Genomic DNA, 72,089 nt, shown 5'->3' on the forward strand with positions numbered 1-72,089 from the left:
TAACTTACTTAGGACATTTGAACTTGTGGTGTGGGAAGAACATCTGAATGGTTAGATCCAGTAAGGCGTGGGAGAGGCTGGTTGGAGCTCAAAGAGAGATAAGAACTGACGACACAGATATGGAAGTCCTCTGCAAGTGTGTAATAAAAACCATGGGAGGAGATGAGAGAGCCCAGGGATAACAGGAAGGGTAGGAAGGGATGTAGAGATGAACAAGTGGAAAGGAATTCACAAAGAAGGCTGGAAGAGGCGTCCAGAGAAGTAAGTGAAAACTCAATGGGACACGAGAAAATGAAGCCAGTTGGTGTAGACAACATTTTCAAGAGATTTAGCTGTGAAGGGGAGGAACAAGATATCAGGGGCATGTATGTGAAATTGATTTAAGATACAGGATGAGACATGCTCTATTCAGTCCCCTTTTATAATACAGAAGACTGAAACACTATAGATAATTCTACAACATCAGGCCTTAACTTCTTGTTCACACCTACTTGGAAAAAATACAACTTTGTCTAAATCCAATACTCTACCTACTGTACACCAGCACTCAGGGAACTCAGCACTGCCAGAGAAAAACACAGGATCATAGCGATGGGTTCCACTTCAGTCTCACGATTATTAACCTCAAGTGGGTTCCTAGTGCTCCCAAGCAACCCTTCTTGATTCACTCTCCCTTTCTTTCACGTGAGTATTACAGACCTTCTCATCCTTCAACAATCCTCCAGGCCCTCCTGCTTCATCTTCACTCTTAGCTGATGACCTGGCTTCATATTTCACTGGGAGAAGCCAAGCAATTAGAAAAGAATTTCCACAAGTTCCAGACCGCAGCTCCCCATTGGCATACAATACCTTGCCTTCTCTCTGTTTACTCTAGATGAACTGTCTAGGCCCCTGTCCAACTCCCCCTCTTGAGCTTAACTTCCCATTCCATCCACCCCAGCTCTACCTCCAAGCTTCCTAGGCTTTCGTCCATAATCAAGCATCTAAAGCGGTAATGCCTATCAGCATATGATGCCTCCCAGGCCAGTATCTCTTGGTGGCTGTAGTGTGCCAGTTGTCAACTACATCCAAAATTACCTCTGAATATGGCTCAGGCTTATTTCCCTAGCTCCATCTTGATTCACTTTCATCTGCATATTTTATGTTCCAGCAATGTCAGACTAGCTGTATTCTGCACCCAAGTTATCTGGTTTCTTTCCTGTGTGCCTTTACTTCTGCAGCGTCCTCTGCTTGAAATGATATTCTCTGTTTCCCACTCGCTGAGCACACCTTCCCAAACTTTTCCTCTTTATCTGGCTAATTCTTCACCAACTTTAACACTGATAACTCATCTGAAAGTACAGTTTTAATCATCAACAGTGAAAATCTTTTGGACAGTAAGTAAGAACAATGAATGGGAATTTAAAAATATCTATCTTACATATGAGAACAACCTAAGAGTCTATGGATGAGTGAATTGATAAAGAAAATGTGGTATATATACAATGGAATATTATTCAGCCATAAAAAAGGAAATCTTGCCATTTACAACAACACAAATGAAGCTGCAGTGCATTATGCTCAGTGAAATAAACCAGACAGAGAAAGACAAATACTGTATGGTATCACTTATATGTGGAATCTAAAAGAAAAATAGTCAAATTCATGGAAACAGAGAGTAGAATGGTATTTGCCAGGGGCTGAGGGGTGGGGGAAACTGGAATATGTTGGTCAAAGGTTACAAGGTTTCAGTTACAAGATGAATAAGTTCTGAGGATCCAATGTACAGCATGGTGACTGTCAATAATTTGTATTGTATACTTGAAATTTGCTAAGAGAGTAAATCTTAAGCATTCTCACTAGACTCACACACACTCAGAGTAATTAAGTTAGGTGATGGATTGTTAATTAATTTGATTGTGGTAATTATTTCACAATGTATACATATATCAAATCATCACATTGTACACTTTAAATATGCACAATTTTATTTGTCAATTATATTTCAATAAAGCTGAAAAAAGAAGTCTTGCTGGTGAGAATAAACTAATAAGTATATTCATATATACATATCCTACAAGAGCAGAGCCTTAAATTCCTCTCTTATTGCAGTTGCCACATTTCCTGGATTTTTCATGGTAATTCTGATTTAAATAATTCTCTTCTTGTCCGTTATCACAATACAGAACTTATCAGATATATTGAATCTCAGAAAACGTGGTGTCTTATATATCTCCAGTTCTTCTGTGGGATTTCTTTAAGTACTGCCGTTCCTTAAATCTATTAATTCTTCTGGATATATTTATTACTAATCAGTTTTTTTCTTTTTTTTTTTTTTTTTGTAGTATGCGGGTCTCTCACTGTTGTGGCCTCTCCCGTTGCGGAGCACAGGCTCCGGGTGCGCAGGCTCAGCGGCCATGGCTCACGGGCCCAGCCGCTCTGCGGCATATGGGATCTTCCCGGACTGGGGCACGAACCCGTGTCCCCTGCATCGGCAGGCGGACTCTCAACCACTGCGCCACCAGGGAAGCCCACTAATCAGTTTTATAGCTCCTCTGAACTTCAATTTCTTAGCCTGTAAAACAGAGATGATAATACTTACCTCAAAGTTCTGCTGTAAGAATTAAATTAGGTAATGTGTGTGTACAGCTATTGCTAAATAAATGTTAGTTCCTCCCCACATACTCAGCAGCTAAATTATTTGTCCAAAACTCATTTGCCAGTCAGTGAGCTATTTGTTAGTATTACCTCTGGCTGGCACTGTGGAAGTTATAGATACAGAAGAGTCCACTAAGATCCTTATGATCTTATTGGAACACCTTAGGATAAATAGAGGTCAAATGAATGCTAAACTGAATGGAATGATGAAGAGTCTCAAATAGGATTTAGAGAGGAGAAATATTAGAGAATCAGTGAGATATGGCTAGAGTAGGAAAAGGTGGTACTAGAACTCAGTGGGAAGCCATAGAAAAATACTCTAAGAGAAGAATGAGTTTCATTTCAGGTGCCTCTTCTAAGTATTTGGCTGTAATGAGAAGGACCAGCTCAGGTCTGAGAGCGAGACTGCCCTGATTGATTACTAATGTCTGCTGTGACTATGCAGTGGGTTTTCCCAAGACCAATGCAGCAGCCTATTTACAAGACTGCCCCAGAGCATCATGGAAAGGTGAAGAAAGAAAACTGTTCTTAGCTGCCCCCTTCAGAAACTTTCCCTTTTTTTTTTTCCCTTTTGGTGCCCTCAGACTCTGGCTTATAAATCACCTCACTCTCTGACAGGCTAGTTGGGCAGGACTTGCTGCACCCTGGAAGCTTGGCAAGCTCACGGTCACAGTTCTTGCAACTTACAAAAGGTGAGAGTTCTGCCTGGTGAAGAGCTAAGGCTTGTGAGTTTGTCAGTGGCCTCTAGGGAAGCACCATTATAAAGCGTCTGACGGTTCCTGTCCTAAATATGTCACATTGTGAAAAATGATGGCAGGAATATTAATCCCAAGTAGGCTTCCCTGGGGTTCCTCACATGCAATAAACTGGGTTACCTGGATATGGATTGTGACTCTGTCATCAAACCTGGAATATTCTGCCATCTTTCAAACCTGTCCGAATGGTCTCCCGAATTGTGATATCCATTAGGAAGCCTCTGTGGGAAGGATCAGGCCACCTCACACATGAGTAGAAGGAACCTCAAAGGTTTATTTAGCACCGAGCCATAGCAGTAAGGGAAGGACTAAATTAATCTTTTAAAAAGTTCTAGAAGATTTTTTATTTTGATGTCTCCTTGAAAGATACTTATGTTCGTGAGGAAGACAGAGTTGACCCTCTGGAGAACTCAGAAGAAAATGAGGCAAAAGACCTTGTTACATGACTTTGCTAAGGGCTGATATTAAGTCATACATGATATTAAGTCGTATGTGTCCTATGTGTAGGGTCTATAACACATCAGCTATAGGGAAAGGACTGGGTTCCCTTGCCCCCTCACAGATGGCAATCAGAAAACAATTTATTCAACATACTATTAGGGATTATCAAGGTGGCCTACTACATGTCACTGTTCTTAAGGCAAAACCATAAAAGATAATGACCATTGCCCAGCTCCCCTCCCCCCTGAAAAAGAGCTGAATTGCCATGGGAACAGACAGAAAAGAATGTCTGATGTGCTGCTGGGAGTTATGCTCAAGGATGTGAAAATACAGACTTACCAGGAGGATGTCGGGGTAAGTCTACATTCCAGACAGAGGAGCAGCCCATGCAGAGGCCTGGATGTGTGATGGGGCTCAGCTTGTTCGGCAAGTCTGGAGCAAAGGGTGTAGCAAAGAAGTTGTGAGGGATGGGAGGCACAGACTTCCCGTAGAAAGTGGGAAACCTAGAAGCCATTCTACTTCATCATAGTGGCAGATGGCCCTTTTTCTCCTATCCCTTTGGCCTGTCTCCACTCCTCATATCCGTAGTGTCTTCAACACCACAATGACAGCTGTGCAATAACCAATGTTCTTTCTTTTAGTAACAGCAACCCCATTTCCCCTGGAGAATCATCCATTTCCCAGTCTCATACCATGCGGTTTGGGTGCAGCTGGGCCTCTCTCCTAACGGTGGGGGTAGGCTTGTGAGCCAGAACTAGCCAATCAGAGCATGACCTCTGGCTGCTGTAATCGGTTTAGGAATGGCCATGTGACTCAAGCTGGATCCTTAAGACCTAGTGCTGGGAATTTTGCTGTATTTTTGGAGAAAGGAGCATTCAATTGTCACACTGTCCTCATTCCCTTGGGGTATGTGAACTGTTAGTGATTTTTACCACCACTTGGAGAAACGACCTGAGAATGAAACCAATATTGAGGATAACAGAGCTGAGAGATAGTGAAAGATGAATCACATATATTGTCTGAGCACCTGGATCGAAGTCAACTTAGCCCCTTGTTTTTTACAGTAACATGAAACAATAAACCCTTTTTACAATTAGATATATGTTGCTTGCAAACAAAGTGGCTTCTGAAGCCCTAACCCCTGTCACTTCAGTGACTCACAGTGTCTTGGGGCATTTATTAACTGGATTTGACTCAAGGAACTAAGTCTTGGAAATCCTTTAATGTTCCAAGGAGGACAGTTACTCAAATAGTATATGTTGGACTGCCATGGATCCAAATACCCTTAGCTACTATCCAAATACTCCTCACCCCACATGGGCTTCTTAATAAATGAATGTGCTTCCATTCATATGGAAGGAGAACTGTCCAACTCTGAGGCTAGGAAGTCTAGACTTCAGTGAAGGTCCCTCTTGAGGATTCATCCAGGGCACGATAGCTCTAGGGGTCCTACTACTTCTACCATGCCTGTGGCCCCCTTGGTCTAAGCAGTTGCTGTTTAATTTCCACATTCTAATTTCTTTGCCTTGTGATAAAATATCACTGTTCCTACTGGAATACCTCACAGTAGCTATCACTCAAGTCTGCTCAAACATTGTAGGTAAAGAGATTAAGAGGATTTGAAATCAAATAGACCTTAGTTCAAGTCTGGTTTCAGCAAATATTCACTATTTGACTTTGGACAGTTACTTAGTCTCTATGAGCTTCAGTTTCTTTATCTATAAAATGGGGCTAATAATTAATACCTAACTCAAGGAATTGTTTGGATTCAATAAAATTTAAACAACAATATATCAAACCTGTCATTCAAGTTCACTGTAATCTGACTTACACTTACTTTTCCAATCTTTTCTCCATTCTCCCTTCTCCACCCTCATATGTACTCAGTTACAGCTGCACAGACTCAGTGACCAAACCTGAATGCTTTGCACAACTCCATCGTTGTGGCTTTGGTGCTATAGTTCCTTTCACCTGGAATATCCTACTGTCCAGCGTCAAGACCCATCTCAAATCTTACCTCTTCCATGAATCCTTCTTTTACAGGTCAGCTCCTTACTCTTTGATCTCCCAGAGAATTTCTGGTTGAACACACTTACCATCTTGTATTGGATTTTTGTTTTCCTTCATATCTTATGTCCCCAACTATATCCCATCTAAACCTCTTTGTACCGTCTCCTACCCACTGTCTTACACATAGATGCTACTCAATGAATATTTGCTGAATGCTTCATCTTCCTCCCAATCATTTGTTATTGGATAACACTGAAGTTCTAATAAGTAAATTTAAAAAGAGGACCTACTTCCCCAGCTCTATAACTCCCACAAAAGTCTGTACAGCTTGAGTTGAGGCTTGCCTTCTGCTTTTGAATTTGCAATTGGAAACATATGGTGATCTGGAAGCCAGCCATTTTTTTTCTTTCTTTTTTTTTCCCTTCTCTCTAAAGAAACCTTTAAAAACCTCACTAAATATGTCAAGGAACAGCAATGAAAATGTCAAAAAATTGTAATATTGCTTATTGCAACACACACACACACACACATATGCACACACCCCACTGCTGGTGTGTTTACAAAGTTCCAAGTTGAAAAAAACAAGTGCTAATTTTAGATTTGGGTTTTTTCCTTTAAGTCATAACAAGAAAAAATACAAACATCAACTGAAACCCCAGTGCACAAAACCTCTTAGTCATACCCACCAGGCACTTTTAAAAACCAATTCTCAAAAGAAAGGATTCTAATTCTTAGGTCATTGAATCATGAATCCTGCTACCCCGATGAATAGAAGGAATTGAAAGCACCACTAATGGAATCTTGTGGTCTAGTCTTGGATAGGAAAGTAAAAAATGGGAGCTATGTCTTGCATGTTGTTTTCTAACGCATTCCCCACCTCACTGAAACCCTACAGTGCTTAAGACTATGTTGATCATAACCCAAAAGAGAATGAGCCTCTTCACTTCTCATTGACAGCAATGCCAATCTTTTGACATCTTGATAATCATCACAGCAATCAGTGCTGAATCATGTATTGAAATTTTGACTTCACTTGGGAAATCACCAACCAGTACAGATGAGTCGTTCTTAGCAAAGCTCCGACTTTCTAAACGTTCTGGTAATAACCCAGTTTTCATTGCAGTGATGGAAGACAGAATGGGGGAAGGAGGGTGAATGTTTCTCAACTGTCTTGCTTTCTCCAGGCAGAATTCCTGACTCCTGGGCTACTGGGGTCCCCAAAGCAGTGCTGCTTTCTCCAGAACATCTCAGGGGACTGACATCTTCAGGCCCTTAGTTTTTGTTTCCTCTTTTCCTGATTCATTATAAGCATCAGTAAATGTTTTGAAGCCAAGGCAAACAGAACCTTCAAAAAGATATCTGTGTGTCATGTGATCACTGTCCTTTACATCTTTATTGGAACAAGCCTTTTTTTTTTAATTATAATCACTGGGACTTCAGTGATAAGAGATCTCCATCACTAGCCAAATCATTACTCAAGAACCAGTCCGAATTTCAGATTCTTTTTGAGGCCTCCCTTGACCATCTCAATCCTCTGGGAGCCTTCTCTCCTCTCAACCCTTGGAAAACTTGATCATCCCTCTTTTGTTATTCGAAATGAACTTCATTGTTTTTCATGTGGGTGAGACTTGTCTTCCCAAACAAACCGGCAGTGTCTTGTCTTATTTTAGTGTGATGTTTAAGGGAACCACCACTTCCTGGGCATGACATTGAACTAGTTACATAACCTTCTGTGCCTCACTTTCTTTATCTATGAGATGAGGATAATAATAGTATCTACCTTATAGAAATGTAATGAATATTAAAGGACTGAGTGGATGTGAAGTGCTTGGAACAATCCTGGGAAATAGTAAACACTAAATAATGTTATGTATGAACTGTTTCCGTACCTCTTACAGCAGTCTATACCATAATTGATTCACTCAACTAACAAATATCTATTATGTACCTACTATATTTCAAGGACTATTTTAGGTGCTAGAAAGGCAGGGATGAACAAGACTGCCAAAGTTACTCCTCATGGAATTTACTATCTTGACAGAGAGACAGGTGATATACAAGCAAATAATATAACATAACAAAATAAAATATAACATAATTAAGTATGATTTCAGGTGATGATGCGGATTTTGAAGAGGAATAATCAGGGTATCAAGATAAAGTGTGGTGGGGAAGTGGTGTGAGCTGTCAGGTAGGGGTTTATTTTAAACGATAAGCACTCAATTGTTAGATCTGGAGAAAGAGTTTCCTGATCATCCATTGGAAAGCTTGAAGCTGTGCCTGGCAAGTCAATTTCTGAAAGTCAAATTAGAAAGAAGACTGTAAAGAATAAAGCAAAATGGTAAAAATTGGCCTAATCTGTCCTGGGCAGCACATCTCTTGACTTTATCTTATATACTCTTTCTCTTCAATTCTACTTCTCAAAGCGTATTCACTAGTCAGAGCTTCCCAGAAATGTGCAAGGAAATTTAATCAGTGATTCAATATCCAGAGTGTTCCTTTCATTCCTCCATCAATAGTTACCAGTCCTAAATCCTCTTCCCTGAGGCCTCCTTTTCACTGTGTTTCAACATTAGACTACATTTATCTCCTAAAATATTCCAGAAATGTTTTCTAGTGGTGCTTGCATGTAAAGGAGGAAAAGGTCTGTTGGTCTTAGGCTATATTCCTGCTTTAATGATGGTTTTCTGAAAATCAAGTAATTTGTCTAATAATATGAAGTTTATGGTAGCAAGACTGCAGGAAGACATCTTTGGGACAGGCAAGACCTTGTGATACTTACAAAATCTCATGAGGTAGACTGCAGCCTTGTCCAGGGAAGTGTGTTTTTTGTGCTTAATTGTGATTCTAGAATTACATAAACGTGGGTACAAGTCTTGGCTCTGCCAATTCTTGCTATGTGATCATTAGAAATTAACTTTTACTCAGCTTTCTGTCTGTAAAATGGGGAGACTAACACTGCTTCCCACCTTGGGTTTTTAATGAGGCTTAAATGAGCCTGTATTAACAGGTAGTATATTGGGTACAGTATCTGGTACATTTCAAGTACACAGTCCCATCTTCCAAAAATATATTTATGCAAATACAATCTTTGTTTGACCTAAAGAAGGATTAATTTACACAGCTGCTCTTTAGAGTGTAACTATTGATAGCAAATGTGAATATGGTTTCTTTCCTGATCCTGGGAAGGAAACAGCTTCTTTAGGTTGGGCACGTTGTAATTGTGGTAGATCTGTATAAGTTGATTCATAACCATAACATGTTGTGTTTTGCTTGGTGGTTTTAAAATCTTCAAAAGAAAAGAGTCTGACCCATCAGAGGAGCTAAGTTACCAATTAAAGGACACTTTCTCTAACTGAGAGAAGTTCGAGGGAGTGGCTTAGGAGAAGGACAACGCCGAGGAATGTTCCTTGCCTCCCAGAAAGATGGGGTTTAGCCTCCTATGAGAGATGGCAGCTGGGGTTCAAGATGGCTGGGGAGAGAGATTAAGAAAAGCTTGTGTTCTGGTTAACATGGTGTGGATGGGATGGGAATAAGAAACTTTCTTTCTCTGAAGGTATCCGGGAACGGACTGAAGCCCCCAGGACTGGAACCGGGAGAAAGTTTATTACTTTTCGGATGAATGAGAGCCATTGTTGACCTTCTCTATGTGAAAGGAAACCAGAGTTTGCAGCAGTTGAGTGAGGACCTAGGTATCCCACTTGTCCTGAGATGTTTGTATTACCTTTAACAGAGCCACCTCTCAAATCAGACTGCAGGCACCACAACACGAATGGAACCCTGGGAGCATAATCCGATTGTGTTTTGTGTGAATGGAGTTCCCTGAAGTTGTGCAAGGCAGCAGCCTGTCTTTAAGCTCTTGCTCAAATTGCATTACTTGTATTGCTCATAAGAATCAGTCACTGCGAGTACTGTTTCATTAGTTAAATGTGCTTGCCATGAAATGAGTTAGTGATTCTCAAAGTATAATGTCTGGGACACCTGCATCAGAAATCATCTGGAATTTTCTTTTTCTAAATGTGGATTCCCCTGGGTCCCACTTTGATCTTCTGACTCCATGGGGATGAAGCCCAACAATTTGTTTTTCATAAGCATACCAGCTTATTCTAAGACACATTGGAGTTTGAGGTCCAAAGAAATACACATTGTTAACATCAGAGACGTTAGAGTGAATTAAAAACAAAACAAAACAGAAAACATGAGTAAGACAGTTTGGCATATTTACTCCTTCTTTTCTGAACTTTAGAAGTATACTCATCATAGATTTTTCCCAGGTCAACCCCTACCACTAGTTTTTGGTCATTATAGGGTTTAAGAAAATATTTCTTTCAGATGCACCCTTCTGTGTCCTAGAAGCTGGTATGGATGGAAGAGAGTCATTAAATGAGGAGGCTCCATAGCAAAGGCAGGAATTTAGATTGAAAAGAGCATAGCCATGGTCTGACACAGAGCAAAGAAGAAAGATTTTTCCATTTCTTAAGTAGGAAATAAACAAAAAATCTTAAAACAAAACAAAACAAGCAACAACAGCAATAAAAAACAAGAACAAGAAAAAAGCCTGTCTTTTAAAAGCAGCTGTTGAGTGTTACACTTAAGAACATCCCTGACTTCCCACTCTGTAATGTTGGCTCAAAGCAGAGAGCACAAGTTTCCTATTCTCTCTGTTTTGTGAGGAAGTATTAACTTCAGTCCTTCTTGGATTCTGGGTCTGTGGTGGACGCTGTGATTCATCTCCCAGATTCCCCTTTGAGCATGACTGACTTACTCCCCAACTGATTGGGAGTGAGGCTGGTGGAGAGCCCTGGCATCCCTGATTCCCTTATGGGGATCACCTCTGCTCAAGAGAGCTGTCTGGCTGAAAGTTGTGCCATTTTTCAGAGCATCTCACATCCAATGACTGATCCCAGTGGAAATATAAAAGTTCAGCCTACCTGCCCCAACTTGCGACAAAGGAAGGGTAATTCCATCTCCAGAACTCCTTGTAGGGTTGACTAAGGCCTTCAATGAGACTGAATAACAGCTTAACTTCTCCTTCTGTTCAGTTCTTCCTTCTCTTCCCTTCTACAGGTGTTGATCCTGATAGTACTCTCTAATAAATTTTCTGCACCCAAGACTCATCTTCTGCGTGGTCAGAGAAAGATTAGGTTAAGGGCTAGTGGGAGAAGGGGTCTCATTTATATTATTTCTTTTTCTCATAACATGCTCTGATCCTGGAAGTACATAAACATCAGAAGTACATTGGACAATGGATGCTCTATTCTATGAGGGAAGGTTGAATGAACTTTTATTCTTAACATCAAATTAGCTGAATGATATCATTTATCATGGAAAATCTTACCCTAAAAAACTTGCCCTAGAAATTTCACCCTGCCTTCCCAATCAACAAGCATATTCCCCAGAAGAAAATTAGGTATTTGTTAGACCTACTAAATTAAAGATGGCAGGGTTTCTTTGTATTGGGATATAAAATATAGTTTCCCATTGACTGATTGCAAGGTTGATTGGTTGATTAATTGATTCATTCAACAAACGTGGTTTATTCATTCATTCATTCAACAATTGTGTTTTGGTTGCCTACTATGTAACAGGCACTGATGTAGGCTTTGGGGACCAAAAGCTTTGGTCTCTTGGAGTCTACATTCTAGATGGGAGGAGTCAGACAATAAACATACACATAAATGAATAAGATGATTTGAAATAGTGATAAATGCTATGAAGATAATAAAAGAGGATAATATAATAGGTAATTACTCTGAACAAGGGTAGGCTGTAGGGAGAGGTATTTTAGACAACATTCACCAATAAAGTCTAGAATGAGGAGGCAATATTTGAGTAAAGTCCTAAGTGGGACGATCTGGGCAGAAGCAACAGGAAGTGCAAAGGCCCTGAGGTGGGACTAAACTTAAAGAAAAAAATGCCTAAAATAGGGCAAAAATTGGGGAATAAGATGAGGTCAGTGAAGAGGGCAAAGTAAGTCATGGTGAGAATTCTGGATTTATTTGAAGGTCAATATGAGACCACTAAAGGTCTTAAGCAGAGGAATGATTATCTGATTTACATTTCAAAAATATAACCAACTTCTGTGAGGAAGATGTATTGTAAGGGAGCAAGAAGGAATCAGAGTAACCAATGAGGAGATAGTTCCAGGAGCCTGATATGAAATGATGGTGCTTGGCCCAAGGTAAAGTCTGCAGAGATAGGACAAGTGGGTGGATTCAGGATAGTTTCAGAGATAGAGAGGGCATACTAGTTGTTTGGAAATTGTGTATGAGGGAGAAAAAGTAAAAAAGGATCATGACTATTAAGTTTTCAGCCTGAGCGATTGGGTGGGTTCTGGTACCATTTTCTGAGATGGGAAGACTGCATTTGAGTTCTCCTATCAATGATTAATGTGTTTCGCCCTGAGCAGCCACTGTCTTTTCCTGACAGAAGGACTGACAGAGACACTGCTGTATTTTTCATCCTTCTAACAGCCTCACCGGCTACCCCAGGGGCATCGTATATGCCACGGAGAGCCAATCTTCACTCTTGCCAGAATCTCTCCCAAAATTTGTTATGCTTCATTGTTCCAGGACACTTTATTATAAATGAGTAGCTAAAGGCAAAATGTAATTAGGGACAAGGGTAGCGGGGCATGCAAAGCTGGCATCACTTTGAGCTCAGCATCCCTGTACAGGTGCCAGATCTTTATGACATTGAGATTACAGCAGCATCTTGGCTGCTCCGCTGCCAAGATGTAACCACCTCCCACCACTCATCCTGATGGGTGGGGGCAGGTAGACCAACCAAGTATGATAGTTTCAAGATCCCAAACTGAGTGATACGTATTTCAATCACGGACCCACCGTTCATCAGGCATCAATAAAGGAACAGATAATTACTTGGTCCAATCAGATTCAAAATGTTTTTTTTTAAGTCAGTGGAGAAAAATAGTATTTTAATTGGGATTTCATTAGACTGATTGACTAGTAGGGATTTCAGAGTCCCCTGTTTATTTAACATTAAGGCATTTTATCACATGGAATTTGCTACCTTAACTGTAGAAAGTTTTTAGAAGATTTCGTGACTGCTTTTGTTGGTGTTGTTGTTGTTCATAGAGGTACTTTTCCTCTAGGCTGTAGTTATTGGGAATCTCTTTCCTATTTTCCTATTATCCTTTCACATTTTGTGCATTGGGTTTGGTTAAATTCTCTCTTTTCCCATTGCTGTTCAAGCCAGTGCATAAGTGTTGGGGATATACTCATTTCATTGCTTTCTTTTCTTTTTTTTTTTTAATACCCTGCTACCCTTATTTTCCCTTTTTATAATTTTTCTCATTATTTTGTTTTTACATGTATATCTTTGGGAACTGCTTGAACATAGCAGAGTTTATATCATGCATACATTTATATTCATATATGCATTCATATCACTACTGTCAAGAATTCATTTTCTTTTTGGACCCCAAAGGAAGGGTCTTGGGGCAGTGGATCTTCGTAATGTAAAGACACAATTCTCAAGTTGGGCTGGGATATGCAGCAGTGTTCAAGGAAAAAATGTGAATTCTTATGAAAACAAGTCATATTTTCTGGCATGTTAATTTTCATTGCTGATTTTGAGGATATCAGTTTATATTTAAAAAGAAATAATATATTAAAATGAAAGATTTTTAAGAATTTAAAAAGTTCAATATAAACCTTATTAGGGCTTGTGAAAAAAAATAAAGAAATTCATTTCCCACACCTCAAAGCTTCCTCTTAATTACATTCTTTTATTCACAATGAAGCAGAAGCTTCATGATCTTAAGAGATAGAGACCAACTCTGCCCTTTCTCAAAGGCAGAATTTCTTTGGAAATGAAAGTGGACTGAATTGCTGAGCTGACATAGTTCCCGTGGTCCTTAGAGGTGTTCAAAAGGGTTTGTCACAACCTGTCAGCAAGCACCATGGGTGTAACTGAAAAAATGGCTTTAAAGAGCAGAGAGGTTCTGATACCCGTTATCTTTCTATAAGGTAGGAGAGGTCATCTTAAATGACATCCAATCATAACTTATCATGACTCTAAAAGAAGCACAAGTCAGAAAATAAAGATAATCTCTAAAATAAAAAGGATTTTAGCAAATAAATATTTGCAGAAATTATTTATTCCCTTTATGTAGCTATCCTTTAAGAGAGAGATTGTCTTACTTTGGGTTTCTCCAAAAGTCATCTCTGACACAGGCATTTGGATGCTAGTAGTATATCTGAAAGGAGATGTTGGGAAACATGCAAGAGAATTGGGGAGTTAGGCAGTGAAAATAGAAAAGCCAATAAATAACATGCTAATGAGTAAATTTCCACTAGGGCAACTCTGGCTCACACCCACTGGGGTTCTCTGAAAGACTGTGTGTTAATTTGGTTCTGCAAGAAGCAGATCCCAAGATGGAATCAGATGTACCAGAAGGAGAAAATGAAGTACCACTGGCATAGAATTTTGAGGGTACTAGATCAAGAGGGCTAGTACGTAAGATTGGAAAAATAAGAATTTATTGACTTGGGAACATTTTCTTGGGACATGGGATTTAACATCTGCAAGGACCCCAGGGAATGGGACAGACTTTCTGCTAGGGTGGTTCTTAGAAGCTTAGAAAAAGTGATGACCAATATTGAGCAAAGTATAAGTGCCTGCCTTGCCCTGGTAGAGGGTAGAGGAAGAAACAAAGTGGGAATTCTGACACAGTTATACTTTGTGAGGTTAGAAAACCCATCACAGGAGGGTCCAGAGGACACAATTTTTATCAGGGCTATCAGGAATGCACAGGTGAGAGGGGTACCAGAACCACTGAGAAGTGGTGGCTGTCCTCTGCAGGCCAGGGATGATGGTAGGAGAGACAATCACAGAGCTTTAACAGACATGAGAATGATGTGGTCCCTATCTAATAAAGGCCAGGTGGCAGCACTTAATTAGCAGAAGCCAGGAGACCACAATTACTATCATGGAAGTTTGACACACAAGGAGTTGTGGAGATGGTTAAAAGAGCTCGGGATCCTTAGGGGCAAAAAAGGTGGGTAGCCTACAAGGATGTTGCTAAACATATAGCAAAAAAGAAAAGGAAGGAAGGGAGGGAGAGAGGGAAGGAGGAAGGAGGGAAAGAAAGAGAGGATGAATGAATGAATCAGAGAGCAGGAGACTTACTGAGGGTGTTCACCCCAATAAAAAGGCCTGATCCCAGAACTGAACCAATTTTCATTTAGAAGTTCATTAGCTGAAGAGGATGCCAGATCCCCAGAAAGAAGAATCTAGTGATACTACGGCAAATATAAATTATAATGATTCTCTGAGTCTTCCCCCATAATGACGGAGGGCTATTTATTCTGGTTACTGTACGTTGTAGAAATGGAAGTGCCTAGATGTTTTGAGAACTATTGGACACAGAGCCTGATCTGGTGTCCGTAGCTGGTGACCTAAAGAGCATCATGGCCCCTCTGTTAGAGAGGGGGCTTCTGAGAGCCAGGTATGAAGTCCTGGCTAATATCTGGCTCCCAGTGGACTCACTGGATTCAGGAACCAACATAGTTCTTGTTTCCCCTGTTCTGGAGTGTATAATTGAAATTGATATGCTTCACAGTTGGAATAATCCCTACAGTGGGTCTTTGGTTTGTAGGATAAGAGCTACTATGGTGGATAAGAACAAGTAGATACCTGGTCAAGATGGTAAATCAAAAGAAATAACACATCCTTGGAGGCATGGCAGAGAGATAGTGCCACCATTAAATAAAGACCTAGAGGATGCAGGGGTGGCAGTAATCATATCTCTGTTTAATACGCCAATCTGGCTCCTGCAGAAACCAGATGGATCCCGAAGAACAAATGACTTCATTGGCATAACCAATTCACTGAAGGCATAACCAACTAGAAGCCTCAACTGCAGCTGCTATGCCAGGCACGTATTATAGCTAGAGCAGATTAATAAGCCTTCAAATCCACGGTATGTAAGATTGATATGACAGATGTGTTATTTTCCATTCTAATTAGAAAAAAGGATTAGAAAGACTTTGTATTTATGTAGGACAGACAACAATTTTCATAAGGTCTGCTGGATCATCTGGCTGAAGAGGGAAGATTTTGCCTCAAGGCTGTATTAGCTCTCCCATCCTCTGTCATGATATATTAATAAAAGATCAGGATGACCCAAACATCCATCACACAGATTGTCACGGATAAAATATATTAATGATCTCATGCTGTTCATAGAGGAGGAGCAAAAAGTGACTAATTTGCTTGGAAGACACATAAGTTGCAGAGGAAGGGATATAAACCTTACAAAGGTTCAGGAACACTGTCACCAGTTAAGTTTTTAGTGGTCCAGGGATAAGGAGTAAAACCTCCAAAGTAAGAAGGCAAATCAATGATTCTCCTCTCCTCTAACATAAAGAAAGCAGCACAGCACCTGTTAGGCCTCTTCGGAATAAGAAAGCATCACATTCCACACCTGGGATACTGTTCTAGCCCATTTACTGAGATAGCCAGCTTTGAGTGGGGCCTGGAGCAGGAAGGGGTTCTGCAGCCAGCCCTAAAAGCAGCTCAAGCAGCCCTGCCACTTTAGCCATACGATCAGAAGACCTTATGGTGTTGGAGGTGTCTATGGTGGGAAAAGACCTCATACAGAGCTTATGGCAGCCGCAGGGCAAGAATCATAACTCAGGTCCCTGGGATTCTGGAGGAAGGCCATGCCATCTGCAGCAGAGAATTATATGACTTTTGAGAAACAGCATCTGGAATATTGCCCTGGTAAAGACAGAACACTTAGCTATGAGGTGTCAATTAATCATGCCACCGGAACTGTCCATTATAAGTTGAATTTCGCTGGACTCGCCCAGTCATAAAGTCAGATGGGCACAGCAGTAGTCCATTGGAAGATGGAAGGGGTACATTCAGGATTGAACCCGAGCAGGATCAGTGGACATGAATAACTACACTAGTAGGTAGCCCAGATTCCCACATCACCCACCTTAATTGCACTAACTCACACCTATGGTCATATTGGGACAGGGTGTCCCATATAATCAGCTGATGGAGGAGAAAAAGCCCAAGCTTAGTTTATGGAAGGGTCAGCTTGGTACATGGATGCAAGCCAAAAATGGATGGCAGCTCTATTATAGACATATTCTGGGGGCCTGGAAAGACAGTGGGTAGGGGATTAGCCTTCTCAATGGGTGGAGCTGTGAGCAATGTATCTGATTTTCCACTTTATGTGAAAAGAGAAATAGCCCAAAGTGAGAACAAGTACAGATTTTTAGACAGTGGTCAATGACTTTGCTGTTTGGTCAGGGGCTTGGAATAAAAAGGATTAGAAGATTGGAGACAAAGAGGTCTGGTTAGATGCAATGGGCATGGAACGTGAAGAATTTTTTCACATGCTAACATCTGCTAGAAAGCATCCATCGTGCAAGACACGCTGAAAAACCAAGTAAACAAAATGAATTACCAAGTAGACTTAGCTAGTTGACATTACTTAGCTTTTGTTATCAGTAACTCCAGACTGGCACTTAGTACCCAGGAGTGTAGTGGCCAGTAGCACAAAGCTACATATGAGCCCAACAATGTTGGTACCTACCTCCCAAGACTACTAGCTCCTGCTACCTCTTGATGTCCAATCTGCCAGCAATAGTGAGAATCACTGAACCTCTGATACAGCCCTATTGCTTGAGGAAACCACCTTCGTGTCAAGGTGACGACATGGGGCCCTTTCATTCCGAAAGGGTTAGATATATTTTCTGGGTATGGATTTGCCCTTGCGTCCCACAGAGTCTCAGCTAGCACCATTAACCAGGGCATATGGAATGCCTGATCCACAGACATGGACACCCACAAAGCAGAGCATCCATCCAGGGTCCTCAGTCATAGCAAAGGAGATGCAGGTGTGGAGATCAAGGACTGCATCCTCATGATAGCCGGAAGAACATAACTCAGAACTCTCCCACTGAGGGGAGAGAAAGCTGGGGTATTTTCCACCAACCACAGTCCATCACTGGCTCAGGAGTCCTCCTGGGGCACCAGCTCTTCCTGCCCTGTTTTTGGACCAAGGACTCATCCATAGCTATTTGAATGCTCTCAAGCAAAGAGACACACAGAAAGATATCCATATGCCTGGAAACTGCCTGTGACTTCCAGCGAAGGTTGAGGGGATATGAGTAGGGCATCACAAGCATTTTCTATATGTTCATAAAATCTTGGAGTAATTTATTATGTTCCAGGGTGGCAAATTCAGTCATGTTCCAAGTTGGATGCGCAGAGAAAACATCCATTTTTGGCTGCATAGTCTTTAACTGCCTCTTCGTGAGACAACAACTGCATAACATTATTTTCTAAAAAGAATAGAAAAATAATTCACCCTTTCCAGTGACAGAGTTTGCTTAGGAGGGCTTGGGAGGTGAAGAACATGTAATTGGGAGGATCCAAGGTCATCCTGTCATAAAATGTGTCCTTTGGCATGGAAGTATATGGATGGGAGACATGCAAGAAAGAGACTATAAATCATATAAATTTATCCCACCCAATGCAAACTAAAGGTGTCCCCAACTCAGCTTCTCCTATGCTTGATCTCAGAAATGCCCACAGCCAGCCCAACACCACCCAACTGAAGGTGGCCTATGAGGGAGGGTAAGTCAAAGTGCAAACGGACAGGATTCTTAATCTTTTGGGACTATGATGTCTTACTTTCTAAAATGTTACAAAACAAATGACCATGGATCCATTTCTAGGACCCCTCCAAGGACCTTGGAAGGGGCCTGTGCAAGTGAGGCACCTTGCCTTTGAGCTTCCTCATCTTCCTGTAAACCCACAGCTCTCTGGAAATATATTTGATATATCCAGTCTGTTCTGTTTCCTGATTCCTAATTCAGGACCCACTTTGAGTGCTAGTCCTTTGGAAGTCTTTCCTGATACTCAAAGCCTGGATGGGTTTCCTCCCATAGGAATTGAACTTGCCAGTTCAATTTTGTGTCATAACCTGCAACTCTCACTCTCTCAGCAACCATGATTACACCCAAAATTCACTCCCTCCCCATTTTTCCAGGGACCACAAATCTTTCAGGTCAGGACCCATGTTCATCATGTAGCACACAGCCTGGCATATAGGAGATGATCAAAAAATATTTGATGAATTAATAAACAAATGGAACAATGGCAGGAGGGAGGAGGCATCTACTTCAGTGATTTCCTGAGAAAGAACTCACTTCTTGACAGAGCCACCTAATAGGAAAAATCCTGCTAGAATACAGACAGCCCTTCTCTATGATGGTTCCCTCTTTTCCCTTTCCAGACTTCCTTCTGTAACTATTTCTGACAGGTATCAAAGTATTCCTCTAAAACTGCCAGTGTAGGAAACTTATGACTGTCCCCAAAGAAGAATCTCTTAAATCTTAAAAATTTTAACCATATAGCCTCTTCTTGTCAACCATTGTGAATTATAAGGAGAGACAAATTGTAGTACAGAGAAAGAGAGGTTTGGATTCTAATTCTGGCATAATCTCCATTATAGCTCATTACTATCACCTTTCAGTGTTTAATTCTTGGAAGATCACCTCCACCTGTCATCATATTAGCATATTTTTGAAGACTATAAGTGTAATTAGGACAATAGGAGAGCACAAGAATGGTGTCTATCTCTGCAATCAGAGATTTGGATTAAAAACAAATGTGACTTCACTGTTTATTATTCAGCAGCAGGAGCTGAGAAGCTCTGGAGGAGAAAACCAAACTCAGCTCTTCTCACTAACGTCACTTTCCACCACCTGTCTGGCCATGCAAAGCTGATTGTGTTTTATTGCTGACAATGCTTTGTGGACTTTACATTCACAAATGTCTCTGGATGGGCTTTGAATTGTCCTTTTGTTCTTGATATATTTCTGTGGTTAACAACATCTATGGGAGGAAAGTCTATGATCAACCTTGACTTTCAATGGCAAATATTGACATTTTGTAAACAAAGCACAAAAGGGGGAAGTGTTGGTGTAGGGAAAATATTTGAAGTCAGTGGACCTGAATTCGGATCTTGAGTGTGTGCCCTTAGGTATGTTTCTGAGTCCTAATTTCTTCATCAACATAGTTTTTTTGTTGTTGTTGTTTTGGAGGTACGCGGGCCTCTCACTGCTGTGGTCTCTCCCATTGTGGAGCACAGGCTCCGGACGCGCAGGCTCAGTGGCCATTGCTCACGGGCCCAGCCGCTCCACGGCATGTGGGATCTTCCTGGACCGGGGCACGAACCTGTGTCCCCTGCATCGGCAGGCGGACTGTCAACTACTGCGCCACCAGGGAAGCCCCATCTACATAGTTTTGATAATAAAAATAACTCATCATGAATTTGTGAAAATTGTCAGATAATGAAGGTGAAAGGTGATCTATAAAGTGTAAAGTACAAAAAAAAAATTAGCCTTGATTTCAGATGTCATATTTTGTGTTGTACATTACATGCCCAGAAAAGCTATGAAAAGGTTTATTTGAAAGTCCACTATTTAGAAAATATAATCATTTTGTGAAATAAAGGGGGACGTCTGATGGGTCCTGAACTGATTAAGGCCAGGTGTACTCAGAGAGAATATCTCCAATTAATTAAAAGGAAGAAGGCCTTTGAGTGATGAAAATGACTGAGTTAATATGAAAAACTAGTCAGAGACCCTTAAAGTACGAATGGACATATAGTTTTAGAAGAAGTCTGGAAGAAAAAAAATTAGGAAAAAAAGATCTATTTAACTTTATCAGAAATCTGTGCAAAGTGGATAGATTAAATTAAAAAGTGTTACATGTTTCTTGTTGGCCATCAACATGATATTTGTTGTTGACACAATAACACAGTAAATTTAATGTGGCTCATTTGTCTGAAAAGGAAAAGCTTATCTTTTGTTTGGAAAATAGAAGCAAGCTGAATCCTGATCTGTGTTATTTCACTGTCGAGTGCTATGTACTTGAGGTTTCTGGAGCAAAAGCTTTGTTATTAAATACCTGGCAGAATCGCACTGCAGGGGCTAATGATCAAAAGGTGGAATAAAGTCTTCTGTATGGTATCTCAGAATATTAACCCAGAATTACTTTTGCTCTCAAGAAATATAATTCAGTTCAAGAAACATTGATTAAGACTTATTAGGTGGAGGAGTAAGATGTGGAGATCACCTTCTTCCCCACAAATACATCAAAAATACATCAACATGTGGAATAGCACCTACAGGACACCTACTGAACACTGGCAGAAGATCCCAAACTTCCCTAAAGGCAAGAAAATCCCCACGTACATGGCCACGTGGCTGACAGGGTCTTGGTGCTCTGGCCTGGTGTCAGGCTTGACCCTCTGAGGTGGGAGAGAAAAGTTCAGGGTATTGGACCACTACAGACCTCCTGGCCCCAAGTAATATCAATCAGTGAGAACTCTCCCAGAGATCTCTTCTCAACACTAAGACCCAGCTACACCCAACAGCCAGCAAGCTCCAGTGCTGGACGCTACATGCCAAACAACAAGCAAGACAGGAACACAACCCCACCCATTAGCAGAGAGGCTGCCTAAGATCATATTAAGTTCACAGACACCCCAAAACACACTGTGATATGTGGCCCTGCCTACGAAAAAGACAAGATCCAACCCCACCCACCAGAACACAGCCACCAGTCCCCTCCACCAGGAAGCCTACACAAGCCACTGAACTAACCTTACTCACTGGGAGCAGACACCAAAACCAATGGGAGCTATGAACCTGAAGCCTGCAAAAAGGAGACCCCAAAGAGAGTAAGTTAATCAAACTAACAAAAATTACAAAGAAAAAATATTAAAAGTAGCAAGGGAAAAACAACAAATAACACAAAAGAGAATCCTGATAAGGTTAACAGCTGATCTTTCAGAAGAAACTGCAAATCAGAAGGGACTGGCAGGAAATATTTAAAGTGATGAAAGGGAAAAACCTACAACCAGGATTACTCTAACCAGCAAGGATCTCATTCAGACATGACGGAGAAATTAAAACCTTTACAAACAAGCAAAATTTAAGAAAATTCAGCACCACCAAACCAGCTTTACAACAAATGTTAAAGGAACTACTCTAGGCAGGAAACACAAGAGAAGGAAAAGACCTACAAAAATAAACCCAAAACAATTAAGAAAATGGTAATAGGAACATACATATTGATAATTACCTTAAATGTAAATGGATTAAATGTTCTAACCAAAAGACACAGGCTCATTGAATGGACAGAAAAACAAGACCCATATATATGCTGTCTACAAGAGACCCACTTCAGACCCAGGGACACATACAGACTGAAAGAGAAGGGATGGAAAAAGATATTCCATGCAAATGGAAATCAAAAGAAAGCTGGAGGAGCAATTCTCATATTAGACAAAATTGACTTTAAAATAAAGACTATTACAAGAGACAAGGAAGGACACTACATAATGATCAAGGGATCAATCCAAGAAGATAACAATTGAAAATATTTATGCACCCAACATAGGAGAACCTCAATACATAAGGCAAATACTAACAGCCATAAAAGGGGAAATCAACAGTAACACAATCATAGTAGGGGACTCTAACACCCCATTTTCACCAAAGGACAGATCATCCAAAATGAAAATAAATAAGGAAACACAAACTTTAAATGATACATTAAACAAGATGGACTTAATTTATATTTATAGGACATTCCATCTAAAAACAACATAATACACATTCTTCGCAAGTGCTCATGGAACATTCTCCAGGATAGATCATATCTTGGGTCACAAATCAAGCCTTGGAAAATTTAAGAAAATTGAAATCATATCAAGTATCTTTTCCGACAACAATGCTATGAGACTAGATATCAATTACAGGAAAAACCTGTAAAAAATACAAACACATGGAGGCTAAACAATACACTACTAAATAACCAACAGATCACTGAAGAAATCAAAGAGGAAATAAAAAAAATACCTAGAAAGAAATGACAATGAAAACATGAAAACCCAAAACATATGGAATGAGGCAAAAGCAGTTCTAAGAGGGAATTTTATAGCAATACCATCCTACCTGAAGAAACAAGAAAAATCTCAAATAAACAACCTAATATTACACCTAAAGCAATTAGAGAAAGAAGAACAGAAAACCCCAAAAAGTTGGCAGAAGGAAAGAAACATAAAGATCAGATCAGAAATAAATGAAAAAGAAATGAAGTAAACAATAGCAAAGATCAATAAAACTAAAAGCTGGTTGTTTGAGAAGATAAACAAAATTGATAAACCATTAGCCAGACTCATCAAGAAAAAAAGGGAGAAGACTCAAATCAACAGAATTAGAAATGAAAAAGAAGTAACAACTGACTACAGAAATACAAAGGATCATGAGAGATTACTACAAGCAACTGTATGCCAATAAAATGGACAACCTGGAAGAAATGGACAAATTCTTAGAAAAACACAATCTTCCAAGACCGAACCAGGAAGAAATAGAAAATATGAACAGACCAATCACAAGCACTGAAGTTGAAACTATGATTAAAAATCTGCCAACAAACAAAAGCCCAGGACCAGATGGCTTCACAGGTAAATTCTATCAAACATTTAGAGAAGAGCTAACACCTATCCCTCACAGACTCTTCCAGATTATAACAGAGGGAGGAACACACCTAAACTTATTCTACAAGGCCACCATCACCCTGATACCAAAACTAGACAAAGATGTTACAAAAAAAGAAAATTACAGACCAATCACTGATGAATATAGATGCAAAAATCCTCAACAAAATACTAGCAAGCATAGTCCAACAGCATATTTAAAGGATCATACACCATGATCAAGTGGGGTTTATCCCAGGAATGCAAGGATTCTTCAATATATGCAAATCAATCAATGTAATACAACATATTAACAAACTGAAGGGTAAAAATCATATGATAATCTCAATAGATGCAGAAAAAGCTTTCGACAAAATTCCACACCATTTATGATAAAAACTCTCCGGAAAGTAGGCATAGAGGGAAACTACCTCAACATAATAAAGGCCATAGATGACAAACCAACAGCCACCATCGTTCTCAATGGTGAAAAACTGAAACCATTTTCTCTAAAATCAGGAACAAGACAAGGATGCCCACTCTCACCACTATTATTCAACATACTTTTGGAACTTTTAGGCACAGTAATCAGAGAAGAAAAGGAGATAAAAGGAATCCAAATCAGAAAGGAAGAAGTAAATCTGTCACTGTTTGCTGATAACATGATACTATACATAGAGAATCCTAACGATGCTACCAGGAAACTACTAAAGCTAATCAATGAATTTTGCAAAGTAGCCAGATACAAAATTAATGCACAGAAATCTGTTGCATCCCTGTACACTAATGATGAAAAATCTGAAAGAGAAATTAAATAAACACTCCCTTTTACCATTGCAACCAAAAGAATAAAATACCTAGGAGTAAACCTACCTAAGGAGACAAAAGACCTGTATGCAGAAAACTATAAGACACTGATGAAAGACATTAAACATGATACAAACAGATGGAGAGATATACCATGTTCTTGGATTGGAAGAATCAACATTGTGAAAATGACTATAGTACCCAAAGCAATCTACAGAGTCAATGCAATCCCTATCAAACTACCAATGGCAATTTTCACAGAACCAGAACAAAAAATTTCACAATATGTGTGGAAGCACAAAAAACCCTGAATAGTCACAGCAATCTTGAGAAAGAAAAATGGAGCTGGAGGAATCAGGCGCTCAGACTTTAGACTATACTACAAAGCTACAGTAATCAAGACAGTATGGTACTGGCACAAAAACAAAAATATAGATTGGTGGAACAGGATAGAAAGCCCAGAGATAAACCCACGCACATATGGTCACCTTATCTTGATAAAGGAGGTAAGCATATACAATGGAGAAAAGACAACCCCTTCAATAAGTGGTGCTGGAAAAACTGGACAGCTACATGTAAAAGAATGAAATTAGAACACTCCCTAACACCATACACAAAAATAAACTCACAGTGGATTAAAGACCTAAATGTAAAGCCAGACACTATCAAACTCTTAGAGGAAAACATAGGTAGAGCACTCTATGACATAAATCACAGCAAGATCCTTTTTGACCCACCTCCTAGAGAAATGGAAAGAAAAACCAAAATAAATAAATGGGACCTAATGAAACTTAAAAGCTTTTGCACAGCAATGAAAACCGTAAACAAGACGAAAAGACACCTCTCAGAATGGGAGAAAATATTTGCAAATGAAGCAACTGACAAAGGATTAATCTAGGAAATACACATGCAGTTCAATATCAAAAAAAAAAAAAAAAAAAAAAAACAAACCTATCCAAAAATGGGCAGAAGGCCTAAATAGACATTTCACCAAAGAAGGCATACAGATGGCCAAGAGTCAGATGAAAATATGCTCAACATCCCTAATTATTAGAAATGCAAATCAAAACTACAATGAGGTATCACCTCACACCAGTTAGCATGGCCATTGTCAAAAAAATCTAGAAACAATAATAGCTGGAAAGGGTGTGGTGAAAGGGAACCCACTGTTGGTGGGAATGTAAATTAATACAACCACTATGGAGAACAGTATGGATGTTCCTTAAAAAACTAAAAATAGAACTATCATATGACCCAGCAATCCCACTAGTGGGCATATACCCTGAGAAGACCATAATTCAAAAAGAGTCATGTACCACAATGTTCATTGCAGCTGTATTTACAATAGCCAGGACATGGAAGCAACCTAAGTGTCCATTGACAGATGAATGGATAAAGAAGATGTGGCACATATATACAATGGAGTATTACTCAGCCATAAAAAGAAACAAAATTATTTGTAGTGAGGTGGATGGACCTAGAGTCTGTCATGTAGAGTCAAGTAAGTCAGAGTCTAGTAAGTCAGAAAGAGAAAAACAAATACCGTATGCTAACACATATATATGGAATCTAAAAAAAAAAAAAGGTTCTGATGAACTTAGTGGCAGGACAGGAATAAAGACACAGAAGTAGAGAATGGATTTGAGGACACGGGGAGGGGGCAGGGTAAGCTGAGAGGAAGTGAGAGAGTCGCATTGACATATATACACTACCAAATGTAAAATAGATAGCTAGTGGGAAGCACCTGCATAGCAGGGCGAGATCAGCTCGGTGCTTTGTGACCACCTAGAGGGGTGGGATAAGGAGGGTGGAGGGAGACACAAGAGGGAGGGGATATGGGGATATATGTATACATATAGCTGATTCACTTTGTTATATGTTAGAAATTAACACAACATTGTAAAGCAATTATACTCCAATAAAGATGTTAAAAAAAAAAAACTTATTACATGTCAAGGAGTGTTCTATGTTCTGAGAGTATTAAGATGAATAAGGAATATGCTCCTAATTTTGCTGTGAATTTCATTCTTGCAAATTTTCTGCTATCCCTCTGGTCCACCCTTCTTTTAATCATTTTCATGGTCTGCTTTCTTACCTCATGGAAGGACGGCCAGAGCTAAAAAACAGAGAGGAAGAAGTTAGCCTTTGAATTTTAGAAGTTGAGATCCCAGGCGAATGGAAGGACTTGGGATAAACAACAGAAGAGCATGCTGGAGGGAACTCCATTCATGCTTCATCTGTCTTATTGGTTACTCTTCCCATTAATGTCCTGTGAAGGCTACAATAATATCCAGAGCATGGACTGACTGGTTAGTACCACCTTTTTCCTGAGACTCCGTTCTATCCCCACGGACTGACTCATTTGGAGACTTTTGTTCAACGTCTCAGGACACAAATATCCTTCTGAGTTGGAAGCTTGTACTCTTGACATCTAGGGGAATGGTAGTGAGATGGGAAATATGGTGAGACTGCTAACTGTCTCACACCCACTGTTAGACACTCACATCCACACAAGACATATATCTGCCCTCAGTTTAATCAGGCTGCATGTTTGCCCAGCTAGAGAGCCAGAGTCTGTATTTTATAGATTCCCTATAGCTGGATAAATCCATGTGTTTAGGATGTGAGCAGTCATACCAGATTTTGATAGGGAATTGTAACATTGTGTATATGCTCCACCCATCTTGCCCTTTCCATGGGCTGTAAAGTGTTAACTTGGCAAGTACTTACATGGCAAGACCCAGATCCAGCCCTGTGGCTAGAATAACACCTGAGGATGGCAGAGCAGAAAGAAAGAAGAAACCTGGGTCCTTGAAGCATCTTTTCCGACTGCACTGCTCACTGTTAGACTATTTCTCGTCCATTTAAGCTACAATGATTGATGGTCTTATTTTTTATAGAAACCTAGCCTTTACCTTAAAACAGAAAGAAAAGCCCGCTTCACCTGTATTTGCTTGTGTAAGAATGAATGGAACCAGCTTGAGGTGTCTCCTAGAGGTACTGACAATTTATTAGAGGAAAGACATAAGCGAACAGTAGAATCATCTCCCATGGCTGAAAAGTGCAGAGACAAGCTAGGTACTACAGATCCAGAGGGTAAAGGGCCAGGGTATGGCTGGGTTGGGTGAGACTCATTGTCTCTACCATTTGTACAATTCTGGGCAAACACTGACAAATTCATGCTGCCTGGGCTTTCTTTTTATTATTCTTCTTTTCTTTCTTTTTATTTCATTAGCACTCTTTCTTCAGGAAAAAGACAGTATAATTAATTTGATATGATTGCAATCTAGGCATGCTCCATTACCAGCAAGATTATACGATTATGCATGGATGTCCTCAGACAATTTTAGCCCCAGAGTTGAGCCTACTCTTGTTTCACTCTCAGAAGGTAGTCGAATTGCCATGTTCCTGTGAAGGGAAAGAAAAAAACCTCAGCTTTGTAAAGTGCTGAAGGTTTTACTATACAAGACTGGATCTCAAAACTGAATATTGTTGCTGGCAGAGGATGAGAACATAGTCACAAGAAAATGGAGTATTTCTTGTGTGAAAAATGTGCCACACTCTTTGTCTCCCTTTTCACCCTCTCCCCGATCCCAGCATTGAACAGTATCTTAGTGATACATTTGGCTGGTGGTTGAATCTTTGTGCCTGATAATGTTTTGAGGCTTAATCCAGCTAAATCTGGAGACAGCCTACTAGCCTCTGACAAATTTTTGTTTTTCACTACACGTAACCTCAAAAGCTTAGCAGTCAGCAGAAGGTGGCAAAGTCTTCATTCTCCAGCAAGTTTTAAAAAATAAACTGAAATGAAACCTAGAGGGAATAACAAGTGCTCAAAATTTCACTCCCAATCCCTACTTGCCTGTGAATTTTGAGGGAAGTTACTAAACAACCTACCTCCCTTGCTGCTTTCTACACTAACTTAAGACAAAGCAAAGCAACACACTTTTTGTATTTTGAAATAAGCATAGTTTCACAGTAAGTTGTAAAGATAGTACAGAGTGATTACTTGTATGCCTCACCTATTTCCCCCACTCCTTACATCTACAATATCAAAACCAGGAAATTGACATTGATACAATGTGTGTGTGGTTCAATGTCATCTTGTCACATGTGTAGTTTCATGTGACCACCACTGGGATCAAGATACAGAACTGTTCTCTCACGATAAAAGCCTCCCTGGCACTACTCCTTTCCAGTTACATCCACTCATATTCCCTCACCTTTCCTAAACCCTGACAGCCACTAATTTGTTCCCCATCTCTTTAATTACGTCTTTTCAAAAATGTTATATAAATGCAATCATAGGCCATTTACATTTAATATAACTATTGATACGTTAGGGCTTAAATTTGCCATTTTTTTTTCCTGTTTGTTTCCTCTATTTTTAATTTCTCTGTTTTATTTCTCCTGCCTTCCTGTGGGTTACTTGAACAGATTTTAGAATTCTCTTTTGATTTGTCTATAGCATTTTTGGATATATCTCTTTGTACAGATTTTTTAATGATGCCTGTAAGCATTATATTATACACACATATAAATCATCACAACCAACTGATGTCAACATTTTGCCAGTTTGAATAAAGTGTAGAAATATTACCTTCCTTTAAGTTCCTTTACATTCTCCCATTTACAATTTAATTGTCTTAAATATTTTCTTTACATGTATTGAATACCACATCAAACAATGTTATAATTTTTACTTCAATCATCAAACACAATTTAGAAAATTCAACAGAAGGAAGTTTATTGAATTTATCCATATTTTAAATCTTTCTGTTTTTTTTTTCTTCTTCCTTCCAGATGTTCAAAGATTTTTTTAATCTTTTTTTTTTTTCTGTTTCAAGAACTTTCTTTAGCCATTCCTTTAGGATAGGTCTGTGGTGAAAATTCTTTTATATTTTCCTTATCTGAGAAAGTCTTGACTTCCCATTCACTTCCAAAGAATATTTCCCTAGATATAAAATTCTGGGTTGATTTTTTTTTCTTGCACTTGAAGAATATCATGCCACTTCCTTCCATCCCCAATGGTTTCTGATAAGAACTCCATTGTCACTGGAACTGTTTTTCCCCTGTAGGTTATGTATCATTTCTCTATGGGTGCTTTTTATTTCCCCTCTATGGGTGCTTTTAATACTCTTGTCTTCAGCGTTCAGAAGTTTGAGTATGAAGGACCTTGTGGATTTGTTTTAATTTATCCTGTTAGGAGTTTGTTCAGCTTCTTGAATGTGTAAGTTTATGTTTTTTTGCCAAATCTGTGAAATTTTCAGTCATTCTTTCTTTTGTTTTAATATCCTAATTTTGCTAAGTTAGTCCTTTAGGTTTTTTTTTCCCTATGAGTTGGGCCCTTTTATTTATTTTTTACTTTACTGAGATATAATTGACAAAAAACATTGTGTAACTTTAAGGTGTACAACATGTTGATTTGATATGCTTATATATCACAGTATGATTACCACCAGAGTATGACCATAATTTCTTGAATACTTTTTCATCCCTGTCTCTTTCTGCCCTCTTTGTGCCTAAAAACACAAATGTTAGATCCCTCAGGTCCTTCAGGTTTTGTTCATTTTTCCCTTGGTTTATTTTCCTTCTGTTGTTCAGATTGGGTATTTTCTATTGTGTTATCTTCAAGTCCATTTGTTCTTTCCTTTGTCCTCTCCTTCCACTGTTGGGCCCATTTATTTTTTACTGTGATTATTGTATTTTGCAGTTTTAAAATTTCTGTTTACTTCTTCTATATATCTTTTTTTCCTTTGCTGATACTTTCTCTTTCTTCGTTTCTTCCAAACATGTTCATAATTGCTCACTGAAGCATTTTTATGATGTCTTCTTTAGAAGTCTATTCAGATAATTCCAACATCTGTTTTCTTGGTGCTGGTGCATGTTGCTTACTTTTTCTTGTTTAAGTTGAGATTTTCCTGGGTTTTGGTATGAGTGACTTTCTTATTGAAACCTGGACATTTTGAGTATTTGTCATGGAATTCTGCATCTCCTTTAAATCTGTTGCTGTAGTAGGCCTCCTCTGACACTACTCTGGCAGAAGATGGTAGGGGTGCTCATCGTTACTGCCATGTGGGAGTGAAAGCCCAAGTTCCCCACTTGGCCTCTTCTGATACTACCCCAGCAGGGAGAAGTAGGAGGGCCTTGTTACCTCTGGATGGGGTCCCCATGTGGCCTCCTATGTGGGGGGGACATCGTCACTAGATGGATATGAAAGTCCTGGCTCTCCGCTCTGTCTTCTCTGACACCCCAGGGTGGGAGGCGGGGTAGGAGCCTTGTTATAACTTTGTTGTAACCAAGCAAGAGGGGCTGTAACCTAGCCAAGCTAGGTTCCCCACTCGGCCTTAGGTAATGCGGGTGACGCTGCGGGTTTTTCCATAGTGTTTGGCTGTGGGAGAACAATTTTTCTCTAAAAGTTTTCTGTCTTGCTGGGGTGCCTTATTCCTGGTCTTTGGCTCGAGACAGCAGGCTTTCCTTGGGACTTTTGTCATTTCTCCCATTGACATTTCCAGGCTGCCACCTTCTTCAGCTTCATGTCTGGGATATGTGAGGCACAGAGAAAGCCCAGAAAACTCACTGCCATGATCCAAGGTGCCCTGCCAGATGGCCTTCTTCACTCCACCTTTGAGTCTTTTTGCATTTGTTTTACATACAATGTCTAGTGTTTGCAACTATACTTAGCAGGAGGAATAGAGAGAAGTGTATCTACCCCCTCGCTTGTTTTCACATTTAATATTTCCATAGCTAATAATAATGACAATGGCTGCCATGTTTTGAGTTGTATCTACGTGACCAGCATCATCTAATTCATTTAATTCTCACGGTATTCCTATGAGGAAAGCATAATAGTTACTCTTTTATACACAAAGGAACTGAAACTCAGAAATAATCACGTAAACCTTTAGAACAGTGTCTAGCACACATACTAATAAAGGTTAGGGAAAATAATAATAATTATTATTAATACTTTAGAGTTGTTAATGTGTCTGATGGACACAACTTTTAAGCGGAGATTTAAAAATCCAATACAGGACAGTCTAAGCTGATGCTCATAAACTCTAGGTTCTAATTTCTCTCAATCTGAGTGCAACCATTTAGATCAAGCAGTTTCTGCTGCATCCCAATTTATATTTTTATCCCTCTCCCTATTTCACTGCCACTATTTTCTTTCTTTCACTTTCTCTAGAGGTACAGTTCCCAAATTTCTCTCCATTTATAGCTTAATAATAAAATAACCAACTTGCATATACTTACGTATAAGGTTGAAAAAGTGATTTTATATTTATTACATTTAATATTTATTTGAAACCTCACAGCAATCTCATAGGCAGGTATTAATTATCACTCTACTTTAAAACTGCAGTTCAGAGGAATTCAGGGATTGGCTCAAGGTCACATGGTTAGGGAATGGTTGAGATAGGACTCGACCCCAGTGCTATTTCCACCATCCTATGCTGCATCTGTAGCCACAGCACACTTTCACATCTTCCATGTAGTTTTACATGCTCATAGCTTACCTCTCTTTGGACCACCTAGCAGAACGTAAAGGTCTTGGAGGTGGGGAGAAGGGAGGGAAAGGGCTCAGCAAATGAAGAGGTGTCTCTATACTTATGGATCTCCTCTAAGGACTATTGGCCCATGAAGACATGTTGGAATTACTGCCATATGTTAACACAACTTTCTCCTGTTGCTTGCATCTCCCATGGAGTCATGTTTTAAGATCTAGTAAAGAATGGAATGGGTGGGTGCACGGAGGAAATATAGTTGGTTTGGAAACAAATTGGCCACATAGGGGATTCCTGCAATACATTCTAGTCAATAGAAGACAAACAAAGCCAGAGACAGTGAAGATCAAGAACAGGGGATTAGAAGGATATTTAAAAGACATATATGCTAGGTATTGGTTACCAAAATCCAGTGTGTGGGGTGTGTGTATTTGAGAGAGAAAGTTAAAGAAGGGAGGGGGACTTACTAATGACAGTGATGCTACCTAATTTTCTGATTTGAAAAACTGGATGGGTCATTTTGTTCATAATTGAGGTCAAGGAAAAATAGTTTCAAGGAGGATGGAGAGTGCATGGTAGAATGCTAAATAGAGGACAAGGAAAATAAGGTTGTATCGAAGTAATTGGATTTGAAAATTAGGAGGTAATTAGTGGCTTTAGAACAATACCTGCCATAGGTGGATACAGAAGGAGGCAGAATAGTGGAGTGAGATGAGCATGTTGAGAAATCATATGGAAGCTAGGAGAGACTATTCTTGCCGTAACACTGCAACATGCTCATGGGATTTGGAATCTGAAGATCCAGCTTCAAAACCTGGTACTGCTTACTTGCCGTGTAGCCTTTGAAAATCACTTTATTGAGTCTCTTTCCTAAAGATGAGCAACAGTTTGCTCTGTTCACTTTCCCATGATCTATTTCCTCACTGTGTGTCACAGGATAAATTCAGGAAATTGAGGCTTTTTTTGCCTCTTAAGTGAATCCACCCACCCCAAAATGGCACCTTCCAGTCCAGATCAACTGGGATTGATTTGACAGTTGATCGAATCGTGGTTAAATGTTGTGAGAGTAGGTATAGAGTTTTCTATAACTCTGCTTATACACGGAGAGACTACTTATAAATATAATCTTATTTCCAATTGGCCCCTGAGAGACAGTTAAACCTTGTCACTCAATAAGTTAATGCACATAATTAGTAGGTATGATGTATTTTTACTTTGACACCTCTTAAAAACTCAAACAAAAGCATGTGTGACTCTTTCCAAAGATATTAAATTAATGTCTCTTATCCCACATTTTCCTACATAGTAAACATTTATTGAGTACTGACAATGTACCAAACCCCATGGATATTAAGAAATCACTTCAAGTTTATCTTGTGCAGAAATATAGGATCAGCTCCCATTAACTTCAGGTCAAAACACTATGCAGAAACTATATTTTGTATTTCTTCTCTACCTCTATTTCATTTTAATTCAGGGATAGTAAAACTTGCTACCATTTATTTATTTATTTTTGCACCACAACCTTAGGCATAATATCTCCATTTTAACAGATGAGAAACCTAGCTTTAAAAAAATGGCAAAACAAATTTAAATGCCCATTATAGAGCTAAACTTAGTAGCTGCTGAATAAATATGTGCTCATACTGTAACAGGGTCTTCACTATTTTTTTTTTTTTTCTGTAACAGGGTCTTCACTATTTTAAGAGTAGTAGGGATCTAAGTGTGCTCTCAACTGCCAGCATGCAAATAAGCATAAACCAGCAACCATGCAATAAAAGTTTCCCGGGCTTTCCTAAATCTCTGTCTTATTTCTCCCATTTGTTCACTTATTCATTTATTTATTCAGCAAACTAGTTACTATGTTTGAGAACAAACTAGTTGCTACGGTAATTCATACATCTGTTAGTCCACATGTATCATGACTACTTATGTACAATATATTCTGACTGTACTTGCAAGACTCTAACCTCTGGTTGCCAACACATAACTGCAAACAATAGTAGGCAAACTTAACAAAACTGGAGTGGCAGTATGTCCTAGGCCTGAGATATCCTGGAATCCTCTGAATGACTTCGATAATAGAACAAAATCCATGTTACTAATTAGATCCTAGTTCATCAGGTCTCCAGAATGCCAGACTTTATCCTTAGGATCCCAGATGCTGTGGCAGCTGCACATTAGGGTACCACCAAAGGTTCACCCCTCTGAAAGGCCCGGCCAACCCATATTGTGAACTAAAGTAAGAGGAAAAAAATCTGTGATACTGATCCTGTCTTTGTTTATGTTAAGATTGGATTAGGGTAGACATTAACTAGAGTTTGAATTTAAGGCACCCCCTTAAATTTGTGCCTGAAGTTAGTGCCTCACCTGCCTCATCCTTGTCCTCACCTTGCCCTTCTGCAAGGGGATTAATAATGACTTGGTCCACACGAGCACAGGAAATGACACAGTTCCAAACATGTTCTTGAACTGATCCTCACCACATAGTTTGCATAGGAAATAAAGTCCATCTGGGGTCTTTCTTTACTCAATGTGCTCAACCTTCAGTGATCTATATTCCTCTCCTTTGGATTTCAAAACGCCTCTTAATCCCTATAGATGGAGACTGATATTGTCCAGAGGAAATAATGTAAAATGGCCTCACTGGTTTAAATATTGAGAAAATAAATCCAGACAACTAATGTGTAACATTGGCTTCTAGAGGCTGACAAGAAGCAGATCTGCTGAACAGATGCCATCCTAGAAAGGAGAACTCTTTCTAAACCTTCACCTCTGTAGCGTTCCTTTCAGAAGCAACATTCAAACATGTTGGAATGTTCACCTAAACCTCGATTTAATTTCTTCCGATCCTCTCCGGAAGTGAGCCAATGTCTTCCGGGTCTGCCTGCGCTTCTGTCAGGTGAGCGTGGGCAGCCTTTTCATCCCAGGATCAGTTTCCCTCTTGGTGCTAAAAAACAACAAAACAACAAACCTTGAAGGGAGGCCCTTTCTTGTGAGTTTCCATCCATTCCAGAAAACACGGCAGCTGGCTCAGAGACTGTTTACTAGACTTAAATATTGGAAGGAAGCGATCTGAATTTTATAACCAGTGATTAATTATCATATTAATGTGAGAATGTGAGTAGATAAAAGAATCCCATACATACTCCAAAGTTCCCAATTGTGCCAGCAAATTTGCTTTTTAAAAATTCTCTCCTGGGCTTTCCTGGTGGCGCAGTGGTTGAGAGTCCGCCTGCCGATGCAGTGGACACGGGTTCGTGCCCCGGCCCGGGAAGATCCCACATGCCGCAGAGCGGCTGGGCCCGTGAGCCATGGCCGCTGAACCTGCGCGTCCGGAGCCTGTGCTCCGCAACGGGAGAGGCCACAACAGTGAGAGGCCCACGTATGGCAAAAAAAAAAAAAAAAAAAAAAATTCTCTCCTTTTTGCCCAACTCTTTGTTGGATCTGATGATAGGTAGCAAAAGAAAACTGGTTGACTTGGACTTGACATTCCCAAGGTGAAGAAGCCCTTCCAACATTTCCACCTCTCAGTTCTTACTCTCATGTCTCAACTCAAAAGCTGAATTATTTATGAAGGATTCCTAATCAACCCCCATCTGAATTACTTCCCCCTTCCTTGGTGCTCACATAGCACTTTTCTTGGATATGCTAAAACATTTATTTCTGCTTTGGTTTATGGTTATACTTTACCACTTTTTAACAGCTGAATTTAGGTAATTTGCTTAATCCCTCTACCTCAGTTTTCTTATTTGTAAATGGGGATAACAATTATTTTGTCAAGCTATTGTGAGAAACTTGGACTCAAATTATGAAGCCCCAGTTTCCAGGTCTGCCTTGGAGGTATTATTTAACTCCTCTACACCCGTTTTATGAATCTGTGAAATGGGAATAGAGATTGCACCTCCCACAGAAGTTCCTAGGAAAATTCAAAGTGATAAAGCATGTTAAAAAAATAACTATTATAATTTTATTGTCATTGTTGTTTTCTTGATTAGATTGTTTACTCCTTAGAAGAAAGACGTCTCATTTTGTTCGTCTTCCTATCACTTATAGATATTCTTAGCTGGTGGTCGATAAGTGTTTGAAAGATGCTGAATATTTTCTGTACTTCTATCTCAATTAGTTTATATTATCTGTAAAGCCTTTATCATGTTCAGCTTTGTATAAGGATTTATTTATCTTCTTTTTTGTGATGTACTTTATGCAAAGCAGGCACTCAGAAAATACTACTTAAATAAATGGGATAACACCAATGAATTCAAGGGTTCGTCACAACATAGCATCATAAAATCTTTCCTGATAACTGACTGAAATGCTGCATTTAAGATAAACAGTTAAATTTCCCCCTTTGAAATGCAATACTTTTCAAAAAATTTGCAATCACCAAATGAGCAAATCATGAGCAGAAGCCTTTTTCTGTATAACATGGACATATGTCCTTATGCTGCCCTGACAGGCCGTGTGCAAGCCGCATCTTTGAGTGCCACAGTCCTGCCCTCTCCTTCTGAAGAAACAAAGCTGGCAGTTAGAAACAGGTTTCTCTTTGTTTCAGATGATGTCATTTAGGTCCAGCACGAAGGATTTGCTGTCTGTTCTCATTTTTTCTGCTCTGAGGAGCTCTCTTTGCTTCCCTTGACACTGGCACAACAGAGAAGGCTGAGGGGTGGGAGGGAGATTGAAAGGGCTGATATATCACCAGTTCTAAAAACACATGACAGCAGAAAGCTGGGCTATTACTAATGCTGATCAGCTCAAAGGCAATGCAATCAAAACCTTCAATTACACCTGGGTGATTTAATCAACTCCCTGTCAAACTTGGGCTGGAACTCCTCTGGTACTGTACAAATACAGTAATTACCATGCCAGCTTGCAATAAGATATCATTTCAGTGGATTAGAAAACACACTCTGTTGTCAATTACCCACAGTCAATTTATAGGCCCTGAAACAAGCAATATTTTTTAATTGCTGCCTTTGTGTCATTATCACAAAATTACTTTTCTTATGAGGCATTAAATCATCTCAGCAATGTTGGGAGTGGGGCAGGGAGATTGAAAAGTTTTCACTCTGTTCTTTCCTGATAAAATAGGAATAGAAGCATAAAACTTGTATCCCGCCGTGTTGGATTTTGAAATAAAAAACAATCAAAACCCCCAGAGAGTCTCAACTATGCAAACAATCATAAACAAATCCTCCAGCTACATGAACGGATCAGAGTGTAGGAAACCAGAAGTCAGATTTATTTTGACCTGTGTGTTTTCTGTACCCCTGGCCTCATTTGTCTCCCATTTGCCTATCATCCAAGCTTCATTTTGTAGAGGTATTTCTTTTAAGGATATGTTCCAGCTGATACCAGATGTGGCCACTGTCACTGGAGATCTGCAGATTTAAAAGATTTGAAATTTTCCTACTGTATCCACCCCCTCCCAAGCCCATTTGGCCAGTCTAAAGAGTAACAGCCATTCAGGCTTGCCAGCTCCACTAAGCTCCCGCCTCTGATTCTTCTCTTCTTATGCAAAGGGAACATCAGACACGCCCCTGCTGACTCCCTCCACCTACCCCATTCCAGCCACCACATAGCTTGCTTGAGTTAGTTCTAAAAGGAGGCACTTTTATTCTTCCAGATGATAGTCCGTAGAACAAATTTTATTACTACTATTATTGTTGTTGTTGTTGTTATTATCATTGTTAATAGCAAACATTTCATTGCATTTACAATATCCCAGGCACTGTTCTAAATGCTTTACAAATATTATACCAATCCTATAAGGTATGTATTAGTATTATTCCCATTTCACAAATGAGGAACTAATGCACTGAATGTTTAGTTTTTGGCCACAGTGATGTAATGGAAAGAACATAGGATGTGTCTCAAGAAGAGCTGAGTTTGAATCTTGCCACTGCCAATTAATAGCTGTGTCATATTCAGCCAGTTATTTACCCACTCTTAGCTTTCATTTCCTTACCTTTGAAAAGGAGAAAATAGTAACAATAATATTTATTATGTCATGCATTCTTTTACATGTATTGACTCATTGAATTTTCAATGAACCTTACGCCTCTGAGGTAAAAGCTATAGTTATTGCTATTTTACAGATAATGAAACTCAGATATATAGAGGTAAAGTAACTTGCCCAAAGTTACAAAGCAAGGAAACATTGGTGCTCTGGAGGTACCTCTTTTAACCATTATCTTATATTGCCTCTTAAGTTAGCCATTCCTCCTATACTATTGATACTATAATACTAAACTATACTATAGTATACCACCTCCAGTCACATTCTCTCTATTTAAGGTCCAAATCTATATTGCCAGTTTCCTACTGTACGTCACCACTTGGGCAATGTCACAGCCATCTCAAAGTCCACATGTCCCAAGTTGAAGCCATCATATTTGGGCCCCACCTTCCAAACTGCCTATTTTTCAGTCCTTCCTATCTCCTAGGATGAATACCTCCATTTACCTGGTTGTCCAAGCCAAAAACCTGGGCATAATTCTTAGTCAACACCTCACACTTAGATAATTGCTATTATTTCCAACTGGTATTTTTGATCTAGTCATGTCACTTTCAATTACACACAGGTACCTCACCAACCACTCTCTGTTCCTGGTCTGCCAGTGACCCTATCACTTCTCTATATTCAGGGGCTTGAAACTATTATCAACATAAACTCTTATAATGGAGAACATTATATGGAAGTTCTGTAAAAAACTAAAACTAGACTTACCAGACACTGGTGGGGGACTACGGACACCTAAGGGGATGGGAGGAACCCCCAGAAACCAGGTAGGATGTGGGAGGGAGTGAGGGGCAAGGAGAAGTGGAGGTGGGATGGGACCGGGGTCCCTGAGGGATGGCTGGGGGTGGGGAGGAGTTCCTACACCTGGCAAGACCCACCCACGGTTAGGGATCCAGCAGCATGGGGGAGACCCTCCAGGGACGGAGGAACAGAAGGGAGTATCGCTAGCACTTTCTCTTCCCACTTGGGCACCAGGGAGCCTGTTGAGCTCCCAGGCCTAATCCTCTGCCCTCAAAGCCTCCCTCCTACCACACAGAGCCCAAGCCCTGCCCCTACACCCACACACAGGGCCCTACCTCTACACATGGCACTTGGCACTCAGAGACCCCCTCTGAGACCCCCTCCCACCATGATGGGCCTAAACCCCACTGAAACACCCTCACTGAGGACCTTACCTCCAAATTCCGGAACTCCACACGCCAGAAGCCCCCCTCTTGACGTGCTGCCTCTCCCCTTCCTATCAGGGCCTAGGCCCCACCCCCAAGGGCTTCTCTGGCTGTGTGGGTGCTGAGCTTAGGCCCTGTGCCACCCTAAACCCCACCCCTACCTAAGTCCACTCCCCGCCCCCCCACCCCCCCGCCACACCTAAGATCTGCTGCCCCATAGCCAAGACTTTCTCTGGACATTTTTTTTTCTTCTTTTAGGTTGGGGTTCTGTTTTACCTTGTTGTTGTTTATTTATTTATATCTTATTTTTTTCTAATAAATCTTTTATTTTTCTAATTTTATTTTATTCTTCATAATTTGTTATTCTTCTGTTCCTTATGGATTGTTCCCTTTTTTTTTTCTTTCTTTCATTTTTCTGTTGTGGTTTCATTTTACTTTGTTGCAATTGTTTCAATTATATTTTTAGTTTTCCTAATATATTTTTTACCTTTCTAATTTTATATTATTTTTTATTCTTTGTTGTTGTACTGCTCCTTTTTTCATTTTCTTTTGCCATGCTGTGTGGCTTGAGAGACCTTGGTTCCCAGGCTGAGAGTTGGGCTTCAGCTCCTGTGGTGAGAGTGTCAAGTCCAAACCACTGGACTAACAGAAAACCTCAGACCCCAGGAAATATTAATCGGAGTGAGGTCTCCCATAGGTCCTCATCTCAGCACCAAGACCCAGCTCTACCCAACTGCCTGCAAACTCCAGCACTAGACACCTCAGGCCAAACAACAAGTAAGGCAGGAATACTGCCTCACACATAAAAAAAAAAAAAAAAAAAAAAAAAAGAAATGACAAAAAAATATGTTACAGATGAAGGAGCAAGGTAAAAACCTACAAGTCCAAATAAATGAAGATGAAATAGGCAACTTAACTGAAAAAGAATTCAGACTAATGATAGTAAAGATCATCCAAAATATTGGAAACAGAATGGAGAAAATACAAGAAACCTTTAACAAGGACCTAGAAGAACTAAAGAGCAAACAAACAATGATGAACAACACAATAAATGAAATTAAAAATACTCTAGGAGGAATCAATAGCAGAATAACTGAGGCAGAAGAATGGATAAGTGACCTGGAAGATAAAATAGTGGAAATAAATACCATGGAGCAGAATAAAGAAAAAAGAATGAAAAGACTTGAGGACAGTCTCAGAGACCACTGGGACAACATTAAATGCACCAACATTTGAATTATAGGGGTCCCAGAAGTGGAAGAGAAAGAAAAAGTGTCTGAGAAAATATTTAAAGAGATTAGAGTCGAAAACTTCCCTAACATAGGAAAGGAAATAACCACTGAAGTATAGGAAGCACAGAGACTACCATACAGGATAAATCCTAGGAGAAACACACCAACCCACATATTAATTAAACTAACAAAAATTAAATTCAAAGAAAATATATTAAAAGCAGCAAGGGAAAAGCAAAAAATAACATACAAGGGAATCCCCATAAGATTATCAGCCGATTTCTCAGCAGAAACTCTACAGGCCAGAAGGAAGTGGCAGGATATATTTAAAGGGATGAAAGGGAAAAACCTACAACCAAGATTAATCTACCCAGCAAGGATCTCATTCAGATTCAACAGAAAAATTAAAAGCTTTGCAGACAAGAAAAAGCTACAAGAATTCAGCACTACAAAACCAGCTTTACAACAAATGCTAAAGGAACTTCTCTAAGTGGGAAACACAGTAGAAGAAGACCCACAAAAACAAACCCAAATCAATTAAGAAAATGGTAATAGGAACATACATATCAATAATCACCTTGAATGTAAATGGATTAAATTCTCAAACCAAAAGACACAGACTGGCTGAATGGATACAAAAACAACATCCTTATATATGCTGTCTACAAGAAACCCACTTCAGACCTAGGGACACATACAGACTGAAGTGAGGGGATGGAAAAAGATATTTCATGCAAATAGAAATCATAAGAAAGTTGGAATACCAATACTAATATCAGATAAAATAGATTTTAAAATAAAGACTGTTATAAGAGATAAGGAAGGACACTACATTATGATCAAGGGATCAATCCAAGATGAAAACATAACAATTATATATATTTATGCACCCAATATAGGAGCACGTCAATACATAAGGCAAGTGCTAGCAGCCATAAAAGGAGAAATGGAGGGTAACACAATGATAGTGGGGGCCTGTAACACCCCACTTATACCAATAGACAGGTCATCCAGACAGAAAATAAATAAGCAAACACTAGCTTTAAATGACACAAAATACCAGATAGATTTAATTGATATTTATCGGACATTTGATCCAAAACCAGCAGATTAGACTTTCTTCTCAAGTGAACATGGAACGTTCTGCAGAATAGATCACATCATGGATCATAACTCAAGCCTTGGAAAATTTAAGAAAATTGAATTTTATCAAGCATTTTTTCTGACAACAACACTATGAGATTAGAAATCAATTACAGGAAAAAAACTGTAAAAAGCACAAATACACGGAGGCTAAACAGTGTGCTGCTAAATAACCAAGAGATCACTGAAGGAATCAAAGAAGAAATTAAAAAAAATACCTAGAAAAAAATGAGAATGAAAACATAACAATCCAAAACCTATGGGATGCAGCAAAAGTAGTTGTAAGAGGGAAGTTTATAGCAATACAATCCTACCTCAAGAAACAAGTAAAATCTCAAATAAATAATCTAACCTTATACCTAAAAGAACAAAGAAAACCCAAAGTTAGTAGAAGGAAAGAAATCATAACGATCAGAGCAGAAATAAATGAAATAGAAATGAAGAAAACAATAGCAAAGATCAATAAAGCTAAAAGTTGGTTCTTTGAGATGATAAACACAACTGATAAACCTTTGGCCAGATTCATTGACGAAAAAAGGGAGAGGACCCAAATCAATAAAATTAGAAATGAAAAAGGAGATTACAACTGACACTGTAGAAATACAAAGAATCATAAGAGACTACGACTAGCAATATATGCCAATAAAATGGACAACCTGGAAGAAATGGACAAATTCTTGGAAAGGTACAACATTCCAACATTGAAACAGGAAAAATTAGAAAATATAAACAGACCAATCACAAGTAATGAAATTGAAACTGTAATTAAAATTTTTCAAACAAACAAAAGTCCAGGACCAGATGGCTTCACAGATGAACTCTATCAAACATTTATAGAAGAGATAACACCTCTCCTTCTCAAACTCTTCCAAAAAATTGCAGAGGGTGGAACACTCCCAAACTCATTCTACGAGGCCACCATCACCCTGATACCAAAACCAGACAAACATATTACAAACAAAGAAAATTACGGACTAATATCACTGATGAACATAGATGCAAAAATCCTCAAAAAACTACTACCAAACAGAATCCAACAAAACATCAAAAATATTATACACCTGGGCTTCCCTCGTGGTGCAGTCGTTGGGAGTCGGCCTGCCGATGCCGGGGACGCGGGTTCATGTCCTGGTCTGTGAGGATCACACATGCCATACAGCAGCTGGGCCCGTGAGCCATGGCCACTGAGTCTGGGCATCCTGAGCCTGTGCTCCACAGCGGGAGAGGCCACAGCAGTGAGAGGCCCACGTACCACACACACACACACACACACACACACACACACACACAAATCATACACCAGAGAGGAGCTTTAAGAAGGAGGAAGAGTAAGATGTGGAGATCACCTTCCTCCCCACAAATACATCAGAAATACATCTACACGTGGAACAACTCCTACGGAACACCTACTGAATGCTAGCAAAAGACCTCAGACCTCCAAAAAGGCAAGAAACTCCCTACGTACCTGGGTATGGCAAAAGAAAAAAGAAAAAACAGAGACAAAAGAAAGGGATGGACCTGCTCCAGTGGGAGGGAGCTGTGAAGGAGGAAATGTTTCCACACACTAGGAAGCCCCTTTGCAGAGGGAGACTGCAGGTGGCGGAGGGGGGAAGCTTCAGAGCCACGGAGGAGAGTACAGCAACAGGGGTGCAGAGGGCAAAGCGGAGAGATTCCCACATAGAGGATCAGTGCCAGCCAGCACTCACCAGCCCAAGAAGCTGGTCTGCTCACCCACCGGTGCAGGCAGGGGCTGGGAGCTGAGGCTCCGGCTTCGGTCAGATCTCAGGGAGAGGACTGGGGTTAGCTGCATGAACACAGCCTGAACGGGACTAGTGCACCAGAGCTAGCCAGGAGGGAGTCCGGGAAAAGTCTGGGGCTGCTGAAGAGGCAAGAGAATTTTTCTTGCCTTTTTGTTTCCTGGTGCACAAGGAGAGGGGATTAAGAGTGGCACTTAAACGAGCTCCAGAGATGGGCGTGAGCTGTGGCTATCAGTGTGGACCCCAGAGACGGGCATGAAAGGCTCAGGCTGCTGCTGCAACCACCAAGAAGCCTGTGTGTGAGCACAGGTCACTATCCACACTGACATCCCAGGAGCCTGTGCAGCCCACCACTGCCAGGGTCCCGTGATCCAGGGACAATTTCCCCAGAAGAACACATGGCGCGCGTCACGCTGGTGCATCGTCATGCCAGTCTCTGCCACTGCAGGCTCACCCCACACTCCGTACCCCTCCCTCCCCCCGGCCTGAGTGAGCCAGAGCCCCCGAATCAGCTGCTCCTTTAACCCCGTCCTGTCTGAGTAAAGAACAGACGCCCTCAGATGACCTGCATTCAGAGGCAGGGCCAAATCCAAAGCTGAACCCCAGGAGCTGTGTGAACAAAGAACAGAATGGAAAATTTCTCCCAGCAGCCTCAGGAGCAGTGGATTAAATCTCCATATTCAACTTGATGTACCCTGCATCTGTGGAATACCTGAATAGACAACGAATCATCCCAAACTGAGGAGGTGGATATTGGGAGCAATGATATACATATATATATATATATATTTTTCCTCTTTTTTCTCTTTTTCTATGTGGATGACAGGCTCTTGGTGCACTAATCAGGTGTCAGGGCTGTGCCTCTGAGGTGGGAGAGCCAAGTACAGGACATAGGTCCACCAGAGACCTCCCAGCTCCACATAATATCAAACGGTGAAAATCTCCCAGAGATCTCCATTAACATAAAGACCCAGCTCCACTCAATGATGAGCAAGCTACAGTGTTGGACACCCTATGCCAAACAACTGGCAGGACAGAAACACAGACCCACCCATTAGCAGAGAGGCTGCCTAAAATCATAATAAGGTCACAGACACCCCGAAACACACCACCAGATGTGGACCTGCACACCAGAAAGACAAGATGCATCCCTATCCACCAGAACACAGGCACTGGTCCCCTCCACCAGGAAGCCTACACAACCCACTGAACCAACTATAGCCACTGGGGCAGACACCAAAAACAATGGGAACTACGAACCTGCAGCCTGCGAAAAGGAGACCCCAAACACAGTGAGTTAAGTAAAATGAGAAGACATAGAAACACACAGCAGATGAAGGAGAAATGTAAAAACCCACCAGACATAACAAATGAAGATGAAAGAGGCAGTCTACCTAAAAAATAATTCAGAATAATGATAGTAAAGATGAACCAAAATCTTGGAAATAGAATGGAGAAAATACAAGAAATGTTTAACAAGGATCTAGAAGAACTAAAGAGCAAAAAAAAAGTGATGAACAACACAATAAATGAAATTAAAAATTCTCTTGAAGGGATCAATAGCAGAATAACTGAGGTGGAAGAACAGATAAGTGACATGGAAGATAAAATAGTGGAAATAAACACTGCAGAGTGAATAAAGAGAAAAGAATGAAAAGAAATGAGGACAGTCTCAGAGACCTCTGGGAGAACATTAAACGCACCAACATTTTGAATTATAGAGGTCCCAGAAGAAGAAGAGAAAAAGAAAAGGACTGAGAAAATATTTGAAGAGATTATAGTTGAAAACTTCCCTAATATGGGAAAGGAAATAGTTAATCAAGTCCAGGAAGAACAGAGAGTCTCATATGGATAAATCCAAGGAGAAACACGCCAAGACACATATTAATCAAGATATCAAATATTAAATACAAAGAAAAAATATTAAAAACAGCAAGGGAAAAACAACAAATAACACACAAGGGAATCCCCATAAGGTTAACAGTTGATCTTTCTGCAGAAACTCTGCAAGCCGGAATGGAGTGGCAGGACATATTTAGTGATGAAAGGGAAAAACCTTCAACCAAGATTACTGTACCCAGCAAGGATCTCATTCAAATTTGACAGAGAAATTAAAACCTTTACAGACAAACAAAAGCTAAGAGAATTCAGCACCACCAAACCAGCTTTACAACAGATACTAAAGGAACTTCACCAGGCAGAAAACACAAGAGAAGGAAAAGACCTACAAAAACAAAGCCAAAACAATTAAGAAAATGGTAATAGGTACATACATTTGATAATTACCTTAAATGTAAACGGATTAAAAGCTCTAATGAAAAGACATAGACTGGCTGAATGGGTACAAAAACAAGACCCATATATATGCTGTCTACAAGAGATTCACTTCAGACCTAGGGACACATACAGAATGAAAGTGACGGAATGGAAAAAGGTATTCCATGCAAGTGGGAATCAAAAGAAAGCTGGAGTAGCAATTCTCATATCAGACAAAACAGACTTTAAAACAAAGACTATTACAAGAGACAAAGAAGGACACTACATAATGATCAAGGGATCAATCCAAGAAAAAGATATAAAAATTGTAAACATTTATGAACCCAACATAGAAGCACCTCAATACATAAGGCAAATATTAACAGCCATAAAAGGGGAAATCAACAGTAACACAATCATAGTATGGGACTTTAACACACCATTCTCATGAATGGACAGGTCATCCAAAATGAAAATACATAAGGAAATACAATGATACATTAAACAAAAGAGACTTAATTGATAGTTATAGGACATTCCATCCAAAAACAACAGAATACATTTCCTTCTCAAGTGCTCAGGGAATATTCCCCAGGATAGATCATATCTTGGGTCACAAATTAAGGCTTGGTAAATTTAAGAAAATTGAAATTGTATCAAGTATGTTTTCTGACCACAAAGTTATGAGACAAGATAACAATTACAGGAAAAAAAATCTGTAAAATACAACCACATGGATGCTAAACAATTCACTACTCAAACACCTAGAGATCACTGAAGAAATCAAAGAGGAAATCAAAGAATACCTAGAAACAAATGACAATGAAAACACGATGACCCTAAACCTATGGGATGCAGCAAAAGCAGTTCTAAGAGGGAAATTTATAGCAATACAATCCTACCTTAAGAAACAAGAAACATCTCAAATAAACAACCTAACCTTGTACCTAAAGCAGTTAGAAAAAGAAGAACAATAAAACCCCATAGTTAGCAGAAGGAAAGAAATCATAAAGATCAGATCAGAAATAAATGAAAAAGAAATGAAGGAAATGATAGCAAAGATCAATAAAACTAAAAGCTTGTTTTTTGAGAAGATAAAAAAAAGATAAACCATTAGGCAGACTCATCAAGAAAGGAAGGGAGAAGACTCAAACCAGCACAATTAGAAATGAAGAAAGAGAAGTAACAACTACCACTGCATAACTAAAACGATCATGAGAGATTACTACAAGCAACTATATGCCAATAAAATGCACATCCTGGAAGATATGAACAAATTCTTAGAAGTGCACAAACTTCTGAGACTGAACCAGGATGAAATAGAAAATATGAACAGAGCAATCACAAGCACTGAAATTGAAACTGTGATTAAAAATCTTCCAACAAACAAAAGGCCAGGACCAGATGGCTTCACAGGTGAATTCTATCAAACATTTAGAGAAGAGCTAACACCTATCATTCTCAAACTCTTCCAAAGTATTGCAGAGGGAGGAACACTCCCAAACTCTTTCTACGAGGCCACCATCACTCTGATACCAAAACCAGACAAAGATGTCAGAAAGAAAGAAAACTACAGGCCTATATCACTGATGAACATAGATATGAAAATCCTCAACAAAATACTAGCAAACACAATCCAACAGCCATTAAAAAGATTATACACCATGATCAAGTGAAGTTTATCACAGGAATGCAAGGATTCTTCAATATATGCATATCAATCAATGTGACACACCATATTAATAAATTGAAGGAGAAAACCATATGATCGTCTCAATAGATGTGGAGAAATCTTTCGACAAAATTCAACATCCATTTATGATAAAAACCCTTCAGAAAGTATGCATAGAGGGAACTTACCTCAACACAATAAAGGCCATATATGACAAACACTCAGGTAACATCGTCCTCAATGGTGAAAAACTGAAACCATTTCCACTAACATCAGGAACAAGACAAGATTGCCCACTCTCACCACTATTATTCAACATAATTTTGGAAGTCTTAGCCACAGCAATCAGTGAACAAAAAGAAATAAAAGGAATCTAAATCAGAAAAGAAGAAGTAAAGCTCTCACTGTTTGCAAATGACGTGATACTATACATAGAGAATCCTAAAGATGCTACCAGAAAACTACTAGAGCTAATCAATGAATTTGGTAACATAGCAGGATACAAAGTTAATGCACAGAAATCTCTTGCATTCCTATACACTAATGATGAAAATTCTGAAAGTGAAATTAAGAAAACACTCCCATTTACCATTGCAACAAAAGGAATAAAATACCTAGGAATAAACCTACCTAAGGAGACAAAATACCTGTGTGCAGAAAATTATAAGACACTGATGAAAGAAATTAAAGATGATAAAAATATATGGAGTTATATACCATATTCTTGGATTGGAGGAGTCAACATTCTGTAAATGGCTATACTACCCAAAGCAATCTACAGATTCAATGAAATCCTTATCAAATTACCAATGGCATTTTTCACAGAACTAGAACAAAAAAATTTACAATTTGTATAGAAACACAAAAGACCCCGAATAGCCAAAGAAATCTTGAAAAAGAAAAAAATGGAGCAGAAGGAATCAGACTCCCGGACTTCAGACTATACTACAAAGCTACAGTAATAAAGACAGTACAGTACTGACACAAAACCAGAAATATAGATCAATGGAACAGGATAGAAAATCCAGAGATAAGTCCCCACATATATGGTCACCTTATCTTTGATAAAGAAGGCAGAATATACTATGGAGAAAAGACAGTCTCTTCAACAAGTGGTGCTGGGAAATCTGGACAGCTATGTGTAAAAGAATGAAATTAGAGTGCTTCCTAATGCCATACACAAAAATAAACTCAAAATGGATTAAAGACCTAAATTTAAGGCCAGACACTGTAAAACTCTTAGAGGAAAACGTAGGAAGAACACTCTATGACATAAATCACAGCAAGATCCTTTTTGACCCACCTCCTAGAAAAATGGAAATAAAAACAAAAATAAACAAATGGGACCTAATGAAACTTAAAAGCTTTTGCACAGCAAAGGAAACCATAAACAAGATGAAAAGACAACCCTCAGAATGGGAGAAAATACTTGCAAATGAAGCAACTGACAAAGGATTAATTTCCAAAATTTACAAGCAGCCCATGCAGCTCCATATAAAAAAAACAAACAACCCAATCCAAAAATGGGCAGAAGACCTAAATAGACATTTCTCTAAAGAAGATATACAGATTGCCACCAAACACATGAAAGGATGCTCAACATCACTAATCATTAGAGAAATGCAAATCAAAACTACAATGAGGTATCACTTCACACTGATCAGAATGGCCAACATCAAAACGTCTACAAACAATAAATGCTGGAGAGGGTGTGGAGAAAAGAGAACCCTCTTACACTGTTGCTGGGAAAGTAAATTAATACAGCCACTATGGAGAACAGTATGGAGTTTCCTTAAAAAACTAAACAAAAAACTACCATATGACCCAGCAATCGCACTACTAGGCATATACCTTGAGAAAGCCATAATTCAAAAAGAGTCATGTACCACAATGTTCATTGCAGCTCTATTTACAGTAGCTAGGACATGGAAGCAACCTAAATGTCCATTGACAAATGATTGGATAAGGAGGATATGGCACATGTATACAATGGAATATTACTCAGCCAGAAAAAGAAACAAAATTGAGTTATTTGTAGTGAGGTGGATGGACCTCGAGTCTCTCATACAGAGTGAAGTAAGTCAGAAAGAGAAAAACAAATACCATATGCTAACACATATATATGGAATCTATAAAAATAAAAAAGGTCATGAAGGACCTAGGGGCTAGACAGTAATAAAGACACAGACCTACTAGAGTCTGGACTTAAGGACCCGGGTAGTCTGAAGGGTGGACTGGACATATATACACTACCAAATGTAAAACCGATAGCTAGTCGGAAGCAGCCGCATAGCACAGGGGGATCAGCTTGGTGCTTTGTGACCACCTAGATGAGTGGGATAGGGAGGGTGGAAGGGAGGGAGACACAAGAGGGAAGAGATATGGGGATATATGTATATGTATAACTGATACACTTTGTTATAAAGCAGCAACTAACACACCATTGTAAAGCAATTATACTCCAGTAAAGATGTTAAAAAGAAAAAATAATATAAAAATATATATCATATGCCATGATCAAGTGGGATTTATCCCAGGGATGCAAGGATTCTTCAATATCTACAAAACAATCCATGTGGTACACCATAATTACAAGTTAAAGAATAAAAACTATATGGTCATCTCAATAGATGCAGAAAAAGGTTTTGACAAAGTTCAAACCCATTTATGATAAAAACTCTCCAGAAAGTGGGCATAGAGGGAACCTACCTCAACATAATAAAGGCCATATACATCAAAGCCACAGCCAACATCATTCTCAATTGTGAATAACTAACAGCATTTCCTCTAAGATTAGGAATAAGACAAGGATGTCCACTCTTCCCACTATTATTCAACATAGTATTGGAAGTCCTAGTCACAGCAATCAGAGGAGAAAAAGAAATATAAGGAATACAAATTGGAAAAAAAAAAAAGTAAAACTGTCATGTTTGCCAATGATATGATACTATACATAGAAAGTCTTAAAGATGCCAACAGAAAACTACTAGAGCTAATCAATGAATTTGTTGAATTTGCAGCATACAAAATTAATGCACAGAAATCTCTTGCATTCCTATACAATAACAATGAAAGATCAGAAAGATAAATTAAGGAAACAATCCCATTTACTATAGCAAGAAAAAGAATATAATACCTAGGAACAAAACTACCTAATGAGGCAAAAGACCTGTGCTCAGAAAACTGTAAGACACTGATGAAAGAAATCAAAGATGACATAAGCAGGTGGAGAGATACACCTTGCTCCTGGATTGAAAGAATCAATATCATGAAAATGACTATACTACCCAAAGCAATCTACAGGTTCAATGCAATCCCTATCAAATTACCAATGAGATTGTTAACAGAACTAAAACCAGAAATTTTACAATTTGTATAGAAACAGAAAAGGCCCTGAATAACCGAAGCAATCTTGAGAAAGAAAAACAGAGCTGGAGGAATCAGGCTACCTGACTTCAGACTATACTACAAAGCTACAGTAATCAAAACAATATGGTACTGGTACACAAAGAGAAATACAGATCAATGGTACAGGATAGAAAGCCCAGAGATAAACCCACACACATATGGTCACCTTCTCTTTGATACAGGAGGCAAGAATATACAATGGAGAATAGACAGCCTCTTCAATAAGTGGTGCTGGGAAAACTGGACAACTACATGTAAAAGAATGAAATTAGAGCACTTCCTAACACCATACACAAAAATAAACTCAAAATGGATTAAAGACCTAAATGTAAGGCCAGACACTATCAAACTCTTAGAGGAAAACATAGGAAGAACACTCTTTGCAATAAATCACAGCAAGATCCTTTTTGACACACCTCCTAGAGTAATGGAAATAAAAACAAAAATAAACAAATGGGACCTAAAGAAACTTAAAACCTTTTGCACAGCAGAGGAAACCATAAACAAGATGAGAAGACAACCTTCAGAATTGGAGAAAATATTTGCAAACAAAGGTACTGACAAAGGATTAATCTCGAAAATATAGAAGCATCTCATGCAGCTCAACATCAAGAAAACAAACACCCCAATCCAAAAATGGGTGGAAGACCTAAATAGACATCGCTCCAAAGACACACAGATGGTCAACAAATATGTGAAAAGATGCTCAACGTCACTAATGATTAGAGAAATGCAAATCAAAACTACAATGAGGTATCACCACACGCCAGTCAGAATGGTCATATCAAAACATCTAGAAACAATAAATGCTGGAGAGGGTGTGGAGAAAAGGGAACCCTCTTGCACTCCTGGTGGGAATGTACATTGATACAGCCACTATGGACAACAGTATGGATGTTCCTTAAAAAACTAAAAATAGAACTACCATATGACCCAGGAATCTCACTACTGGGCATATACCCTGAGAAAACCATAATTTAAAAAGATACATGTACCACAATGTTCATTGCAACACTATTTACAATAGCCAGGACATGGAAGAAACCTAAATGTCCATCAACAGATGAATGCGTAAAGAAGATGTGGCACATATATTCAATAGAATATTACTCAGCCATTAAAAGGAATGAAATTGATTTATTTATAGTGAGGTGGATGGACCTAGAGTCTGTCATAGAGTGAAGTATGTCAGAAAGAGAAAAACAAATACCGTATGCTAACCCACATATATATGGAAACTAAAAAAGCAGTACTGATGAACCTAGTGGCAGGGGTGGAATAACGGTGGAGATGTAGAGAATGGACTTGAGGACACAGTGGGGGAAGGGGAAGCTGGGATGAAGTGAGAGAGTAGCATTGACATATATACACTACCAAATGTAAAATGGATAGCTAGTGGGAAGCTGCTGCATAGAACAGGGAGATCAACTTGATGCTCTGTGGTGACCTAGAGGAATGGGAGAGGGAGGGTATGAGGGAGGCTCAAGAGGGAGGGGACATGGGGATATATGTATACATATGGCTGATTCAGTTTGTTGTACAGCAGAAACTGACACAACATTGTGAAGCAATTATACTCCAACTTAGATGTGGGGAAAAAAGAAAAAAGTGATCCAGCAATCCCACTCCTGGGCATATATCCAGAGAAAACCACAATCTGAAAAGATATATGCTCCCCAATTTCATAGCAGCACTATTTACAATAGCCAACACATGGAAGCAACCTAAATGCCCATTGACAGATGAATGGATGAAGAAGATGTGATATATGTATATCATATATATATATATCTCATATATATAATGGAATATTACTCAGTCATAATAAAGAATGAAATAATGTCATCTGCAGTAACATGAGCAGATCTAGAGATTACCTGAAGTAAGCTAAAGACAAATATGTGATATCACTTATATGTGGAATCTTAAAAAAATGTGATACAAATTAACCTATAAACAAAATAGAAACAGACTCACAGACATAGAAAACAAATTCATGGTTATCTAAGTGGGGGAGGGGTAAATTAGGATTTGAGATTAACATATACACACTAGTATATATAAAATAGCTAAACAACAAGGACCTACTGTATAGCACAGGGAACTATACTCAGTATTTTGTAATAATACTACAAAAGGAATCTGAAAGAGAATATATGTGTATATATGTATATATATATATATACATATATATGAATCCCTTTGCTGTACACTTGAAACTAACACAGTATTGTAAATCAAATATACTCCAATTTTTAAAATGATAAACTCTTATAATCTAAAACCCTTGCAGACCAATTTACTTACTAAAAAAAAAAAATGGTTTTACCTTTTCTTCAGGCTTCTGCATCACCTTCCTGTTTTGATACTATGTATATCCCTCAGGATTTTATCATTCTCTTCATGGTCTACTTCCCTTTCTTACAGTTAGGAGACACTCAGGGAAGTAGAAAACTACCATCCACTGGATACTATCTCAGCTTATTTTCTGACTTAATCAAGCACTATCCAACCAGGGTTTTAAAGCACTGAAAAGTAGGGGATTTCAACGATTAGTATTAGAAAGAATGGGCAATAGAATTTTAAACTTGGTAAAGATCATATAGTTCTTCATCAAATTCCCTCTTTTTTCAAAGTTTAAACAGTGTCACTAAGGTCAGTATAGGGCAAAAGTGATAGGTAAAGTCCATGGGATGTCAAAGTTTGCAAAAACAGTAATGAATAAATACATAACAAAGAAGCTAAGTCCAGAGTCTGCTTTGGGGACACACTTCTCTCATTAGAGACATAGATCTCTGCCTGGCACTCCTTCTGGGTCTTAGCCATGTAGAGTGTCATTTCCCAAGTGGTGTTCCTCAAGATACATTTTGGAAAGAAACAAAATCTCTCCGGTGGTTAGATATTGTTGTAAAATTGGCCTATAGCATCTCCTTCTGAGAAAGACATCATGAACATTGGCATGTTGAAGTCTCTTAGAAATTGTGCTGTAGAAAACAATTTTAAAAGTCAGATGTCTCAAACTCAGACCATGGATCCCCGCTTTAGTTTTGGAGTTTAATACTAGTCAAAACCTTACAAAATTGAAATTAAGCAGAATGTGATGATTTAGTCACTAGTCACATTCAAGTTCTCAATAATTATATGTGGGCTAGTGGTCAGTGTATTGGGCAACACAGATTTAGATAATTAAGCCAACTAAACTAATTAGTTAGATGATAAAAAATAGCACTGTTTTGCTACTATTTCCATATAGCAATTTTACTTATTTATAGTTCTTTCAATGCCATATCCCAAAGGATGGATTGTCATGGAGGAGGATAATTTAGACACTGGCCCATGTGGGAAATATTTGGGATAGAGCCTGTGGGTGATTCTTTAATTCGACCAGATAGGTCCTCAACAAACATATGGATTTGGACATCCCAGTGTGGCTTATTTACATTAAAAATAGCATCTCACTTGCTCACACCCAGTTTCTGCAATCTGCCCTGGTTATTGGTTGTGCAAATAGCTGATTCCATCAGTCATGTTTACATCATACCAGGGAGCTGGCAAGGGCAAAACATGCTACTCCTTGCCCCAGGATGATGGAGTTAGATTTGTCACTGTGGACCCTGGCCAATTCTGTGAAATACGCCCTTGAAAGTACTCCTCCCTGTAGGGAAGGAATGAGAGAGAACAAAAATAAATAGCACTAGGTGGACTCATAAACCTTGTCAAAATCTTTTGAGCATGGCATATGTGATGATTCATGGGGTTTGCAAAGCACTACCAGATTCAGACAAGAAACGCCACGCAGAGCAGCACTTCCATAGCTTCAGAACCCTGTGTCGCAATGTAATCCTAGTGTGGATGGCATAGTTGGGAGACTGTATGCTCCCCTGCACCACCACCACTCACACCATCTTAAGGCAGGACAGTGCTCATCCGTGAAAGTTATTGGTTCCACCTTATTCTTTCTCCAGAAACAAAGACTTTATAAACTCCCTCTGGAAATCTGTTGAGAAATAATTTGCTAAATTTCTCTCCCTGTGGATGGAGCCCCTTTTCTCTCATGCAGTCGTCAGCGGGAAGGCAGAAGCACTGATTCATCCGCCCACTTGTTCTAACCCTTCACAGTTTCAGAGACAGTTGTAATAAAGCAATTTTCCTTGTGCTGTCTCCTTTCTGTGATTTGAATGTTAACCCCTTTATCCATACACAGCTAAAATTCACTGTCTTTCCACTGTCTGCACATTCTCACTCAATATGGTACCGTCACCTTTCTGATCTGTGACCAGTCACTGCGCATAATTAACCAATGGAAAAAAACAAGTCCACTTCACATCCAGGGCTGGTCTGAGACAGTTCCTGGAGAAAGGGATTAATCAGCCCCTGAATTCCGCCTAATCAGCTGCTAGGGGAAGACATCACTTTGATGGGCCCGGGGCTGCCAGAAGGAGAAATTATTCTTCATCTACGACTACATGTTTGACTATAGTGTGTGCTGGTGTCCTGGGTGCAAGCTACAGTCCTGCCTACGACCCAATCCCCCACCCCAAATGATCCTCTACATTGTTACAGAAAAAAAGATTTTCCAGTTTGTTTTGCTTTGCATAAATATTTATTGCATGCCTATAATGCACCAGGCACTGTGATAGGAACTGAAGAGAAAATGATGAACAAAACAGAGTCCTTGCCCTTGATTGTAGTCTGGTGAAAGAGACAGAGGGTAATCAAGGAGTCACAGATACACATGTGGACATAGTAGGGGATTAGATCTATGGGAGTGGGGATCAGGAAAAGGTTTTTTAAGAAATAATGATTCAGTTGACATCTGAAGGAGGAGAAGTTAATTAAGCAAAGGGGAAAGGTTTCTGGAAGAGGAAACAACCTGTAGAAAGGTCCTGTGGTGGGTGGTGGTGTGTTGTGATAACAGAAGATCAGTGAGGCCCACATGCAGCAAGTGGGGGTGAGGGTTTTAAAATAAGGCTGAAGAGATAGGTGGGGGCCAGACATTGCCAGTCTTTAGAATCCATGCTAAAAACTTTGTTCTTTATCTCCTGAGTAATGACGAGCCCTTGAAGCGTTTTAAGCAATGGGAAGCCATTGGAATACTTTCAGCTAAAAACTGCTAATGACTTATAACAGCCTACAGAATAATTTACACCTTCTACTGTATTATTAGAATCTTCTGGGTTTGGGACTTCCCTGGTGGTGCAGTGGTTAAGAATCTGCCTGCAAATGCAGGGGACACGGGTTCAAGCCCTGGTCCAGGACGATCCCACATGCCACGGAGCAGCTAAGCCTGTGTGCCGCAACTACTGAGCCTGCACTCTAGAGCCCACAAGCCACAACTACTGAGCCTGCGTGCCACAACTATTGAAGCCCATACGCCTAGAGCCCATGCTCTGCAACAAGCGAAGCCACCACAATGAGAAGCCCATGCACCACAAAGAAGAGTAGGCCCTGCTCGTCGCAACTAGAGAAAGCCCGCATGCAGCAACAAAGATATAATGCAGCCAAAAATAAATAAATTAACTAATAATAAATAAATCCTCTGGGTTTGGTCCCCAGCCTTTTTTTCCTGCCTCATCCCCCCTGTACCTTCTTCCCTGTTCCCTTATACAAGGGACCTTGAGTCTCAGCCACACTCTTCACTGAACTTGCCACACGCCTTTCAGGCCTCTGTGCCTTTGCTCACGTTGTCTCTTCAGCCAGCAAGGGAGATCCTGCATTCTCTCTGAAGGCAGGAATGATGTCCTATTCATGTGTGTTCCTAGGGCCTAAAACATAATGGGATCTCAGTAAATGCTTCTGGAATGGGTGAATGAATGAATGCCTTTACTGCTTATTCATCTGCTGAAATTCTGCTCAGGTTTAAAAGACCTTAATCCAAATTTAACCTCTCTCATGAAATCTTATCTGATCTCCCAGTTAGAATGAATCGTTCTTACCTTGCTCCTACCCCATGACATTGCTTATACTAGTTACATCACTGTTTTTTGTTTTTTAAAAAATTATGTTCTGTATCAAAGAGAAGATGCCAGGAAACACAATCTGTGTGTTCACTTCAAGAACTCTGAGAAGTCGAGGCAGACACTTTGAATGAGGGTCTTCAGGTCACTTGAGAGAAAGCAACATGGCTTAGGGACTTTGGAACTGGCAAACAGATCCTTTGACACTAATGAGGTTGTATCTAATCTAACTAACCTCCTTAACCTTGACCTAAATAGTGTTTGGTGAGACTAAGACATGTCAGATCATATTGGATGGGTTGGGCGGATGGCACTGCCAGTAATCTGTTTGCATTAGGGACTATGAGAGAACTTAACCCAAGGGAGAAGTCAGGCTGACAAACTTCATCTAAAGCTCTAGAAGGAATTATCCTTCTTCTCCACGCATAGGATCATACTTCTTACAATAACTTGTCTCCCAGCCCAGTCTCTATGGCTCCTTTTTGAGTTCTATGGTGGGGAGAGGAGATGTCAGATGTTAGCAAAATCAGCAAGAGCAATTTCTTATAACAGTACTCATTACCAAGAAAAACGGTCTAAGATGAGATGTTGAGGTTGAGGGTGATTTTGGAGTTGGAGCACAGGTAACAACTTTGTGGGACTGTAGATAAACTTCTTTGATTATTACCTTGGGCCTGATAGGAACCTCGATTTCTCCCATGACCAATGTGACCTGGGGAAAACAAGTTATATAATGTCCTTGGATATTTCTTCCACTGGAGGAACCACCTTATTTCATCAGGGAAGGAAGCCTGCTCAGTTTAAATATCTACAAGGCTGCGTGCTCCCATCTGAGCAGGACCCCAACCAACCTCCACAGAGTCCCTCCACCCTTGCTCTTCAGTAATAACAGATTCCTTGAAGGAGTTTTTTGCAATTTTCCTTAAACCGGTCTGTTCATCGTGGTCAGCACATGGTGTCAGCTCAGCCTCTCTGTCCTGCTCTAGTTCCCTTTTGTCCGCCATTGGCTACCTGCAAAGCAGCAAGAAAAAGACTTTCTAGACCTACTGCCCACCATAAGGGTACCAGTATCTGCTCCTGAGCTGCTCCCCCAAGACGTTCTCAACACTCCCCATTCTCAAGGTGCTGCAGTATTGCTTGATTTGATACATACAGCCGAGGAGAGTGATGGCATGAGACAGAAGATGCTTCTTCCAAAATCTGTGCCACAAGTTGTTGCCCGGGCCTCAAAAGAGCTGTACTGGAAAGCTGCATGATGAAATTTCTCTTGAACAGTCAAGTCGGTTTCTCCTTCTGGCTCCTTTCCACTTGAGGCTCAGAACCACCCATAATGAACGGGGGAAAGCTCCTTTGTGGGAGGGCTGCTATGTTGAATCTACTTGCAATAAAATAATGACTCTTTAGTTTATTTCTTCTAGATTTTTAAAATAATAGAACTATGAATTGTTCTTCTTGGTTACATGGCATAAAAATGGAAGGAACAGGCTTTATGAAGTTTCTTTCCCTAGAAAGGAGTTTTGTGGTCAAGTCATCATTACGGTTTAATGGTGAAGTCACACCATGTTTTTTTTTTGTTTTTTGCGGTACGCGAGCCTCTCACTGTTGTGGCCTTTCCCGTTGCGGAGCACAGGCTCCGGACGCGTAGGCCCAGTGGCCATGGCTCAAGGGCCTAGCCGCTCCGCGGCATGTGGGATCTTCCCGGACTGGGGCACGAACCCGTGTCCCCTGCATCGGCAGGCGGACTCTCAACCACTGCGCCACCAGGGAAGCCCACACACCATGTGTTTTTAAAGTGACCAGTGTTGCCCACCCATGTCCAGGCTTCTTCATACATTAAAAGTTTATTTACACATACACATGCACACACATGCATGCAACCTTGCCTTATACAGAGAAAGAAAACAGGCATTAGTCTATCTCCTTAATATTCTGCATCATTTTTCTTTCCCCTGATATATAAAAGAGTGGCTCTTTTTGTAGGCATCTAAAAAGAGATAAGCAGATACTGGAGTGAGTGTGTGTTGCGGAGTGCTACATTTTAGTGCCTACAGATTCATATTAGATACTTTGCACATCATTATGCTTGTGTGGCAGGGGGTGGGGATGTGGCGGGTAGTGGGAGGGAGTCTATCCATAGATGTTTTTGAATTTTGCATCAGTTAGGGAATGGGTTAGGATGACTAAGAGTTAGGTAGTTGTGGCTCAGTACAGAAGGCAATCTTTCATATCCTTCAGAGTGTTTTGGAACTATATAAGATATATTACATTGGTAAAATCCCAGAACATTGCCTGGCATAATGCAGGTACTCAACGGACATTAGTTCCCTTTCCCTTCCAATCTTCTCCCTTTTATAAATAGACTTTTATCTATATCACAGCATTTCCATTCTGTTCAATTTTTCAACTCTCCCTTACTTCAAGGTCTTTGTGATTTCTTTTCCCTATTTAAAAAAATAGCTCTTAGGAGAAAAGATCTGATATTAATTCAAATCTTGGTATGAACATACACTTCCCATGCTCCCTTTGTTGGACTGCACTTTAAGTCCTATATCAAATTGTAGAAGAGAGGACTAAATCTTCTGTGAAAGGCATTTCAGGAGTCAGAATGAAATTGGAGAAGTTATTTTGGAAAGAAAAGGTGTCTTCCTCTATGTTTGTAAATTATGCCAATTTAAGTGTTTGCCTCTCCCACCATGAGTAAAAGAGATGTTCTTCTGGATGTGCAATGGGTGCAGGTGTTTATGTGTGCATTCTGTGTGGGAACAAGGCCTAGACACCACTGGGTGACAACAAAATACAGCTTAAAAGCATGTGCTTTGCATCTCCTCTTAGAAGCTAATAAATAGCTTGGCCATAACCCTTCTCCCTACAGAAAGAAATATCACAGAGCCCTTGCATCCATCCTGGTGCCAAGTAGAAAGAAGAATAACTCAGAATTCTTTCATTAAAATAGTTTGGAAATCCATAATAAGATTTTTTCACATTGCCTATTGTTTCAACATATCAGCCCCCTAAATAGTGAACTTTCCTCAAATTAATTTAAGGTTGGAGTCACTTTTCGGTGAACTTTCATACACCTCCAGAACATACTTGTAAAAGTTGGAAAACCATTATTATCTTAGCAGCTTTCTCCATAATTCTTTTTTTGGAAAGGAACTGCTTTTATATACAAAAGTACCTTAGGAAGTCCTGGGGGTTGAAGGGTTGAAAGAGTGGTGCCCTGTGCACATACATAAGCAGGAGACAATCAAAAGGAGAGGAAGAAAAGAATGGAAGAAGAAACCTTCAGGATGGCGGAGGAGTGAGACGTGGAAATCGCCTTCCTCCCCTCAAATATATCAGAAATACATCTACATGTGGAACAACTCCTACAGAACACCTACTGAATGCTGGCAGAAGACCTCAGACTTCCCCAAAGGCAAAAACTCCCCATGTACCTGGGTAGGGCTAAAGAAAAAAGAAAAAACAGAGACAAAAGTATAGGGACAGGACCTGCACCACTGGGAGGGAGCTGTGAAGGAGGAAAAGTTTCCACACTGGGAAGCACCTTCACTGGTAGAGATGGGGATTGGCAGTGGGGGGGAAGCATCGGAGCCACGGAGGAGAGTGCAGCAATAGGGGTGCAGAGGGCAAAGAGGAGAGATTCCCTCACAGAGGATCAGTGCCAACCAGCATTCACCAGCCTCAGAGGCTTGTCTGCTCACCCGCTGGGGCAGATGAGGGCTGGGAGCTGAGGCTCAGGCTTGGGAGGTCAGAACCCAGGGAGAGGACTGGGGCTGGCTGCGTGAAAACAGCCTGAAGGGGGCTACTGCGCCACAGCTAGCTGGGAGGGAGTCCGGAAAAAAGTCTGGAGCTGCCGAAGAGGCAAGAGACCATTGTTTTGGGGTGCACGAAGAGAGGGGATTCAGAGCACCGCCTAAACGAGCTCCAGAGACGGGTGCAAGCCGTCGCCACCAGCGTTGACACCAGAGATGGGCATGAAACGCTAAGGCTGCTCCTGCAGCCACCAAGAAGCCTGTGCACAAGCACAGGTCACTATCCACACCTCCCTTCCCAGGAACCTGTGCAGCCCGCCATTGCCAGGGTCCCGTGATCCAGGGACAACTTCCCCTGGAGAACACACGGAGCGCCTCAGGCTGCTGCAATGTCACGCCAGCCTCTGCCACTGCTGGCTCGCCCCTCATTCCGTACCCCTCCCTCCCCCCAGCCTGAGTGAGCCAGAGCCCCCTAATCAGCTGCTACTTTAACCCCGTTTTCTCTGGGCAGAAAACAGAGGCCCTCAGGCAACCTACATGCAGAGGCGGGGCAAAATCCGTAGCTGAACTCCAGGAGCTGTGCGAACAAAGAAGAGAAAGGGAAATCTCTCCCAGCAGCCTCAGGAACAGCAGATTAAATCTCCACAATCAACTTGATGTACTCTGCATCTGTGGAATACCTGGATAGACAACAAATCATCCCAAAATTGAGGCAGTGGGCTTTGGGAGCAACGTTTTATATATATATATATATATATATATATGTCCTTTTTCTCTTTTGGTGAGTGTGTATGTGCATGCTTCTTTGTGTATGATTTTTTCTGTATAGCTTTGCTTTTACCATTAGTCCTAGGGTACTCTGTGTCAGTTTTTTTTTTTTTTTTTAGTATAGTTTTTAGCCCTTGTTATCAGTGGTGGATTTGTTTTTTGGTTTGGTCGCTCTCCTTTTTCTTTCTTTTTTGTTCTTTTTTTCACTACTTTTAAATTTTTAATAATTATTTTTTAAATTTTTATTTTAATAGCTTTATTTTATATTACTTTCATTTTTTCTTTCTTTTTTTCTCCCTTTTCTTCTGAGCTGTGTGTCTGACAGTGTCTTGGTGCTCCAGCTGGGTGTCAGGCCTGTGCCTCTGAGGTGGGAGAGCCGAGTTCAGGTCATTAGTCCACAAGAGACCTCGCGGTTCCATGTAATATCAAACAGTGAAAGCTCGTCCAGAGATCTCCATCTCAATGCTAAGACCCAGCTCCACTCAACAACAAGCCAGCTACAGTGCTGGACACCCAATGCAAAACAACTAGCAAGAGGAACACAACACCACCCATTAGCAGAGAGGCTGCCTAAAATCATAATAAGTTCACAGACACCCCAAAACACACCACCAGATGTGGTCCTGCCCACCAGAAAGACAAGATCCAGTCTCATCCTCTAGAACACAGGCAACATCCACCAGAAAGCCTACACAACCCACTACACAACCAGAAAGCCTACACAACCCACAACCTAAGCCACTGGGGGCAGACACCAAAAACAATGGGAACTATGAACCTGCAGCCTGCAAAAAGGAGACCCCAAAACACAGTAAGTTAAGCAAAATGAGAAGACAGAGAAACACACAGCAGATGAAGGAGAAAGGAAAAAAGGCATCAGACCTAATAAACAAAGAGGAAATAGGCAGTCTACCTGAAAAAGAATTCAGAGTAATGATAGTAAAGATGATCCAAAATTTGGAAGTAGAAAGGAGAAAATAGAAGAAACGTTTAACAAGGACCTAGAAGAACTAAAGAGCAAACAAACAATGATGAAGAACACAATAAATGAAATTAAAAGTTCTCTAGAAGGAATCAATAGCAGAAGAGCTGAGGCAGAAGAACGGATAAGTGACCTGGAAGAGACAATAGTGGAAAAAACAACTGCTGAACAGAATAAAGAAAAAAGACTGAAAAGAATTGAGGACAGTCTCAGAGACCTCTGGGAGAACATTAAATGCACCAACATTCGAATAATAAGGTCCCAGAAGAAGAAGAGAAAAAGAAAGGGACTGAAGAAATATTTGAAGAGATTATAGTTGAAAACTTCCCTAATATGGGAAAGGAAATAGTTTATCAACTCCAGGAACTGCAGAGAGTCCCATACAGGATAAATCCAAGGAGAAACATGCCAAAACACATATTAATCAAACTATCAAAAATCAAATACAAAGAAAAAATATTAAAAGAAGCAAGGGAAAAACAACAAATAACACACAAGGGAATCCCCATAAGTTTAACAGCAGACCTTTCAGCAAAAACTCCACAAGCCAGAAGGGAGTGGCAGAACATATTTAAGTGATGAAAGGGAAAAACCTACAACCAAGATTACTCTACCTAACAAGGATCTCATTCAGATTTGACTGAGAAATTAAAGCCTTTACAGATAAGCAAAAGCTAAAAGAATTCAGCACCACCAAACCAGCTTTACAAAAAATGATAAAGGAACTTCTCTAAGCATGAAACACCAAAGAAGGAAAAGACCTACAATAACAAACCCAAAACAATTAAGAAAATGGTAATAGGAACATACATATCGATAATTACCTTAAATGTAAATGGATTAAATGTTCCAACCAAAAGACACAGGCCCACTGAATGGATACAAAAACAAGAACAATATATATGCTGTCTACAAGACACCCACTTCAGACTTAGGGACACATACAGACTGAAAGTGAGTGGATGGAAAAAGATATTCCATGAAAATGGAAATCAAAAGAAACCTCAAGTAACATTGCTCATATCAGACAAAATAGACTTTAAAATAAAAGTATTACAAGAGACAAAGAAGGACACTACATAATGATCAAGGGATCAATCCAACAAGAAGATATCACAATTGTAAATATTTATGCACCCAACAGAGGAACACCTCAATACATAAGGCAAATGCTAACAGCTATAAAAGGGGAAATCGACAGTAACACAATCATAGTAGGGTACTTTAACACCACACTTTAACCAATGGACAGATCATCCAAAATGAAAATGAATAAGGAAACACAAGCTTTAAATGACACATTAAACAAGATGGAGTTAATTGATATTTAGAGGACATTCCATCCAAAAACAACAGAATACACTTTCTCCTCAAGTGCTCAGTGAACATTCTCCAGGATAGACAATATCGTGGGTCACAAATCAAGCCTTGGTAAATTTAAGAAAATTGAAATCATATCAAGTATCTTTTCCAACCACAACACTATGAGACTACATATCAATTACAGGAAGAAATCTGTAAAAAATACAAACACATGGAGGCTAAACAATACACTACTTAATAACCAAGAGATCACTGAAGAAATCAAAGAGGAAATCAAAAACAACCTAGAAAAAAATGACAATGAAAACATGATGCCCCAAAACCTATGGAATGTAGTAAAAGCAGTTCTAAGAGAGAAGTTTATAACAGTACAATCCTACCTTAAGGAACAAGAAACATCTCAAATAAACAACCAAACATTACACCAAAAGCAATTAGAGAAAGAACAAACAAACAAAAAAACAAATTAGCAGAAGGAAAGAAATCATAAATATCAGATCAGAAATAAATGAAAAAGAAATGAAGGAAACAATAGCAGAGATCAATAAAACTAAAAGCTGGTTCTTTGAGAAGATAAACAAAATTGATAAACCATTAGCCAGACTAATCAAGAAAAAAAGGGAGAAGACTCAAATCAATAGAATTAGAAATGAAAAAGGAGAAGTAACAACTGACACTGCAGAAATACAAAGGATCATGAGAGACTACTACAAGCAACTCTATGCCAATAAAATGGACAACCTGAAAGAAATGGACATGTTCTTAGAAAAGCACAACCTTCAGAGAGTGAACCAGGAAGAAATAAAAAATATAAACAGACCAATCACAAGCACTGAAATTGAAACTGTGATTTAAAATCTTCCAAAAAACAAAAGCCCAGGAACAGATGGTTTCACAGGCAAATTCTATCAAATATTTAGAGAAGAGCTAACACCTATCCTTCTCAAACTCTTCCAAAATATACAAGAGGGAGAAACACCCCCAAACTAATTCTATGAGGCCACCATCACACTGATGCCAAAACTGGACAAAGATGCCACAGAGAAAGAAAACTATGGGCCAATATCACTGATGAAGATGGATGCAAATTTCCTCAACAAAATACTAGCAAACAGAATTCAACAGCTCACTAAAACGATCATACACCATGATCAAGAGGGGTTTATCCCAGGAATGCAAGGATTCTTCAATATACGCAAATCAATCAATGTGATAAACCATATTAAGAAACTGAAGGATTAACACCATATGATCATCTAAATACATGCAGAAAAAGCTTTCAGCAAAATTCAACACCGATTTATGATAAAAAAACCCTCAGGAAAGTAGGCATAGAGTGAACTTACCTCAACATAATAAAGGCCATATATGACAAACCAACAGCCAACATAGATCTCAATGGTGAAAAACTGAAACCATATCCGCTAAGATCAGGAACAAGATTGTCCAGTCTCACCACTATTATTCAACATAGTTTGGGAAGTTTTAGCCACAGCAATCAAAGAAGAAAAAGAAATAAAATGAATCCACATCGGAAAGGAAGAAGTAAAGTTGTCACTGTTTGCTGATGACATGATACTATACATAGAGAATCCTAAAGATGCTACCAGAAAAGTACTAGAAAAAAAAAAAAAAAGAAAAGTACTAGAGCCAATCAATGAGTGTGGTAGGGTAACAGGATACAAAATTAATGCACAGAAATCTCTTGCATTCCTATACACTAATGATGAAAAATCTGAAAGAGAAATTAAGGAAACACTCCCATTTACCATTGCAACAAAAAGAATAAAATACCTAGGAATAAACCTACCTAAGGAGACAAAAGACCTGTTATGCAGAAAACTATAAGCCAGTGAGGAAAGAAATTAGAGATGATACAAACAGATGGAGAGATGTACCATGTTCTTGGATTGGAAGAATCAACATTTTGAAAATGAACATACTACCCAAAGCAATCTACAAATTCAATGCAATCCCTATCAAACTACCAATGGCATTTTTCACAGAACTAGAACAAAAAAATTCACAATTTGTATGGAAACACAAAAGACCCCGAATAGCCAAAGGAATCTTGAAAAAGAAAAACGGAGCTGGAGGAATCAGGCTGCTGGACTTCAGACTACTAGAAAGCTACAATAATTGGGACAGTATGGTACTGGCACAAAAACAGAAATATAGATCAATGGAGCAGTAGAGAGAGCCCAGAGATAAACCTGCGGACATATGGTCATCTTATCTTTGCTAAAGGAGGCAAGAGTATACAGTGAAGAAAAGACAGCCTCTTCAATAAGTGGTGCTGGGAAAACTGCACAGCTACATGTGAAAGAATGAAATTAGAACACTCCTTAGCACCATACACAAAAATAAAGTCAAGGGCTTCCCTGGTGGCACAGTGGTTGAGAGTCCGCCTGACGATGCAGGGGACACGGGTTCGTGCCCCAGTCTGGGAAGATCCCACGTGCCATGGAGTGGCTGGGCCCATGAGCCATGGCCGCTGAGCTGCGTGTCCGGAGCCTGTGCTCTGCAACGGGACAGGCCACAACAGGGAGAGGCCTGCGTACTGCAAATAAATAAATAAATAAATAAATAAGTCAAACTGGATTAGAAACCTAAACGTAAGGCCAGACACTATAAAACTCTTAGAAGAAAACATAGGCACAGCACTCTATGACATAAATCACAGCAAGATCCTTTTCGACCCACCTCCTAGAGTAATGGCAATAAAAACAAAAATAAACAAACGGGACCTAATGAAACTTAAAAGCTTTTTCACAGCAAAGGAAACCATAAACAAGATGAAAAGAGAACCCTAAGAATGGGAGAAAATATTTGCAAATGAAGCTACTGACAAAGGATTTATCTCCAAAATTTACAAGCAACTTATGCAGCTCAATTTCAAAAAACGAACAACCCACACACAATCCAATAATGGGCAGAAGACCTAAATAGACATTTCTCCGAAGAAGATATACAGATGGTAACAAACACATGAAAGAATTCTCAAAATCACTAATCATTAGAGAAATGCAAATCAAAACTACAATGAGCTATCACCTCACACCAGTCAGAATGGCCATCATCAAAAAATCTACAAACAATAAATGCTGGAGAGAGTGTGGAGAAAAGGGAACCCTCTTGCATTGTTGGTGGGAATGGAAATTGATACAGCCACTATGGAGAACAGTATGGAGTTTCCTTTAAAAACTGAAAATAGAACTACCACATGACCCAGCAATCCCACTACTGGGCATATACCCTGAGAAAACCATAATTCAAAAATAATCATGTACCACAATGTTCTTTGCAGCTGTATTTACAATAGCCAGGACATGGAATCAACCTAAGTGTCCATCAACAGATGAATGGATAAAGAAGATGTGGCACATATATACAATGGAATATTACTCAGCCATAAAAAGCAGTGAAATTGAGTTATTTGTAGTGAGGTGGGTGAGCCTAGAGTCTGTCATATAGAGTGAAGTAAGTTAGAAAGGGGAAAACAAATACCATATGCTAACACATATACATGGAATCTAAAGAAAAAAAATGGTTTTGAAGAACCTAGGGGCAGGACAGGAATGAAGATGCAGACGTAGAGAATGCACTTGAGCACATGGGGAGGGGGAATGGTATGCTGGGACGAAGTGAGAGAATGGCATAGACTAATACATATTACCAAATGTAAAATAGATAGCTAGTGGAAAGTAGCCGCAAAGCACAGGGAGATCAGCTTGGTGCTTTTTTTTTTTTTAAATTAATTAATTTATTTTTGCTGTGTTGGGTCTTCGTTTCTGTGTGTGGGCTTTCTCTAGTTGTGGCAAGCGGGGGCCACTCTTCATCGCGGTGCGAGGGCCTCTCACTATCACGGCCTCTCTTGTTGTGGAGCACAGGTTCCAGACACGCAGGCTCAGTAGTTGTGGCTCATGGGCCTAGTTGCTCCACGGCTTATGGGATCCTCCCAGACCAGGGCTCGAACCTGTGTCCCCTGCATTAGCAGGCAGATTCTCAACCACTGTGCCACCAGGGAAGCCCAGCTTGGTGCTTTTTGACCATCTAGAGGGGTGGGATAGGGAGGGTGGGAGGGAAACACAAGAGAGAGGAGATATGGGGATATATATATATATATGTATAGCTGATTCACTTTGTTTTAAAGCAGAAATTAACATACCATTGTAAAGCAATTATACTCCAATAAAGATGTTTAAAAAAAAAAAGAATAAAAGAGAAAGAGAGAAGGGAGCCTGATAAATTGTCCACTAAAAATGAGTAAGATTGGGGAGGGGGAAGATAGGGGACAGCCTATCAGCATGGGGAGAGGCTGGTGCCCAAGCTGGAGGGTATCTAAAGTACTTCTTTAAAGACATATTTGTCTATTAAGCAAATTTAACGTGTCTATGTTGCTTTACATTTATTTTTCTGCTTTTACGAACCTCCAAAAAAGGCCCATGAGAGTGGATTTTTGTAAACATCAGGGATTGTTCCATACCTAGTTCAAAATAGGGTAAGCTTGAGATTCATGGAGTGAACTGGAATTCAGTGTAAACTGCTCATTTCAAAGGTTATCACAAGCATGTATGTCCCCCGGGGATTTGCAGAATCTTAGGAAGTCATTGGACTTTCCACAGAACACAAATGTTGAAATTAAATCAGTCATATCTGCATTACCTAAGTCATATCTTAAGTTATCATCTGAGTTACAAATCTTTTATGCAAATGAGGCCCACATATGATGTTTTGAGCTTCCTGTCCCATAATTTGCATTTTCAGACTGACTTTCAATGGTCTTATAAATAAATCTCAAGGAGACTCTTGGAAGGGCAATCTGATTTTATTAAATAGTTCATTTTACATATACTGGAAAGGCGTGCCTTTGAATGCATTTCTCTGAATGCAATCTATTTTCCAAAGCTCCTGAGGTTTGGGAATGTTTTTTTCTGGCTCCTTTCAACTTCTGCACACAACAAAATAATTCAGGACATGTCTTCTTTCACTCCACAAATCCTTAAATGAAGATTTGAAGAGGGTGGGGGAGGAAAGACAGTGAAAAGGGAACTGGATACTAACTTATTCCTGCTCGCTTCCAGGATGAAAAGGCTCTGCTCATCCCCAAAATTTCCTCAGGGAATTGGAAAGAGGGAGAGAAACAAGATCATATTGTTTGCACAGAGCTGTTCACAAATGTCATATCATGGGGTCAGATTCACATGATGGCTGAATTTTGAAGAAAAATATCCCAAGAGATTCCATAGGATGTGAAAGCAGGCCCCAAACTTGACTTATCCTTTTCTCTCCCGGTGAGACCTGAACATCAACAATTTAAAAACAGGCCAGGGAGGATAGTTAGCACCTCTTGCAAAGCCGTCCTGAATCTGGAGCCAACCAAATTCATCTACAATTCTCTGTGGCTGTTTATATCTTCTTATTCAGGACTTTGGGATCTTAAATAAGACATAGATCTAATTTCAGGGAGGTGTGTGAGATCCAGTAGAAACTCTAGAAATATGCACGAATCCCTATTAGTCTGGTCCTCTCCCCAAGGTCAGATAGAGTGGTGTGATTTGTGTGCCTCATTTTTCATAGCTCAAAAAGGACAGATGAAAACCCAGGATAAAATAGAACTGAGTCTGGCTGGACAGAAGCTAACTAGTAACAAATGATTTCTGCTCAGAGGTCATACCTACTGGGACTAGATGATGATGTTGATGATGGCGAAGGTGATGATGTCCACAGTTTTTGAGTATTTACTCTGTACTAGGCACTACCCAAAAGACTTAATATACATTGTTTCATTAAATTTTCACAAGAATCCTATGAGGTAACTGTTATTATTTCTATTGTTAAGATGAAGAAACTGAGGCTTAACAAGTTTAAATCACTTGTTTAAGGTGTTAAGCTAGTAAATGAGCCTGGAATTTGAATTCAGCAGTGTTTCGCTTGACCATTGTGCTATACTCTTAGGGAACCATTGACCAAAACCACCCATTTTTGCTAAGCATAATAACCACTTGCATGAATTGTCTCACAACAGGAGGTCCCAATAAGGAATACGGTGCTGCCACAGAAAATTAACTGGGAGAATTCAGGAGGGACCAAAAGGAGGGAGGAGACGCCAGCCCATAATATGCCCTGCTAACCTCCGAGAAACCCTCAGGCTGGAATCCATCTTGGCTGAGAGATGTGCATGCCATCAGGAAGGACCCTGAGCCAGACTACGGGCGCAAGCAAGATGATTGGCCAGACACAACCCGGAAACTAACCCTACTACCATACAACCTGAGACTGTGAGCCATGTGGCAGAGCAGTTCTCCTGGGTTCTCTTACCCTCCTGCTCTCCACCCAGGTGCCCCTTTACAATATAGTCTTTTTCTTTGTCAGTAGGAGTGTCTCCTTAGACAATTCATTTCTGAGTGTTAGACAAGAGCCCATTGTTGGGCCCTCAGGCCCCCTTCTAGCAACAGTACTGCCTCTCTACTAATAACCTGAATTGTGGCTCCTAGTGGAAGGGGAAGTAAGGCTGGGGATGGAATTGAGGGTGGCCCTCAACAAAGTGATGCAGTATGTAAGGGAACAACCAGTATTTTCCCCATTTCACAAAGATCCCTCCCCACAGAGGACCAAGGATTCCCCTGTTACCTCCATCTTATGCCTCTCATCAAAATTGACTCTCAAGTAAAAATTTAATTTACTCATTCAAATTATGCAAACTACAATAAAAATGGTTAACTGGCTCATGATGAGATTTGGAATCTCTATAAGGAGCAAAATCTTGAGCCCGGCAAATTAATCTATAGCAGCAGATTTTCAGACTTAAGTAGAATTGAAGTGTTTTCAAATTGGAATATGGGGGGTTTCCCTGGTGGCGCAGTGGTTGAGAGTCCGCCAGCCGATGCAGGGGACACGGGTTCGTGCCCCGGTCTGGGAAGATCCCACATGCCGTGGAGTGGCTGGGCCTGTGAGCCATGACCACTGAGCCTGTGCTCCACAACGGGAGAGGCCACAACAGTGAGAGGCCTGCGTACCGCAAAAAAAAAAAAAAAAAAAAAAAAAAAAATGGAATATGGGGAAGAGGAGGGATTTTTCTTTTCCCATCAAATCAACTCAATCAATGAGCTTTTTATGCACCCATTGTGACCTCTAAAAAATACTGGTAGGCCCATCCTGAGGTTCCAGTGGACCTGGCAATAAAAATTACCTGACTTCTTTGCTAAAAATGTAAAAGTGTTTCATATACATCTGAGTACTGTCCAGACCCACGACCTCTCCAAAATAGCCTTTGAAATCTATTAGAAAGCATGAAAAATGATCTTTGGGGTATTTGGGTCTTTGCCTTGCAGATTTCATCCCCAGACATCCTGAAGGGGGTGGGGAAATGGTTTAGTCATCCAGAGTTCTTATGCCCTGGGAATTCTAGTATTTTGAGGGGATTTTAAAGAAATTTTTTAGATGTTTGTTTAGATTTCTTTCAAGCTCAGAAACCAAATGAAAGGGGAAAGTTTTGAAATACCATTTCCTGTCTATTCTGGATGTCTTGACCAGGCTTAAAGACCTTTGCTCATAAAATTGCTGTATTTTTTTTCTTCCAGGTTTTATAGTGACTCGTTTAGTTTTAGGTCATAAGCCAGAGAAGAGGTAAATGCCCCATGGATTTAATATGCAAAGGATGTCTGCTCTTGGTCCCCATCTCCTCAACCTCAAGAAAAATCCTCAACCTAAAAGAAAACAAAAGGAAAAGAAAGAGCTACTATCTCTGTGAGGTGAAGGTAGAATGATTTTGAATTCCTAATGTCTTAAACAAATTTTAGGTCCAATATATTTGTGCAGAAATTAAAACTTTGAACTATCATTGATTGCACCATTCCACTGTTTTGTAAATAGCTTTAATCCACTTTCCTATTCTTCTGGTTGCCCTAAATTTGTGTTCCTGTATTTCAAGGCCCATCATTTTCATGCGTCACCCAGTCATGGAGAATGCAAGTGTTTAAAGGCTGGGATCCAACCCAACAATACCTGGGTTCCTTAGTGCCTTCACAGACTGCTCTGGCCAGTATGGTAATCACTGTCTTACTTCCTTATGGGATACGCTATAAAGGTTTGGGGTAAAGAGGGACAGTAACTAATATCTACTGAGAATCTACTCTGTGCCAGACATACTGCTTCACATCTCAAACTTCAGTCCTTACCACAACCCTATGTGGTAAATATTATTAATGTCTTTTTTCAGATGAGGAAACTAAGTCTTAGAGGTTTGATATAATTAGCCTGAGGAAGTAAAAGCTAAGGTAAGGTCAAGGTTGAATACAGGTCTCCATCTCCTAAACTTTGCTTATCCTACACCAACACACTGCTTCCCCAAGCTGCAAAGCCTCAGCCACAGTTTTAGGAAAAAGTGAATCATAGGAAAGGGCTCTGCCTGACCATGATCTTCATATTTTTCACCACCTAACTAGCTAACGATACCCAGAGCATGTGTCAACCGAGCCCTGCATTGGTGTAACGTTTCTGGGCTTATTTACAGTATGGAGTTCATTCTTGATTCATGAGCCGACTCTGTGCTGTGTCCTCCAGGCTGGAGTTCCCTCTGGCACTGCAGGGTCTCTGCTCCTTCTTCTGACACTTGGTCTCACTGGATACTGACTCCTTCCAAAAGAAATCTATTAAAAGAAACTTCTAAAACCAGTGATTGAAAATCCATCAACTGCACAAAATTTGGAGAGAGAATTCTTCCATTACCTAACTGGAGTTCAAGTAATAGAGGCAAGATAATAATAATAAGCAAATGATAGTAACCAAAAGCTACTGATCAATTTTCTTTAGTCTACTATTTGTAATAACCAAAAAAGAATCAGCAACCCTAACATTCAAATCACTGGCAGAGTGCTCTGTTACTATGCCTAGTGCATGTGAAATCTTTGGCTGCTACAGAGCAGAAGTGGGGGTGAGATGATATCATT

This window comes from Tursiops truncatus, chromosome 8, assembly GCF_011762595.2.
Source record: "Tursiops truncatus isolate mTurTru1 chromosome 8, mTurTru1.mat.Y, whole genome shotgun sequence".
NCBI classification, from domain to species: domain Eukaryota; kingdom Metazoa; phylum Chordata; class Mammalia; order Artiodactyla; family Delphinidae; genus Tursiops; species Tursiops truncatus.